The sequence below is a fragment of the Bubalus bubalis genome, chromosome 10 (genome assembly GCF_019923935.1).
Source record: "Bubalus bubalis isolate 160015118507 breed Murrah chromosome 10, NDDB_SH_1, whole genome shotgun sequence".
Taxonomy (NCBI): Eukaryota; Metazoa; Chordata; class Mammalia; order Artiodactyla; family Bovidae; genus Bubalus; species Bubalus bubalis.
The window spans coordinates 67,055,937-67,128,025 of NC_059166.1; the positions used below are offsets into that span (position 1 = coordinate 67,055,937).

General features: G+C 37.7%; 1 pseudogene; it reads left to right on the forward strand.

Annotated features, from left to right (window-relative positions):
• Positions 1 to 37,949: 37,949 nt before the first annotated feature.
• On the forward strand, positions 37,950 to 38,970 carry LOC123327869 (annotated as a pseudogene).
• The last annotated feature ends 33,119 nt before the right edge of the window (positions 38,971 to 72,089 follow it).

Below are 72,089 nucleotides of genomic sequence, written 5' to 3' on the forward strand. Positions count from 1 at the left end.
CTATACAGTCCACGGAATTCTCCAGGCCAGAATAATGGAGTGGGTAGCCTTTCCCTTCTCCAAGGAATCTTCCCAACCCAGGGATCGAACCCAGGTCTCCCACATTGCAGGTGGATTTTTTACCAGCTGAGCCACAAGGGAAGCCCAAAAATACTGGGATGGGTTAGCCTATCCCTTCTCCAGTGGATCTTTCCAACCCAGGAATCAAACCCAGGTCTCCTGCATTACAGGCAGATGCTTTATCAACTGAGCTATGAGGGAAGCCCTTAGTTTTATAAGAAACCAGCAAATTGTCTTCCAAAGTCATTGTACCATTTTACATTTTCACTATCAATAAACAAAAACTCCCGTTGCTGCACACACTCACTGGCATTCAGTGCTCTCAGTGTTCTGGATTGTGGCCATTCTGATAGATGTGCAGTGGTATCCTGTTGTTTTAACTTGCAATTTTCAGATAATATACGATGTAGGGCTTTTATTCATATGCTCATTTCTGTGTATCTTCTTTAGTGAGGTGTCCTTTATGATCTTTAGCCCATTTTTAATGAGGTTGTTTCTTATAATTAAGAGTTCTTTGTATATTTTGGGTAACAGTCCTTTATCAGATGTATCTTTTGAAAATATTTTGAAAAATATTTGAAAACGTGGCTTGTCTTCTAATTTTGTTGATATTGTCTTTTATGGAGCAGAAGTTTTTTTAATTTTAATGAAGTTCACCTTATCAAATATTTCTTTTATGGGTTATGTCTTTGGTGTTGTCTCTAAAAAAAGCATCACCATGCTCTAAGTCTTCTAGGTTTGCTCCTATGTTGCTTTAAAAAACTTTTACAGTTTTGAGCCTTACAGCTAACTAAGTCTATGATCCATTTTGAGTTGATTTTGATGATGGGTGCATGGTCTGTGTCTAGATTCATTTTTTGACTTGTGGACGTCCAGTTCTCCCAGATGTGTTTGTCGAAGAGATTATCTCTGCTCCATCGTATTACCTCTCCTCCTTTGTTGACTATATTTATGGGAGTCTATTTCTAGGCTCCCTATTTCATTGATCTATTTGTCTATTCTTTCATCAATTCTATGTTTTCTTGATTACTGTAACCTTTTAATATTAAGTTATGAAGTTGGGTAGCAGCAGTCCTCCAATTTTGTTCTTCTGCTTTAATATTGTGTTGGCTATTCTGGGTCTTTTGCCTCTTCATATAAACTTTAGAATCAGTTGGTTGATAGCCATAAAATAACTCGTTGGTATTTTGATTTGGATCACATTGGGAAGAACTGACATCTTGACAATATTGAGTATTCCTATCCATAAATATGGAATATATTACCATTGATTTACTTCTCTAATTTTATTCATCAGAGGTTTGTCATTTTCTTCTTTTATATCTTATGCATATTTTGTTATATTTATATCTAATATTTAACTTTTAGTGGTGCTAATGTAAATGGCATTATGTTCTTAATTTCAAATTCCAGTTGTTCATTGTTAGCATACAGGAAAGAAACTGATTTTTGTGTATTAACCCTGTATTTTACAACCTTGGTATAATCTCTTTTAGTTTTAAGAGTTTTCTTTTTGCCAGTTCTTTTGTAGATAATAATATCATTTGCAAATAAAGGCTATTTTTTAAACGGTAAATTTATCACCATTAAGTATATGTTAGATTTTGGACTTTATAGTCTTCATCAAGTTGAGAAAGTTTTCCTCTCTTTCTATTTTACTGTGAATTTTTATCATGAATGGATATTGCATTTTGTCAAATGCTTTTTTTCTGCATCTACTGATACGATCATGTAACTGGTCCTTTCTAGTCTGTTGATGTAATGGATTATAGTCATTGATTTTTGTATGTTGAATCAATCTTGCATACCTAGGATAAATTCCACTTGGCTATGATATAAAATTCTTTTTATACTTTTTTGGATTCAATTTTCTGTTTTATTTAATCTGTGCTCATAAGAAATATTGGCTTACAGTGTTCTTTTCTTGTAATATCTTTATCTAGTTTTAGTATTAGGTAATGCTGGCCTCATAGAGTGAGTTAGGAATTGTTTCCTCTGCTTCTAGACTCTAAAACAGATTGTAGAAAATTGGTGTAATTTCTTCCTTAAATGTTTGATAGCATACCCCTCTAAGCCTGGGGCTTTCTGTTTTGGAACAAAGCCAATCTTTGACTTACAATTTTCAGAATAGTAGTTTAGGGCATGAAAAAGTTTTAAAGAATAGAAGATTTGTATTAGATTTCCCTTCCTTCCTATTAAACAGTACCCAACCTAGATTATGTAAAGATTCTAGAACAGCACTACATGTTCAAAAATGGTAGCCACTAGTCACTTTTGGTTATTTAAATGTAAATGAAATACAATTGATAACATTTAAATTCAGTTATTTAGTCACACTAGCCACAATTTCAAATGCTCAAAAGCCAAACTTGCCTAGTGGCTACCGTACTGGAGGGCACAGATATTAATACTTTCCAACATCACAGAAAATTCTACTGGACACCACTTCTCTAGCGACTGAGATGAGGTTGAAAAGGAGAGAAGATTGAATATTTAGCTACAGAATGAGGCCTTAATATGAGTCTCTGAGAAAATGCTTGAACCTACTTCCCATGGGGGTAGACAACTGAACTGAAAACCTAAGGGTACAATACTTTAGTCAGAGATTTCTTTAGTCTCAAAGAAATCAGCCAAACTCCAGAACTTTTCATACCTCAACATAACACAGAAGCAATAGCATAGCAATGACTAGGGGCATTATCTTGGCAGAAAGACCTGAGACAATCTCATGAGTTTCTCACACGTGTTGGTACAGCCCAGGCAGTATTCAAACGTTATTTTTTTTCTAGCCCTTAAAGTCAAAGAGGTATAGTTAAGAATTTCCTGCCATTCCAAGAAAACATAAAATTAATTTTGAGAGGGTGGACCTTGAGAGGTTTTGTGATTGGGGAAAAAGGATACATCTGTAGAGATTAATGACTGATGACTGCTCAGTATCAAGTAATTCAGCAAATGCCTGCAAAGGCAGATGATAAAGACAAAAAACCAAATGCCAACTTCAAGCTTAGGGGTAGGGCATCTTTAATTTTCATTAGAATAGTGAAGGATGAACATTATGATATTTCATGTGCAGGTGGTATTTTAATTAAGAATCTTTACCTCAGAAGTGGTCAGCAAGCATTATAACAGAAAAATCACTATCCAGGGGAGGTTATTATGAGCACTTCAGCTATCATTATCTCTAAGCACACAAGACATTTAGCTAATTAGCAGAATGTCAAAAATGGGTTTTCATTAGTGAAATTAGTGATTTATTGATAGCATGAAGATTGTTTGAAATATACTTTCTTCACTTACAGTTAATCTATTACAAAATGTGGATTGAATAAAATATTTTAGATACACTCTTAGCCTTCACTGCTTAGATTTATTTTGGTAACAGCCTGAAGTAAATGCTATACAAGACACCTGAACAAATTTGGTCCCAGTTTTGTAGGTTAGATTAATCAGAGTTGCTTATGAAGCAGCAAACTCATGGAAAAATTCACCAGAAATCAAGACAATGTAGAAATGAGGGGCAGACATTACTTAGAGTTAATTTTCCATGGTCTTTCAGGTTTCTGTATGTTTTTGAAGAAAGGCACTGACTGTTCTCATTTTGGGCTACCTTTTCATGGCTTATTGTATTGTGAAGGGCCTAGGAAAGAAATGGGTTTCTCTCTTGGGCAGTTGACAAGTTTTGGGGTTTTTTTGGTTTGTTTATTTGTTTTAGCAGAAATTGGCAAATGATGGCTAGTGGGCCTAATTCAGCCTACAGCCTATTTCTGAATGTCCTGTGAGTTAAACTGGCTTCTAAATTGTTAGTGTTATAAGACAAAGTTAAGAAGCATATGCAAGTGACACTGTATTTGGCCAAGCAAATCTAAAATACTTACTGTTTGGCCCTTTACTTACTATAATATCACTTTATAGAAAAAAAGATAAAGATACTATCTCTCTCCAGAGCATAAAGCAGCCTGAATTATCAAAACTCAGTATAAAAGATTAAAAAATTCTGAGTTATAAACGATTCTGAGTTATCGTAACTCGGGTTTACTCTCCTGCCTAACTGTGCTTAATCCCTCAGTCATGTCCAATTCCTTGTGACCCCCACGGACTGCAGCCACACAGGCTCCTCTGTGCATGGGCATTCTCCAGGCAAGAATACTGGAATGGGTTGCCATGCCCTCCTCTAGGGGATCTTTCCAACCCAGGGGTCGAACCCAGGTTGCCCGCATTGCAGGCGGATTCTTTACCATCTGATCCACCCGGAAAGCCCAAGAATACTGGCTGGAGTGGGTAGCCTATCCCTTCTGAATGTATTATCTGACCCTATTCACATTGCCTGTGAGAACCAGTGTAAACACTGATACTCAGGCTATTTCTATTGTGAGTAGTAACTGCTTTTTGTCTCTGATCCGAGTCTCATGTCTCCTGCCAGTACTCACAAAACTGAGGTAGATTGACACGTGAGCTTGCAAGCAGGGTAAATCTCAAATCCTTTACAGTTCTTGACATCTGTGGAGAACAGAAAAGATCATGGAATCCAGCCTCTGGAAAATTATCATATATGCTTTAGGGCACATTTCATGTAAGGTGGTGGTTGGAACACATTAAAGAACAGAGATGAGAAAACTGGGACCCCATAGAGACTGCAAAATAGGTCTATGTTTGTACTGGTTAACTAATGAGGATTTGTTTAATGGAGCACTCTGTCTCTCTCTTCTACTCTCTCTGTCTGTGGATGTATGCATAGTGTGTGTGTATATACATATATATATATATATATATGTGTATATATATATATATGTGTATATATATATATATATATATATATATATGGTGGAATGTGTACTAAGACTTTCTTTTTACCTTGAATTAAATCTCTTGGAAGGCTGTCACTATCTACAAAGAATAAATTTGCTCAGATCAACTTGTAATATACTGGAACCTTGTACGCCTCCTATAATGGAGGTACAACTTTGGGGAAAATGTTCATCACCTGGCAGAATGAGAGCTCAAAACAAAGATTAAGTTCAATTTTTTTAAAAAAAACAGAGTTTATAGCTTAAGATATGTACATGCTATAGCAATTATTAGTAGCTGATGAAATAAAATGACATGCAGTTTTCAAGATAAAAATTAAAGTATGTACTGTTTCTACTTGCTATCTATATTATTCTAATCTCCTAGGCATTTGGAGTAGTAGAACTAACCAAAAGCTATTCCACAGAAGGTGGTGAATGATCATACTTTAGGAACTTCATAATGAGATTCTATAGGTTTTCACAAAAATTGAAATGGTTAAGACAATTTAAGGATCCTCTAAAATTTATATTTTATCAGACTATGTATAGAATGCAAATCACTAATCAATTATGAAATTTAAATCAGAACAGAATTATGACATCATATATGGGTCCAGCCTTTTGCTAAAGAATGGAATTATATGAAAATGTCATATTAAAAGATAAAATGATTACATATGGGGTAACAAGCTACTGACCTTTTAGAAAAAAATTGCTATCTCCTTTTACTTTCAAATGTTCAATTAATTGTGTTTAATAATATCACACTAGAGTTTCTTGACTGGCTAGTACTATTCCTACTGCCCATACCCTAATTTTTATTCAAGGTAGTTATGGAATGACACTAGTCCTGGCATTAGTTAGCAGCTGCAGAAGTGTTGCATATAATATAAATATTAACTTTATTCTGTATTCACTTGCTAAGTTGTAAGCACAGTTTATTCCTTCTGAGTGGGTAGAACTATAAGAGCAGTTTTCTAGAGCCAGGGTCACAGATCTGTGTAAGGTCCTGTCAGCGCCAGGCAGGACTCCAATGCGCCATTTACGACACTTGATGATGGCTCATAATTTTCCCCTTTCCTTTCTCTCATTTCCCTGGTTCTTGCCCATTTGGTTTTGCCTCTCTCCTTTCCATCATACAATAAAAGTGCTCCTGTATACTTATTGTTTACCCTACTGGTGACATTCAGGATGTTTTTTTTGTTTTTGTTTTTGTTTTTCAGGATGTTTTTTATACCATCTACAAACTATTAGAAAACAACTCCTAGCATTGTACGCATCACATTTCTGAGTGATTGACCAAAATATCATTTTTCACTGAAAATGTTTAAAAGTTCTGTAGACACAACTAAAGCTCAGAATGACTCTAACACTATCCAGAGAGTAGCAAACAAAGCTCACTCATTAGAGGAGACTACCAAAAAAGGGAGGTCCTCTCTGTTGGAAATCTACAATATACCCAACACAGGTAGTTTCTGCAGGGCCCAAGAGTTAATTTTTTTCTATGGCTTCTCACTGTCTAATCTGGAGAAAATTTTTTTCAAAGTTTCACTACTCTTACTGATATGTAATTATTAATAGCATCTTCTCTGCATATGTTTCCCATCAATATTCCAGCAGAGCAGGGTTCCTGCTGGTCACTCCAGTAATGGAGACACATGTTAGGTGTTTTTCTAAACATGTTGAATTTTGTCTCTGGATGCCTATTCCAGAGGACTTTGTATTGTTGAAAGAGGATTTTTTTTTTTAAGGTATAGAATGTTGTTAACTCTTCCCAAGCATACCAGAACCTGCACTCTAGGGAGATGTGGTCTGGAAGATTGAGAAGGCATGATATGACTTCCTCAACTTTTCTTTACTTTTTTGTTCCAGATGGAAATACTTAAATGAAGTCATAGCCTGATGTCCATGGAACAGAGGCCAAAAGAAAAATAAACAACACTGTTCTCATATGTGTGTCTTGAAATATTGTATATATATTCTCTGTAAGTATGTATATGTATCTACATATATACACTTTTTTCTCTAAGCAAGTATTTATTACTCTTATTTTAAGATCTTACATTTGTATAACTCCTATATACTTTTTTCAAAATGAATACATACACAGACATACATATTCTTCCCATTTACTGTAATTAAAATATTCATTGTTATCTCTATTTTGTAAGTGTAAAAGAAGAAAATAATTTGCCTAGGACCACTTAATTAGTAACAGAGTCAGAATTAAAATCTAGAATTTCAGTTTCTTAGTGCTCTGAGTCCTATGCTTTAGAAGAGTTTGCTTCTGAAAGAGGTTATAGTATTTCTCCTAATTTCAGGGCATGCTTAATTGCCAAAGATGCAGCATATAAAACAAGATGTTTTCTTCATAGATCACTTCTAATTGTCATTTGGAGGTAAAGACATATTATCATCAGTGTTCAGGCCAGTCTGGTGCATAGCTCTGTACGGAAATTTCATTTTCAAATAGGGCTTCTGAAAGGAGAATGACAGCAGAATAACTGAATCAATTCACCAAATCTTGCTCTGACAGGTGAATCAGAAAACAGAATTTCTTGCTTTATCTTAAGAAATATGGAATATGTGAACATTAATGGGGAACAAGAGGAGATATTGTGTCAACACATTATTTAGGTGCCAGCTAAGTCCTTAAATCTTCCTGTCTCCCCTCAGGTAAGTACTCCATGAGATATTGGTTCTTAAGTCATAGCACTGTTAACTACTGCTCTTATCAAGGTGCATTATTTCCCACTACACTGTTTAGAAGTGAAAACCATGGTACGAGCAGCTATTAGCTCAACTATTTCAAGCATGGCAGCTTGATATGAATCAAGATCTTGGCAGAAAAGACCCGGATATGAAGTCTGGCCTGTAACAAGGACAAATGAACTTAAAAAAATACAAAATTATCCCCCCTACCATTTAATTTCATTTACTCTTATCAGAGGTATTCAGCATATTTCATTTTTTTCTCCTTCTACTTTATTGCGAAAGTGCTCTTACTCCTCAATCTATAGTGAAAAGACTAGTTCATCCTATCTGTCTCTGGCCTGAATTATTGCGTCTTTTTCACTGAATTCTGTGTTTCCTTTTGACCAAACAAAATTATCGTAAAAATGATAATCTTTGGTTAAAATCTATATTTTCATCATCATTTTCTTTGAATAGGAATAGAATCATTTTGGGAGAAGAGCTAGAGGAAAATTAACAAATGCCTGAATTGAAAGATGTACAACTGAATACATTATGCATGTGATGAATCTTCTCTGCCACCTCCCAGAGACCCTGCCATCAAAATATTCACCTATATCGAATTATACATCATAGAAATATATATATATATAATATACACATATATATTATATATACATATAAACCAATAGGAAAAAATAAAAGAAAATTCCATCAAATAGCCTATTTAAATTTTGTGTTAAAATACATAGTTACTTCAGGATAGTCTCCAGGTTTACCATCTATCATCCCGGAAATTGGCTCTGTTTGCAGTCAGTTTGTATAAGGGCTTTTTTAACACATATCAATAACATATATGTTAATGATACACACTAGCCTCTCTGAACCAAAGTGTCCTGAGTTCGATGGGGAAAGGTTTACTCTTTTAGTAAGAGAGAGAGAGGCTAAGTATTCTAACCAGGACTAGTGAATGAAGACTGTGAGTGTAACACGTTATTATTATTACATTTTTTGGCAGTACCACCTTTGCTACTTTCTATTATTTACAACACCCTAAGCTTTGCTATAGGACTTGAAAGAGAAGGTGAAACACAGTCATGGGGAGGAGACCAATGTTTTTTCAGATTAGCTACTTGGAGCCCTTTTCTACTTCCAAAACTAGATGTCAGATGATAAACACTTAAAGTGCCTCCTCACACACACAAAAAGTTACTTGTTCTATGAAAAACACATTTTACTCAAAATTTTCATAAAATGACAATGTCTGCCAAATGTACAGCTTGTTACATCCAGTTTAAGGAGTTGAATTCTGTTTATATTGAGTATTCAAACATCACAAAACATTGTGTTAAGCAACATTTATAAATTATTGTAATATGCTGAGTATTGGCCTTCCAAAAACAAGTCCTCACCCTTGGATCTTTAAATGTTACCTTTAAAAAAAAAACTTTGCAAATATAATTAAGAATCTTGAGATGAATTCAGAAGTGCCCTAAATGCCATCACAAAGACATACACAGGGAAGTCAGTGTGAAAATGGAGGCACATATTACAGTGTTGGAGCCACAAGCCAAGGACTGTCAGTTCAGTTCAGTTCAGTCGCTCAGTCGTGTCCGACTCTCTGAGACCCCGTGGACTGCAGCACGCCAGGCCTCCCCATCACCAGCTACTAAAACCAGGAGGAGAAGCATGGAATTCTCCCTCAGAATCTCCAGAAGGAGTCAACCCTGCCAACCCCTTGATTTCAAACTTTTGGTCCCCAGAACTGAGAGAGAAGAAATTTCTGTTGTTTTAAGTGAAGTTTGTGGCAGTTTGTTATGGCAGCCCTAAGAAATGAATACAGCTATTGCAGCACATATTGTGAACTCTTAAGCTAGTGATTCTTCATATCAATATATGAACTTCTGTCATTAGAAAAGTGTTAGTTGCTTAGTTGTGTCTGACTCTTTGAGACCCTATGGACTGTATAGCCCACCAGGTTCCTCTGTCCATGTAATTCTCCAGACAAGAATACTAGGGTGGGTTGCCATTTCCTTCTCCAGGGGAATCTTCCTGACCCAGGGATCGAACCCAGGTCTCCCACATTGCAGGCAGATTCTTTACCATCTCAGCCACCAGGAAAGACTTTGTCATTAGAATATCATGTCTACAGTATTTACTACCCTGTATTATAAGGGGAAAAAAAAAAAAGGAAGGGGAAGTTAAATACGGAGAGCAGGAAATTATAAAGTTTCAGGGAACAAAATATAAAGATCTGGAAGAAAAAAAGTAAAAATTAATGAAGATTTTTTTAAAGCATAGCTCTTAATGAAAGTAGAAATTAGTTGTTTTGTCATTTCCTCCAGTCTTCCCTGAGACTGCCTTTCAAATTTATTTAACTGATCCACCATGAAAGAAGGTTCAATTTAGTATTTTTTACTTTACAGATGAATGGCATGCTTTTATTTCAAAAGCCAAATTTTGTGTAGCTCCTAAATGGAAAGATAAATTAGATTTAGATTTCAAGAGTCAATATCTTTAGAAATTTGTTCTTTTCCTGCCCTAGAAGAAATTTAAAAAAAGAAAGAAAGAGAAGAGAGGGAACAAGAGAAGAACTAGAGTGTGTTAATATTCAGGCTGCCAAAAAAATCACTCTCTAATCAGATTTCTCCTCTGGGCTAGCCATAGGCAAAACTTGGAACTGGGTATGTTTTAGTGGTACCTCTCCTTACTTTTGCTCCCACTTACCTACTAAAATGAAATCATGCATTTGAAAAACATGTTCACGTCAATGCTATAACAGAAACTTTTAATTCATCCCCTCCCCATATCCATTCTTTCTAATATCATAGAATTCTAAATTTTTAATTGGGCACATGGTTGCTCAGAATAAAGCCCACATTTTCCAGCCTCTTTTATAGCTAAGCGTGGCCACATGAGGAAGATGAAAGTGTTCTTAAAGGAAAGAAAATATATCCTCATTTTTAGTTGCCCCATTTTAGATGCTATAATTCAATTCCAAGCAGCCCTCTTTGGCCAGGAATGGAAGCTACATGTGATGGACAACAAAATATAAGCCCTACCGACATTCTACATAAGGACTAATAAGAGCAGAACTAATAAGTTTTGGTCCCTAATAACCATGTCTTACCATGCCATTCAAGCCAACCTCTTAACACAGTGTCTCATACAAAACAAGTGCTCATTAAATATTTTCTATTTCTTATTAGTTTATAGAAGCTATTATTGCAATGTACTTGACACTTACACAGACAGTCCTCACTATCTAGAAAGTTAGATATTTTTATCATCCTCATGTTATACAAACAGAAACAAAATTTCTGAAAGATGCCCAGTGTCACAGAGTTAGAAATTAGTATATGAGACAATCCTATCAGGCTATCTGATTACCAATTGAGTGTACTCTCCGCTGCATTAGTGTGTCTCATTATAAGATCATTTACTGTCTCTGATTACTCCAGGATGTTCTAAGGTCTTGTATCTTTTTAAAAATGTAGTAATTGAACCAAATATAAATGGAATAAATGCACTGAAACAGATAACATATTGCTTTAAAAAACAAAAATAAAAATAATATATGGAACAAAAAAAATCTGTAGGGAAAAGAATATTTTGGATGCAATTTCTGGTATTTCCTGCTACTAATCATGCAGGAAATGTCTTTTTCATTCTTTCCCCAAATCTCCACATTCAAGATTTCAGCACTTCTATTTCAGACTGAAGGCACCAGTTACAGGCCTCAGGAGGAAAACAAAAAATACAGAATCAAAATGGGGAGGAGGGGAGGAAAAGAAAAAGAAACCCTTCTCATTTCATTTAGGAAACATAAACTTCATCAATATGAGAAGACTTGAATGACTTCTTCAAATGTCCAACAGTTTCTTTTTTTTCTCAGAAAAGCTATGCTTAACTTTTTCTTACAAAGATAATTTACTTTCGGATACTTCAAACATTATGACCACAAATAAGATTGTGATATTAGAAAACATAACATTGTCTTCTAGACTAATCAGAAGGAAGGAAATATGTTAACATTATAAACTAATCCCAGCTTTTATTCCAGAGCAATCTTTTCCTTTGCAAATTGTCGGCTGCATGAAAAGTAGTTAGAATGTTTTTGAAAATCCGGCTGCACAAAGAGACTTGGCCAGCGTCAACATTACAGTTATGTCTCAGAGCTCTTTATTTGGTCAGAATCTACTCAATAAGGTGGAGATAGAAAAATGCCACATTTGTGAGTGACATGCAAGTGAAAAGAATGCATGCTATGATATTAGATGATGTATAAATTGACTTTTATTACATAAAAAAAAAATCAGCCAAAACTTTGTGACTTAAAACAGCACGTATTTATTAGCTCATAGTTCTCTGGCTCTGTGGTTTAGGCTGGGCTCACTTGCGCAGTTCTGCTGACCTGGGTTGAGCTTCATTTGTCTTGTCAAATGTTCACTCATGTATTCACAATCAAATGTATGTTCCTTTGGACTGGCTAACTGTGGGATGGAGTGCCCAGTGCTCCTGGTGATCTTTCACCTTCCAGCAGGCTAGCTTGCTTGTTCATTCTGTAGTCCCATGGTTCCACAGAGCAGCAACAGAGAATGCAAGATCCTATAGCAATCATTTCTCAGGTTTCTACTATGTCACATTTACTATTGTCTCATTGGCTAAAACAAGCTGTAGGGCCAAGCCTTAAATCAGGTTAGGAGGGACTAGCAAAGTGCAGGGGATAAAGAGAAATATAAATAAATTGATGCTGTTGTGTAAATAAGTTACAATGCCATTGTGGCCATTACCGTAACAATCTACCACAGATGATAAATAAGAATTTTTTTTTTTGCTTTGGTCTCCTTTGTTTCTTTTGCATTTATTTCTGCCCTAATTTTTAAGATTTCTTTCCTTCTACTAACCCTGGGGTTCTTCATTTCTTCCTTTTCTAGTTGCTTTAGGTGTAGAGTTAGGTTATTTATTTGACTTTTTTCTTGTTTCTTGAGGTATGCCTGTATTGCTATGAACTTTCCCCTTAGGACTGCTTTTACAGTGTCCCACAGGTTTTGGGTTGTTGTGTTTTCATTTTCATTCACTTCTATGCATATTTTGATTTCTTTTTTTGATTTCTTCTGTGATTTGTTGGTTATTCAGCAGCATGTTGTTCAGCCTCCATATGTTGGAATTTTTAATAGTTTTTCTCCTGTAATTGAGATCTAATCTTACTGCATTGTGGTCAGAAAAGATGCTTGGAATGATTTCAATTGTTTTGAATTTACCAAGGCTAGATTTATGGCCCAGGATGTGATCTATCCTGGAGAAGGTTCCGTGTGCGCTTGAGAAAAAGGTGAAATTCATTGTTTTGGGGTGAAATGTCCTATAGATATCAATTAGGTCTACCTGGTCTATTGTATCATTTAAAGTTTGTGTTTCTTTGTAGATTTTCTGTTTAGTTGATCTTCCATAGGTGTGAGTAGGGTATTAAAGTCTCCCACTATTATTGTGTTATTGTTAATTTCCCCTTTCATACTTGTTAGCATTTGTCTTACATACTGTGGTGCTCCTATGTTGGGTGCATATATATTTCTAATTGTTTTATCTTCTTCTTGGATTGATCCTTTGATCATTATGTAGTGTCCTTCTTTGTATCTTTTCACAGCCTTTGTTTTAAAGTCTATTTTATCTGATATGAGTATTGCTACTCCTGCTTTCTTTAAGTCTCTATTTGCATGGAATATCTTTTTCCAGCCCTTCACTTTCAGTCTGTATGTGTCCCCTGTTTTGAGGTGGGTCTCTTGTAGACAACATAATGGCATTGAAACATGTATAATATCATATAAGAAACTAATCGCCAGTGCAGGTTTGATGCAGGATACAGGATGCTCAGGGCTGGTGCACTGGGATGACCCAGAGGGATGTTATGGGGAGGGATGTGGGAGGGGGGTTCAGGATGGGGAACACATGTACACCCATGGTGGATTCATGTTGATGTATGGCAAAACCAATACAATATTGTAAGTAATTAACCTCCAATTAAAATAAATAAATTTAAATTAAAAAAATAAAATGTAAAAACAAAGAAGTATTGAGATCATTCAGAAAAAAGATAAAACCCAGAAAAAAAATTTTTTTTAATTGGCAAGATTGGAAAACCAAAAATTTAAAGAGAATTTTCATAGGGATAAAATATAGAATACAGTAGTTGCATTCAGAACACCCCTACATAGGTAGAGAATGAAAGAGACCTTATTTAACTCAGTATAGATCAGTTCAGTCGCTCAGTCGTGTCCAACTCTTTGCGACCCCATGAATCGCAGCACGCCAGGCCTCCCTGTCCATCACCAACTACCAGAGTTCACTCAAACTCACGTCCATCCAGTTGGTGATGCCATCCAGCCATCTCATCCTCTGTTGTCCCCTTCTCCTCCTGCCCCCAATCCCTCCCAGCATCAGAGTCTTTTCCAATGAGTCAACTCTTCGCATGAGGTGGCCAAAGTATTGGAGTTTCAGCTTTAGCATCATTCCTTCCAGAAAACACCCAGGACTGATCTCCTTTAGAATGGACTGGTTGGATCTCCTTGCAGTCCAAGGGATTCTCAAGAGTCTTCTCCAACAACACAGTTCAAAAGCATACATTCTTCAACATTCAGCTTTCTTCACAGTCCAACTCTCACATCCATACATGACCACTGGAAAAACCATAGCCTTGACTAGATGGACCTTTGTTGGCAAAGTAATGTCTCTGCTTTTTAATATGCTATCTAGGTTGGTCATAACTTTCCTTCCAAGGAGTAAGCGTCTTTTAATTTCATGGCTGCAGTCATCATCTACAGTGATTTTGGAGCCCAAAAAAATAAAGTCTGACACTGTTTCCCCATCTATTTCCCATGAAGTGATGGAACCAGATGCCATGATCTTAGTTTTCTGAATGTTGAGCTTTAACCCAAATTTTTCGCTCTCCTCTTTCACGTTCATCAAGAAGCTTTTTAGTTCCTCTTCACTTTCTGCCATAAGGGTGGTATCATGTGCATATCTGAGGTTATTGATATTTCTCCTGGCAATCTTGATTCCAGCTTGTGCTTCTTCCAGCCCAGCGTTTCTCAGGATTTACTCTGTATAGAAGTTAAATAAGCAGGGTGACAATATACAGCCTTGATGTTCTCCTTTTCCTATTTGGAACCAGACTGTTGTTCCATATCCAGTTCTAACTGTTGCTTCCTGACCTGCATATAGGTTTCTCAAGAGGCAGGTCAGGTGGTCTGGTATTTCCACCTCTTTCAGAATTTTCCACAGTTTATTGTGATCCACACAGTCAAAGGCTTTGGCATAGTCAACAAAGCAGAAATAGATGTTTTTCTGGAACTCTCTTGGTTTTTCGATGATCCAGCAGATGTTGGCAATTTGATTTAACTTTACTTACATTGAAAAGTTCTAGGAATTTTTGTTGACAACATTGAGCAATGTGAACTGACCATCCAAAGAAAGAAAAGAGCTAGTGTAATCTTAAGTGGCAGTACTGGAAGTACAGATGGCAAAACAATGGAGCCAATACTCCTCCAGCATCTCGCATACTTCACGTGTTCTGCACACAATAAGTGATATGGTAAAATGGAACAAAGTATGTTCCAGAAGAGTTTGATCTAAGAGATAGGAAGCTAGAAATACAAATCCTATCCTGCGAAAGAGAAGGTTTAAGATTTGGAGGAACTGTGAAAAAACTAGCTTTCTTCAAAGACTTTAGAAGATTATAACATAGAAGCAGGATTAGATGTGTTCCTCTCCTCATGGCTTTGGAAAGAAGAGGGAGCTTATAAGTAGAAGCTGAAGGAGTCCTTGGGCCTACAAGAGAAAACAACTATCTCAAAGGCCCTTGCTGAATCATCTAACTTCAGGGAAAACAAAATTGAACTTTAAGTCCCACCCTGATGCTCCTACCTGGGAACTTGCATCTACCTGGGACTTATCACCCCCTACCCAGGGGACTTATCACCCCTGCCCAACACCTTCCACCCCCTGTTCAACTACAAACACCATCTCAACTAAAGATTACCCAAAATGTCCCGCCTGACTAATGTTTCCCTTATCACCTGCACAAACCTCCCTTTAACTATTAAGCCTCCCTGATCCCTCTTGCACTCAGACTGGTGGTTAGACCGACTATTGCCCCTCCTTGACTGAATAAAGGTAACCTACCTCCATTGAGGTCATCTCTCCTTTTCTGCCTCAGCCCAAACTATACCTTACAGAAGCTATAAGGAGACAGTGACTGTGGAAACAGTGACAGACTTTATTTGGGGGGAACTCCAAAATCACTGCAGATGGTGACTGCTGTCATGAAATTAAAAGAAGCTTACTCTTTGGAAGAAGAGTTATGATCAACCTAGACAGCTTATTAAAAAGCAGAGACATTACTTTGACAACAAAGGTCCGTCTAGTCAAAGCTATGGTTTTTCCAGTAGTCATGTATGGATGTGAGAGTTGGACTATAAAGAAAGCTGAGTGTTGAAGAAGATATGCTTTTGAACTGTGGTGTTGGAGAAGACTCTTGGGAGTCCCTTGGACTGCAAGGGGATCCAACCAGTCCATCCTAAAGGAAATCAGTCCTGAATATTCATTGGAAGGACTGATGTTGAAGCTAAAACTCCCAATACTTCGGCCACCTGATGTGAAGAACTGACTCATTGGAAAAGACCCTGATGCTGGGAAAGATGGAAGGTGGGAGGAGAAGGGGACGACAGAGGATGCAATGGTTGGATGGCATCACCGACTCAATGGACATGAGTTTGAGCAGTCTCCGGGAATTGGTGATGGACACGGAAGCCTGGCATGCTGCAGTCCACAGGGTCACAAAGAGTTGGACATGACTGAGTGACTGAACTGAACTGAACTGAACAAGGAGACAAACTGAGGTGCAGTGGTAGGAAAAGCACTCCCACAATTATTAGAGGTGTTCATAAAGGGGATGATCTACCTGCCAGGTGATGAGCTTCCTCTCATTAGAAGTGTGCAAGCTGAGAGAAAATGGTTATGACATGAAAGCTATGCAAAGCCCTCTGCAGCAGGGGTTCTCCAACCGGGCTGTGCATCACAACTACATATAGAGCTTGTGAAGTACACTGATCATGGCACACCTGTGGCATAAAATCTGGACAACTGTTCTTAAAATTCCCTAGCTGAAGATACTAATAATATGACTAGATTTGGGAATAAATGCTCAAGACAGAGTCATCCAACTATGGCCTGCCACCTGTTTTGTATAGCCCTAGAGTTAAGAACAGCCTTTACCTTAATACTCTGTGACAGGTGAAAATTACATTAAATTTACATGTCACTGTTCATAAAGTTTCATCAAAATGTAGCCATGCTTATTCTCCATGTTTCATGTACAGCTCTGTAATGGTGGAGTTGAGTGGTTGTCACAAAGACTGCATGGCCCACAAATCCTAAAATATTTATCATCCAGCCCTTTACAGAGAAAAAAAAAAAAAAATGCCATCCCCTGCTCTAAGGTCTTACTATAAAAATGTGGTATCACCAGGAAAAGTGTTAGAAATGCAAAATCTCGGGTCACACTCCAGACGCACTGAATGAGAAACTGCATTTTAAGTGATGCCCAAGTGGTTAGCATTCACATTAAAGTCTGAGAAGCACAGCTCTAATGTTGATTGATTCTAAACATCTAGAGTCTGCATACATTTAAACTCCCGGTTGTACTGTTTGCCTCAATTATTCAACGGAAACTAGAATGTTACTTAGCCTGATGCTCTTCTCTAAGTGACCTATTCAAAACACATTTAAATGACCCAGATTTCCACCGGTAAAATAGACAAGTACCAGTCTATAGACATGAAGGTCCCTTAAGTCAGATACAGAAAACTATTATTACAAAAATTAGAAAGTCTTCCCAGAATCCAGATCTTGGTTTTTATTAACATTCTCCAATAAAAGGAACTAGAGGTCATTGGAGAAATGAGTGATTCTAGGACTGGAGAAGGCAGAATACAAGACTGCAGCATCTTCTAGTGCCACAAAGTAAGGAAGTGATCAAATATAAAACAATCAAATGTAAAACAATGTCCCTCTAAGGGACAGAGGAGACAACTGAGTGAACTCCCAGTGGCTAAAGCCAAAATAATTTAAGTAGGAAAATAAATAATGCAGTATTAGACTATAATTCACAGGATAAATAAATATGCATGAGTCCATACTGAGATAAATGATTGAACAAATAAATGAGAAGGAAGAGACAAGTCTTGCATGTGTGCCTGTGTATGTGTATGGTCATTTGCTCAGACAAGTCTCTTATGCAGAATACCAAATAGAGTGGAGCACAACTCTTCACCCCTAAGTTTGGACTGTGCATCATCACTTCCTTACAAAGAGTACAGTTTGGAAAGGTGTGTTCCTTCCAAAAGTGGCCGTATGGAGTAACTTTACAGCAGTAAACTCTAATGAATGTTACCTAAGCTAGATGATAACGTTCACGTCAATAACAGTTATATTGATATCAAATCAATAGCAGTTATATTGATATCATACACCCTTGATATGTGATGAAAATGGCAGTTTACCTCAGTAAGTCCATAACCCCAGCCTGTTCATTAAAAAAAAAAATCAGAAAAATCCCAAATGAGAGATAGTTTACACAATACCTAACCAGTACTCCTGAAAGCTATCCAGTTCATCAAAAACAAGTCAGAAACTATCATAGTCTGGAGGAGCTTAAGGAGACATGACAATTAAATATAGTATTCTACATGGGATCCCAGAACACAATATGAGCATTAAGTAGAAACTAAGGAAATATGCATAAAGTAAGAAAGTGAAAGTCACTCAGTCATGTTTGATTTTTGCAACCCCATGGACTGTAGCCCTCCAGGCTCCTGTGTCCATGGAATTCCAGGCAAGAATACTAGAGTGGGTTGCCACGCCCTTCTCCAGGGGATCTTCCCAACCCAGGGATCAAAGCCAGGTCTTCTGCATTGCAGGCAGATTCTTTACAGTCTGAGCCACCAGGGAAGCCCATGAATAAAGCATTAGTTCAGTTCAGTTACTTGGTCCTGCCCAACTCTTTGAGACCCCATGGACTGCAGCACGCCAGCCCTCCCTGTCCATCACCAACTCCCAGAGTTTACTCAAACTCATGTCCATCAAGTTGGTGATGCCATCCAACCATCTCATCCTCTGTCATCCCCTTCTCCTCCTACCTTCAATCTTTCCCAGCATCAGGGTCTTTTCAAAAGAGTCAGTTCTTCACATCATGTGGCCAACGGATTGGAGTTTCAGCTTCAGGATCAGTCCTTCCAATGAATATTCAGGACTGATTTCCTTTAGGATGGAGTGGTTGGATCTTTTAATTTCATGGCAGCAGTCACCATCTGCAGAGATTTTGGAGCCCCCCAAAATAAAGTCTATCATTATTTCTACTGTTTCCCCATCTATTTGCCATGAAGTGATGGGACCAGATACCATGATCTTAGTTTTCTGAATGTTGAGTTTTAAGCCACCTTTTTCACTCTCATCTTTCACTTTTATCAAGAGGCTTTTTAGTTCTTCTTCACTTTCTGCCATAAGGGTGGTGTCATCTGCATATCTGAGGTTATTGATATTTCTCCCGGCAATCTTGATTCCAGCTTGTGCTTCATCCAGTCCACTGTTTCTCATGATGTACTCTGCATAGAAGTTAAATAAGCAGGGTGACAATATACAGCCTTGATAGACTTTGGTTAATAATAAGGCTCATTAATTGTAAAATATGTATCATATTAGATGCTAATAATGTTAGATTCTAATGATAAAGGACACTATTACTGTGTAAGTGCACTGTATAGTTCTCTGTTGTGTATGGACACTCTGTACCACCTTCACAATTTTTCTATAAATCTAAAACTATTCAGGGGGACAGATAAAGATGGCTGAGCAGGAGGACACAGACCTCACCTCCCCGCAGAAATATACTGAAAATATAACCAAATATGGAGCAGTTCTCACTAAAAATGAACTGGAGATTGGCAGAAAGATTCTTATACAACTAAGGCTGTAAGAAAGATATACATGGAATTGGGTAGGAAGAGAAGAGAAGCTATCAGGTTGAGACTTGTGACCCTGGGAGAGGACACAAAAGAGGAGGGATATTCCATGGGTTGAGGGATCCTCCCTGAGGAGTGAGCAGTTAGAGCCATGTATTCAGCATCCCAGCACTGTAGTCCAGCACTGGGAAGATCAGTCCACTTAGCTGATTGGAAAACCAGAGGGACTACCAGGAGGGTTGTAAGAAACCCAGACTCCACTCCTGAAGGGCGCAGACATGCTTGCTGACTCCAGAATGAAGGCAGAGAAAGCAGACTGGAACCGCATGAGAGTCCGGCCAGTTTCCTGTGATCAGTCCAGCATTTGTATCAGCCTGAGCCAAGCCCCCAAAGTGGCCCTGCTTGCTTTGTGAGGCAGATCCACACTAGGTCAGGAGCACTGCTGCAGGAAGTGTGATCCGTTGTGCAAGATGGGGTTGGACACAGAACAGCATCAGAACAGGGAACGGACAGCCATTATTGGTTCTCATGGAGACAGCACGTTGCGAGCGGCCTGGACTGGGGCCAGGACCACCACAGCTGGAGTCCATACCCTCACCAAGTGCCCACTCGGGGACAAAGGTGCCACTTAGAAGAAAAGGAGCCGATTCAGACCTGACCCTCAGGGCTTCTGGTCCAGCAGCTTGAGACATGATCTGACCTTCAACAAGGTGGTGTTGTGTCCTGAGCCAGGAAAAGTCCTGGCTCATGACTGGCTGTGGCTCCAGCCCCTCCATTTCCACTCCAGCTCCTCCTAAGGAGACAGCTACCAGCGTGCCCTGGGAAGAAATGTGATTCATATCAAATCCAGCTCTTCTACCATAGCCAAGGGGCACAGACAGACTATATAGGAAGGTTCCTACACAAGGACACTCCTTCAACACAGTGAAAGGTAACTGTGTCACCTAATTTCATCAAGAAAGTTTAGCAAAATGAAAAGATAGAGGAATTTGTTTTAATTAAAAGAACAAGAGAAAACACCTGAAAAAACAACTAATGGAACAAATAATTCATTAAATAATGAACTCAAAGTGTCATTAATTAAAAAGGCTGAGTTAGGGAAAATAATAGACAAACACAGTGAGAATTTTAACAAAGAACAAGAAAATATAAAAAGAACTAGTCAGAACTGAAGGATACAACAGCAAATGGAAAACCACACTAGAATGACGGAATAGCAGGCTAGATGATCCAGAAATGCCTAAGTGATATGGAACAAAATAATGGAAATCACCCAATCAGAACAGCAAAAAGAAAAGCAAAATAATAATAATAATAAAATGACAACAGTTTATACTTGACACTATCAAGTATATAAACATTTGTATTACAGGAGTCCCAGAAGAAGAGAAAATAATTGAAAATATATTAGATAAAATTATGGCTGTCAACTTCCCAAATCTGAAGAAGGAAAGAGAAAAAGGAAACACAGAGGGTCCTAAACAAGGTAAAGTGAAAGATAAGGAGAAAATTCCAAGGGCAGCAAGAGAACAACAAAGTCATATATAAGGGAACCGCCTAAGAGTCACTAAAATTCCCTGGAGAAGGGAACGGCAACCCACTCCAGTATTCTTGCCTGGAAAATCCCACGGACAGAGGAGCCTGGTAGGCCACAGTCTGTGGGGTTGTAAAAAGTCAAACATGACTGAAGCAACTGAGCATGCACGGATGCATCAGACTATCAGCTGACTTCTCTGCAGAAACTTTGTAGGACAGAAGGGAGTGGGATGATATATTCAAAGTGCTGAAAAGGAAAACCCTGCAACCTAGAATAGTCTACCCAGCAAGATTATCATTTAGAATTGAAGGAGAGATAAGAACTTATCAGACAAGCAAAAACTAAGAGTTCATCAGTACTAAACCAACTCTAAAAGAAATGTTAGAAGGTCTTCTCTAAGTGGAAAAGAAAAGGCTACAAAAATAAGAATTTGTAAGAAAGGAAAAATTCCACTAGTAAAGGCAAATATTAAGACCTTAAGTAAGCTATTACAGTGATTAAAAGGGGAAAAATTAAAATTAAGTATAATCACAATAAAGAGTAAAGGGATAAACATGAAAATATAAAATATACCAAAAACACAAAATGTGGGAGTGGGGAACAAAAAATGCAGCTCTTTCAACATGTATTTGAACTTAAATGACTAACAGTTTAAAACAAGTGGATATAGTTACAGAGCAACACATATGAACCCTGTGGTAACCACAAATCAAAACCTACAACAAATAAAATACACAAAAACTAGAGAGAAAAGAACACAAGAATAATGTTTAAAAAAAGCATCAAATAACACACACACACACAAACCCTAAAGGAGTATAAAACTGTTCTAAAATTTAAGTTTTAACTGGGACTTCTCTGGCAGTCCAGTGGTTAAGACTCTATACTTCCAATGCTGAGGATGCAGTTCAATCCCTGGTCAGGGACCAAAAATCCCATATGTAGGACAGTGGTCAAAATAAATAAATTAATAAATTAAAATTAAAATAATTGGGCCATTTTGAGTGTTGACCTCTAATTTAATATATTCATTTTCATGTCCTTAAGAAATTTCCTAACAGGTTTTGTGTAGAATGTCTTTTGGAATTAGGTTGATTATAAATCATAATTTACAAATTAAATAATTAAGTCATGCCCATAATCATATCTTAGTGCATCATCTGGTTAGTTCTTCAAAGAAGAAACCTTTTTAATTTGCCTGAATGACTAAAGACTTGTACTATCCATTGGCTCTTGCAATCTGGCACGTCTAAGCAAAGTGAGTCTTTTTTGGGTTTCGGTTTCAGAAGCAAAAATGGAGATTGATGTGGTCTGAATATAAGTTGAAGTCATGAAGTGATTCTGACACATGGAGACGCAGAATTTTGACCTTCAAGCTTTTTGGAAATGTGAATGACTGCTGAGAGCTGCAGGGGAGACTCAGCAGGACTGAAGAATGTTAATGAAGTCTGCCTTTCTGTAAGCAGTTGTTGCTGTACAAAGAAACCACCGCTATTAATGGTGAAATACTGCAGAAAATTCTGTAATGTAAGCAGTTCTTCCTCTTACAAATATCCCTCTCACAATCCTCAGAAATAGCCACTAGGGCCAAGGAAGGCATTGTGAAAAACATTTTTTTCAAGCTTTTGAGGCATTTGTGGTCTCAGGAGAAACCAAAGTTGCTGTGAAATGTAGGAAGAGGTGGCCTTTGTGGCATAGTCTCAACTTGCAATGCTCTGAATAGATGGTGACACATACCTGGACAAATGTGTCATATACACACCACCAGAATTTTAACTTAATCTGCTGCATGCTCAAAATTCGACCAATTCATCTTATTAAGAAATATAGCTGGTACCCTTGTGAACCTCTGTCTTTCACTATTGATGTGAATTAATTCCATCAGAGGATTGCTGCTTACTTATATCTAATTGAGGGTGGCTGTGCTTAGGGCAGAGAGAGTTCCTTTGACTGGAGTAGCTCTTTGGCATGCTGCAAGTTTACAGAAAGATCAGAGACCATATACCAAAGTGGTTTGTAATGCAATTTCAAATAAATTTTAGAATCAGTTTGGCATGTTCTAAAAAAAAGAGAGAGAGAGAGATTGCTAGAAGTTTGACTGCAGTTGTGTTAAATCTATAGATGAGCTTAAGGAAAATTGATATCTTAAATATATTGCATTGGTCAAACCGTGCACATGATACATATATCTCTCCATTCTTATTAACTTCTCTCAAAATGTCGTGTAGCTTTCAGTGCACAGGTTTATGTCTTGCTTTATTAACCTTATCTTTAAATATCTCATGTGTTTGATACTATTATAAATGAAATATTTTAAATTATATTTTTTGATTGTTCATTGGCAATGTAACATTGTTTTTATTTGTTGTATTGACCTTTGGTGTTGAGACCTTGTTAAATTTCCTTATTAATTTTAACAGATTTTCTGTACATTCCTTAAGAGTCTCTGTATTACACAGTCATTTTGTTTGGGAATAAAGACAGTATAATTTTTTTTCTTTTCCAAACTGGAGGTCTTTTATTTTTCTTACCTTATTGTACTGACCAGTAATACAAGTATAATGTTGAAAAGAAGTTGAGAGTGAATATCCTTGCCTTGGTTCCAATTCTAGGAGAAAGCGGTCAAGTTTTCATCATTAAGTATGTTGTTTGCTGACATTTTTTAAGTGTTCTTTTTTAGAATAAAGAAATTTCATTCTATCCCTAGCTTGCATAGAATTTTATCATGAATGGGAAATGGTTTTTGTCAGATGTCCGTTTTCATCTATTGAGATGCTCGTATGGTATTTCATCTTCATTCTGTTGATATGTAAATAAACCAGTGTTTTTCAAATGTTAAATCAACCTTATAACATAGAGACAAACAATACTTTGTCATCATTTATTATTATTTTTATATGCCACTAAATTATTATTAGCAAGGATTTTTTCTTATATGTTCCTGAGAAATATTAGTTTATAGTTTGTTTTCCCATAATGTGTAGGTTTGATCTTGGCACCAGAGAAATGTTAGCGTCAGTTACAGACTTAATGAGTATTATTCAAAGTTTGTATACAATTGATATTAATTTTTCCTTTAAGAGTTGAGAGAATTCAGGGAAATTATATGTTCCTCAAATATTCTATATGGAAATATTTTTAAAAACATTAAAACTTTTAAACTGGTAAAATCTTGACATTTTCAATTTCTTCTTGAGTTTATTTTTCTAATTTGTATATTTAAAAGCATCTGTTAATATCTTATAAGCTAACAAGTATATTGGCATGTGTTATTCATAATATTTCTTCATTATCCTTATAATATATGCAGCAACTTATCTTTCTTCCTCTCTTTTTGGAGTCTAGCTACATGTCTATTTTTATTGATCTTTTCAAATAACAAGTTTTGAATTTAATTGGTATTATCATTTACCACTATTTCCTTGAATTTGATTGCCTTTTATTTCATTTAATTTTTTAAATTTAAATGAAATATGCATTTAATTTGCTCTTCTTTTTCTAGTTTATTGAGGTAGAAACTCATTACTGATTTTCAGATCTATCATCTTTCTCTAACATGAGCATGACAAACATGTAAATCTATAAATTTCCTTTTAAGTATTGCTTTATCTTTGTCCCAAATATTTTGATATCTTGTATTTTCTTTATCATTAATTTCAAAATCTTTTAAATGTCCTTTGTTATCTTTTCTTTCACTTATAGATTATTTAAAAGAATGTTGATTTAATTTCTATTTAACTAAACTATTATTAGAGAACATACTTTCTGTGTTTTCAGGTATTTTGAATTTATTAAGACTCATTTTATGTTCCAGGATACTGTCTTAGCAAAATTTCAGAATATGTTCTATCCCAGGAAAATTTACTTTAACACTGGAAAAAAATGTGAACCATGCTGCTTAGTATTCTAGAAAGGTCAATTAAGTCAAGCTGGTTGATAATATTGCTTATGATATTTTTACTTATTTTCAGTTTATTATTTTATCAATTGCTGAGAGAACAGAGTGAAAATCTCCAACAAGAATCAATGATATTAATGTATTTGCCTATTTTTCCTTTAAACTATGTAAGTTTTGCTACCTGAATTTTGAAGTTTTGTTATTAGGTACATGTATATATTTCAGATAGTTATGCCTTTTGATGGATTCCGTTTTATCACGGAATTTTTCTTTATTATGGAAAATAATATTCCTTGCTCTGAAGTCTTTGTCTAATAACAATATAGTTTGTTCTACTTTTCATTAGCAGTTTTATGGTATACCTATTTCATTATTTTACCTTTAATGTATCTGTGTCTTTATATCAAAAGGGGGTTTCTTATAGATAGCATAAAATTGAATCTTGCTTTTTATCCATTTTGATAAACTACACCTTTTAATTTAAGTGGTTAGACCATTTACATTTCATGCAATTATCAATATGGTTAGCATTTAAGTCGAGCATCTTACAAGATATATATTATTTGCTTCATCTACTGTTTGTCCCCACTTTCTTCTTCCCCTGCCATTTTTTGATTAATTGAGCAATTTTCAGTATTCCATTATATCTCATTATTCACTTATTAGCATATAACTTCGATTGATCAAGTGACTTATGATTGCTAAATTTTCAGTATTGTTTTGTTTAGTCACTAAGTCATGTCCAGCTCGTTTGTGGCCCCATTGACTGTAGCTCACCAGGCTCCTCTGTCACGGTATTTCCTGGGCAAGAATACTGGAATAGGTTGCCATTTCCATCTTCAGGGGATCTTCCTGACCCAGGCATTCAACTCACATCTACTGTATTACCAGGAAGATTCTTTACCATTGAGCCACCAGGGAAGCCTTTAAATGTCAACTTTCACATTGTATTTTATTACTGTACATATCAGAATTTTATATTCTCCCCAATCCTTTATGATAGTGTTGTCATATATTATACTTTTAATTATGCTGTAAAACCCCAAATCCATAGCTACTAATCTGTGTTTAACAGCTGTCTTTTAAAGATATTTTAAAATGAGAAATCTTTTACATATATTCATTTATTCTCCAGGCCAGAATACTGGAGAGGGTAGACTTTCCCTTCTCCAGGGGATCTTCCCAACCCAGGAATCAAACCAGGATCTCTGGCATTGCAGGAGGATTCTTTACCAACTGAGCTACCAAGGAAGCCCCATTTACTTACCACTTAAGGACATTTCCCATTTTCTTTGTAGGTCCAAGTTTCCATTTGAAGTCACTTCTTCCATCTGAAGAATTTTTCTTGGAGTAAAGATATTCAGTGTTGTTCAGTCACTCAGTCATGTTTGACTCTTTGCAACCTCATGGACTGCAGCATGCCAGGCTTCCCTGTCCTTCATGATCTCCCAGCACTTGCTCAAACTCATGTCCATTGAGTTGGTGATGCTATTCAACCATCTCATCCTCTGTCTTCCCCTTGTCCTTCTGCCTTCAATCCTTCCCACCATCAGGGTCTTTTCTAATAAGTCAGCTCTTCACATCAGGTAGCCAAAGTATTAGAGCTTCGGCATCAGTCCTTCCAATGAATATCTAGGGTTGATTTCCTTTAGGATTAACTGGTTTGATCTCCTTGCAGTCCAAGGGACTCTCAAAGAGTCTTCTCCAACACCACAGTTCAAAAGCATCAATTCTTCTTTATGTACCTAGTAATTCAGTTCAAAAGCATCAATCCTTTGTTATTAAATGGATGCTTATCATTGCTGACTGTTTAGATTCAGTTATAGTCCCTTAAAGACTGCTGAATCTTGTTGAGGTAGCAGTTGATAAACTTTCGGGTCATACTGATTCTTTCAAGACTTGTTCATAAGCTATTCTAGGGAATATGCAGAACTGCTTTTGTATGAGGACTAGTTTAACCCTATTCCTCAAGCATGACCTTTCTTTAATCTTTACTGCATATATAAGGTGTTTGGTGAGTTCTCTCAAGTTTGATTGGTCAAATTTAAACACTTCCCAAATTTGTATGAACACTGAGAAATGTCCCATTTACAGCTCAGGTACTTTTTTGCCTGTCCTCACAGGGTTTTGATGCTTACTCTTACCAAAATATTCAAAAGAAACTTTAGCAATATTACTGTAGCTCTTTTTCTGCAAAGTTTTCTTTCTAGTACTCTTTCCTAGCACCCAAGCTCCCTCTCCTATGAACTCTTATCTGTTCAACTCAGCAAGCTGTTGTCCTGAGTTGAAATTCCCCTAATTTGTCCACAGTCTGTAAAGTGCTTCTAGATAGAAAACCAGGGCCATCACAGACCTTACCTCATTAGTTTCTTTTCTAACAGATATCACAGTCCTGTGAGCCTACTGACCAAGATCTGAAAACAGCAGTAGTAGCGGCTTACGTTTTGTCATGTTTTCCTACTGTGAGGTAAATTTGGTAGTATTATTCTGACATGGCACAAGTACCCCTTCAGTGAAGATTTAAAATGTTACATCCTGTGAGCAAATAACAAAACCTAATGTACACTACAATGGAATAATATTCAGCAATAAAAGGAAGGAAGTACTGATAGATGCTACAATCTGGATACATGTTGAAAATAAAAATAAAAAAATAAAAAATAAAATAAATTTAAAAAGAAATATACTAAAAAATAAATAAATAAATAAATAAATTTACTTAATAAAAATGACTACCCTTTATCCTGAAAAAAAGAAAAAGAAAATACATTAAGTAAAAGAAATCAGACTCAAAAGAATATAGACTGCATAATTTCATTTATATAAAATGTCCAGAAATATAGAGACCTAAAGCAGATTAGCAGTTGTTTAGGGCTGATGCGTAAATGAGGAATATTTATAAATGGGCAGAAGTTTTTTTCAGGATGATGAAAATGTTCTAAAATTAAATTGTGGCAATGACTCTACAACTCTATAAACATACTAAAACTTGTTGAATTGTACTATTAAAATGGATGAATTTGGGGAACTTCCTAGCAATCCAGTGGTTATGATTCAACACCTTCACTACCATGGCCTAGGTTTAATCTCTAGCTTAGGAAATAAGATCCTGCAAGCTATGAGGTACATCCCCACCAAAAAAAATAATAGTAATATTAATACAATGGATGAACTTTATGATATATAAATTACATCTCAATAAATCTATTAAAATTATTATACCCCACAGTTAATCATATTTTAGAAAATTGAGGGAAAAGTTATACCTACATTTGGGACAAAGCAATATGGGATGGACAGGCAACTATCTTGGAAGACAACAAAATATGACCTCAAAGCTTTGGAGCAGATGTAGTGTGGCCAGCATAGCTGGTGGAATGACAGTGGCACCAGCATTGATTTGTAAAGCATGCGCGCATTGCTGAGGATTACCATATATTATATTGTAGTTGTCTGGACATTTTTTTGTGTGTGATTTGAAGGGAGAGAACATGGATTAGTGTTATCTGGGTATTAAATGGAATTCCTGCTGCTTGTAAATGGGATGCACAGAGACATGAGAATTACAAAGATTTAAGGTGAAAGTGAAAGATGCTCAGCCGTGTCTGACTCTTTGCAACACCATGGACTATATAGTCCATGGAATTCTCCAGGCCAGAATATTGGAGTGGGTAGCCTTTCCCTTCTCCAGGGGCTCTTCCCAACCCAGGGATCAAACCCATGTCTCCCACATTGCAGGCAGATTCTTTACCAGCTGAGCCACCAGGGAAGCCCACAAAAGATTAACAGGTATAAAGACTTAAGAGCCACCTACAGCAAAAGATATAGCTCTTGTAAGAGAAATTTGTTTCATTTTTTTAAAAAAACACACAGAAACTATAGCTCCTTTTGGAGACCTTTTAAGGACTCTAATTTTATTAAATGGACATCAACTCTCTATTAACAAAAATCTTTTCTTGGTGTACATATCTGAGATTGTTAAAGGTCCCTGTTTCATATAACATGAAGAAATTACTAAACTAGCTCTCATTATGCCTAAGGAGTCAGTCCGTGGCTTTTTAAAGGCAGTTGAATATTCTATTGTTCAACACTGCAAAACTGCATTGTTGGTAGTACTGTGGTGTACCAGGAAATCCCCTACCATCAAAATTCACATCCGTGTACAGTCAATGCAATAATGTCCAAAGATTAGTTGGATTTTACTTAGGTGTCTTGAAAAATTTGGGGGATAAGATTAAAAAGAAAACATACATAAAATTGAATCTATTTGGTCAACAAAGTTAAACAGTTGCAACGGTGTTTGACACAGTGATGTTTTGAAATTTAATTAAAATTTAGTTTGAATCAGGATAATCCTTTCATAATTCATAACCCAAACACACTAGAACTGAAAACAAATAGCTGATTCTGTTGAAAGACTCACAGTGTCATATCATCCCTTAGGAAACAAAATTGTGTCTGAATATGTTAAGAATACGTTTTGTTCCCTATTTCGGTGTTTCACCCTTGTAACATATCGCCTCTCCTGCTGTTGCTTGCAACCTTTTTACAGTTGGCATAAATATGTACATTAAATCTATTCTGATTATTACAGACACCCCACCATGCAGCTCCCATGACAATGGTGTCCGTTAGGCAGTGTTTTATTGCCTAAGTTACTACGCTTTTGTAATGTATGTTATTAAGTGCCACCTCTTGTCAGTACTTTGAGGCTCTATAATTATCAAAAGAGGCGACTTTATGATGTTTGCAAATTTAGACAGAAGCTTGAACAGAGATGCTGGCTGCTAAATGGCAATAACAGAGTTTGTGCCTGGGGATCCCACTGGAAAATGGTAATTTCAATGCAATACTTTTTAATTTCCAGGTAACCATCTGAATATAGACCTCTAGACAACCACAACCACACGCATTGGAAAGAAACATGATCGCAACACTGACAAGTTCAGCAAAATCCGGTCAGAGCATTCTTTCCCCTAATACAACTCCACATTCAGCAGTGTGCTGCTTAATGGACTCGGGGCTGTATTTGTTTATCTATTTTTGATTTGACAACGTATATCATTGTTTGCCATTGAAGACAATCTCCCCCTTCCAAACCAATTTTACTGCACCAATCTGAATTAAAATAGGGGCAGACATTTTTGTCTTTGTAAGCTACTGCTCACTCATAAGTATTTTCCCTCTTATTTCAGCATGTTGTGCTTACATACCAAGAAAGACTTGTTCAAGTCCACTATAGTGAACTAAGTTAAAACAATCAAGGTTCTAGAGGCAGAAATAACTAAGGATATGATTAACCAAGGAGGAAGGATATTTGGGCCAGAGTGATCCAAGAAGCATATGAAACATAGTATGGGGGTCAACACATAGGATTCTAGCTCACAGTAGCCATGTTTGTGGCAAACCATCCTGACAAAGAAGTCAAATTTGCCCAGTACTATATTTTACATATTCATATGTATCATATCAGCAGAATAGAAATGAAGTTGTTGTGAATTTACAAAATTATTGAAGGCAACTGCATTTACAACAAAAGAACCTTTTGAATAATGCACAGGAATATTTAGTCAAATGACAAATAATAAAGTAAAAAAGGAATCAAATAATTTTAAAAGTTGACATGATCTTTATGGGGTAAAGCATTTGAGAAAAACACCAGACATGGATAAAACTGAAATGAAAAGGGGAAGATTTAGTATACATAAAATAAAAGCACAAAGGCATTAATATTCCTGAATCATGTGATGCATGTTCACTGGTTTATTTATTAGATGCAGGCGTAATAATAAAATGCATTTCTATAGTACTTTGGGCTTCCCTGGTGACTCAGTAGTAAAAAGTCTACCCACCAATCCTGGAAACCCAGGTTCTATCCCTGTGTCAGGAAGATCCCCTTGGAGTAGGAAATGGCAACCCATTCCAGTATTCTTGCCTGGAAAATCCCATGGACAGAGGAGCCTAGCAGACTATAGTCCATGGGATCTCAAGAGTCAGACACGACTTTGCAGCTAAAAACAAACATAGCACTTCACAACTCACAAAACACCTACCTCATTGTGATTCATCTAGTAACTTCTTGACATGAGTCTAGCAGGTATCTTCAATTTCCAAAAAAGAAACTAACACTCAGACTATATGGAAAGTTCAGTGATGAGTATACAGCAGAGACTACATTGAACCTGTCTCCTATATCCTAATCCAGTGCTCTTTATTCATCAGTACATTAAAAAAAATAAATGACGGGTCTGGAATGACACCTTAGATATCTTTTATAAAGGAAGTATTCAGATTTAACAGTGGCAGTTATGGCTCCTGGACATATTTTCACCAACCTCCAATTCACCATGCTGGGGCTTTGTTGTTGAAAAGCAAAGGAGATGAGAAGGTGGTCTGAGAGCAGAAAAAACAGGAGGAGCAGCACCATTCCTTGTCTTCAGAGCGTCATGCTATAATCTGGCCTACTTGCCTTGAATTTTCCAAAGTCTTATTTGTTAAAAGAAGATAAATGACCTTTTCATCTGACTAGAAAGGACTCTGTGGAGGGTGCTTCACTGAGTTGTATATACTTTATTGAAAAGATTACTAAGGGTGCTTGATATGTTTTAAGTATTTCCTATATTCAACAACTAGGAGTTAATAATAGAATGTTATTTCCTGTTTTCATTCTTTGTCCAGATACTAAGTTGATAACCGTATTTGATGATTATCTGTGATGTGCCATCAGCTCTCAAGTATCATCAGCTCACAAGTAAACCTCCAGTGTGTGAACCCAGGGAATTTTAAACACCGGGCTCTTCAATATGGATTTGTGTTACAGTCGTGTCATTATCTCACTCTTCCACAATATCAAAGGATCAGATGGCTATAATTGCAGAGAAGTAAGTGAGTAATCTCTAGACTATTTTAGCAATAGGACACCAGATGATTCCCGTTCCATAAAGGACTAAGATTTCATCCGCTGCTGAAGCTGAGTCTGATAAGGATGGAGCAGTTTCTGTGGGTGGAATCTTAACCAAAGTAGGCAATGTTATTTTCATTTCTGAAAATGACATATGTCCAGAGGAACAATCACCTCGTAGGACCATCCTCCAATAAAAAGCATTTCAAATGGGAGGGTTTTTTTTTCTTTCCTTCAGTTCCCCCTTGTAATTCTATCTTAAAGTGCATCTTGAATCTGAATGAGCTCCAGACAAACCTCACATACAACAGACAGGAGAATTCAAACCAATGCATTTATTATGCTCAGGAATCACAGCTGACTCCCAACGCTGCCAAATCCAGCAGGGCTTGCACAAGCTGCACGTGGTTTTCATAAGCATTGATTGCAGCCCAAATTCTGTCTTGTGAGTTGAATTTTTATCCAGTTGCCAAGTGACAAATGTTAACTTTGCCTTAATATGAAGGTTTATTAAGCTTATTTTATGACTTTTTGCTTACTAGCTTATTTGGTTCTGTTAAGAATGTAACATGAATGTGAAATTTTCCTTTCAAATTACTATCAAGGATGACAACATTTTGTTTTGTTTTCATGAATTCTGAGCAGCTAGACCACAATTAAATACCAAAAAAAAAAAAAAAAAACCAAGGTATACAAATCAATCTCTCCAGTGATTTCGGAATATGAAAAGGTAATTTTTAATCTATAAAGAGAATTGTGTTCCTGCATCTTTATCTATAAAACCACTAAAATAATTACTAGCAGTGGAAGCTTGTAAAAAAAAAATAATAATAATAAGTCTTCCATGTAGAATAGATAAAAATAAAGTCCAAGGCCCAGAGGAATTCGGGAGCATAAGGTTCTTCATGTAGATGCGTGGAAACAATGCTGGACCTAAGTACAGTAACAGAACTTATCTCTAATTGAGATGCTCCCTAAGGAGCCTGTTACCACAAGATCTATATAAAGGGTTTCTAAAAACCATTTGAGTCTTGGTCATCTGGCTGGCCTTCTATAGTAACACTTTTTCCCTGAAACTCAGTCTTATTGATAGCTATTCATTTTTTTTTTAAGATAGGAAAGAGAAAGCTTAAGGCAAAAATAGACAAATAGAATTACTATTTTAAATGAGGCTCTCTCTTTTAAGATATAAATCTGTTTAGATAGAAATGTCATCCTTGCAGTTTGTCCTCTCCTTATTGTCAGTCTCAGCTAAGGGAGTAAAAAGACATGAGGATGGGAATTTGAAGCAGACTCTTTTTTGGGGGGGTCCTTGTTCTAGAAGAAAAAGCTTCCCATGGGAAGGATGGTTACAGATGTCTATGCTGTCAGGCTTTGTGAAAATATGGGAGGCTTGTACAGCAACGACTTCACTGTGCATTTGCCAAAACAGCTTAGAAAACAGAAGGAAAATAATTAAATTGACTTAAAATCAAAACCATAGACTTGTGTGTGTCGTTAGCTATTTGACAAGGTAGCCTGTCTTAGTATCACGAAGACAAAAGCAGAATGAAACAAAGATTTAAGTCTGTTACTAATCAATAAATTTTATCTCATGGAGATCTGTCCACTTCTGATAGATTTTTATTTTTGATTTTTAGTGATGATGCTCTGGAAATACTGATATTTGTGTTTCCATGTGGAAGCTATCAGCACAGAAAACAGGCCAAACTCAATTAATTCCAAAATCCCAAACAGTACAGTAAAACATGGTAAGTTTTCAGATTCTCTAAATTTCTTTTATCATTGTTCTAGAGCATACTGGCACTTACAAATATACTAATGAAGTCAAAATTGAGTACTGAAATTTTAAAATACACGATTTCAGAATATCCATATTTAATGTTATAGTTCATTTTATGATATTTAATACCAAAATACTTTAATATTTCAGTTTTGAATACCACAATAAAAAATTGATCAGACATTAAGATTCATTTTCACAGGATCATTTGAATATCAAAGTACTCCTAGAATGTAAACTCTGGACAATTTTTAATTAGAAGACCTAAATGATCGTAATATGGTTCTTAATAATGTCTCTAAATAAAGTGAATTTAATATCAAGTTTCTCCAATAAGTGAAAATATATAACAAAATCATCATCAGAATGCTGATGAACATGGTCACATTCATCATCACTTTAACCATGTTCAACAAAAATTACTAAAAAAAAATAAATGTTGGAAATGTAGTGTACATCAGTAAACATACAGTGCTAGGTAAGATTATTCACGTTTTTATAGCCAGAAAAACTTTGTGGTGACTCATTCATTTGTTAGTAGATGTTGGGTGTTGGGTGCCAACCAGATTCCAAACTCTTGCTAGCTACTGACAATAAAAATGAATAAGAAGTATGTCCTAACATCCTACTTAGGCAGATAGTAAGTAAGCAAATAATCATGATATGATGTGACAATTACCATGATCTTGTTCTACAGAGAACTCATCAAGTTCTTTTGTGCCCTGAGTTATACCCGCAATATGCCTTTTGCCTTGAACACATTTCTCCAGCTCTCTACATGATCCTATTCCATGCAACATGTAGTCTGCTCAGATACCTCCTCCACAGAGATGGTTGTATTTCCTTCATATGCCTGACCCTGTCTGGCACTGTATCTAATTTGCATTTTATTTCCTATCTTCCCCATTAGACACAGGCCCCACATGGGTGGGATCTTTGCCTTGTTCACCTCCATACTCCTAGTTTGCAAAGGACAGGCTGGCATAAAAGCAGGGGCTTAATAAACAGTTGTTACATATATCAATAAATGTAGAAACCATAATAATGGCAAAAAAAAAGAGTCGCTTTTTTAAAGAAAGTATCATTTTCTGTTAAATCTATATCATTATGAATAGGTCATAATGGCAAGACAACTTTAGAAATGAAAGAAATTAAAAGATTGAGGGTCTATTGAAAAAAGAAAGAAGAGAAAAACATTGAGAGTCTACTAAATGGTCAGTTAGGGAGGGAGGGCAGGGTCCTTTTCAAGATTCTTGTTTCTTTCTTGGTTAATTAAGCCGAGGGTCTTATCATGGTTACTCACCCAGTACCCCAAGAGTTGTTCTTTTTCAACTAGCAACTGCTTCACTGGACATCCTTGTGGACAGTCCTTCGCCTGCTTCCCCAGCTTCTGAAATAACTATGTTTTTTATTAGATGATGAAAAAATTAATTCCATATATTACCAATGAAGTCATTTATGTTTTTTTGTGGGGTTTTTTTTTTTTTTTTTTTGGCCTTTCTAACACAGGACTTTTTGAAGGATTACATTTATATCTTGAATTAGGAGTTTTCTCCAGCTCTCATCTTCGCCCTTAAAACCCATGTTCCATTCATATCAGTTTGATCAGCCTGATCAGGTGGAGACCATGTTGCACAAGGGTAGGAGCCTGCCTTCTTGAGTGGAACTGCTGGGACATGACATTGGCAATGTCATTTTTCCTCTCTGTGCCTCAGTTTAATCAGCAGTGATGATAAACAATAATACCACTCTTTGCAGTATAATGAAAGTAGATGTGTTTGTCACTCAGTCCTGTCCAACTCTTTGCAACCCTATGGACTATAGCCCGCCAGGCTCCTCTGTCTGTGGAATTCTCCAGGCAGGATACTAGAGTTGGTTGCCGTTCCCTTCTCCAGGGGATCTTCCCAACCAAGGGATTGAACCCAGGTCTCCCACATGGCAGACAGATTCTTTACCATCTGAGCCACCAGGGAAGCCACATATAGTGTAAGAACAAGGATTAAATGTGAGAGTCCATGAATAACACTTAGCCTGCTGCTGCTACTAAGTCACTTCAGTCGTGTCCGAAGGCCCTTGTAAATGACAAAGTCCCATCAATCTTCTTTCTTTTCTTAATGCAATTTTCTTCTCCTCCTAATGCAAAATTCTGGAAATTTTATACCCTTAGTCATTTATATTGTGGACTTTGAAAGTGAATGCTGCAAGAAATGGTTATTGTTCCAGCATTCATGAGCTCAGCTCAGTATCCAACAGGGCATGGGGTGCAAAGCTCAATCACGAGATTAAAGATAAGTCATATTTCTCCTATTTTTTTGCACTTGCTGGAAAATTTAAAATATGACTCAACCTAGTTCATTCTCACAGGATTTTTTGAAGTAAACAGGCCAATGTGAATGTCCTATTTCCTAATAGGCACATATAGCAAACCAAATTGCCCTGCTTGTATGCCAATAGCAACAGTGACTAAAAGAGAAAACTGTCCTCATGGCATTAAGATCAAGCTCAACCTGAGTTTTACAGTCAGACAGATATAGGTTCAAAGATCCATAACCTATGCTACCTTGGGTATGTTATTCAACTTCTCTGGATTTTTTCATAAGGCTACTCCGAGTAGCAAACCACAAAATACGGCTAAAGTGGTTATTGGGGTGCTGGCACATAGACAGCATTCAGTACGTCTTAGTTTTTTCTTTTTTTTTCAATCTTTCTGTATTTATTAATCAATTTATTTTAATTGGAGGCTAATTACTTTACGATATTATAGTGGTTTTTGCCATACATTGACATGAATCAGCCATGGGTTTACATGTTATTACCAGGCAGCATCCTAGATTCTCCTCAGTCATGATGCTAAAACAACAGCCATTACAGAATCTGACTAGTCTTTCAGCCATATAACAGGAAAGTTAAAATTGAGATTACATACCACCACCCTCCACCTCCACCTCCACACACACACACACACACACACAATTGCAACTTAAGGAATGGAATTTAAATATCCTAGATGCCACTATACATGATTTTATAACCCATCATTTTTTACTAGTGCCAAGTTAGTTAAAATTATAACATGTCATTCCTCAACAGGTGAAATGGTACCCCTCTTGATTAGCAGAACAGCCCTGGTTTATTTACACTAAATCCTGTGTGATGGGCAGGAATGGGTTCTCTCTGGCTTCAGCTTCTAGGGCAATGTCTGATTTTTCCTGTGGTTGGTGGACACTATGCTTTTCTGGTAACCATCAAATCACACCTGATTTTCAGCAACTCAAGTGTTAGCAGAACTGAAGTAATCTCTTTTCTGGGACTTCAAACTAGACATTCCCCAAGGCACCAGTGCAAACTGGAAGTTTCCCTCTCCATGTACATCTGCCAATTAGGCTTTCAGCCAATTATAGCAGCCAATTATAATTCACTGGGGGTTTCTGTCTAAAGGGTTCTAAGTGGATTTTAAATTTAATCCTAGGACAATTATCACCATATAATACTCCTTTAGTTTCTGTGATTTAGCAACATCAATGAAAATGGGTCTTATGTATTAGCCCTTTTATTTTCAGCATAAGCCAAGGTTAGCTTCATATTACATGTGAAGTTGATGAGGTCTATCTAAGAGCTTCTCTCTTCAACCCTATTCCAGAACATATGCCAAGAGTCATGAACAAGCCCTGTTCCAGATCCTTCAAGGTCCTTGATACCTGCAACATTGAGATTCAGAGAATATACTCCCCAAATAAACCCATTTCTAATCTGACTCATAATGGTCCTTATCTTAGGACCCTACTTTGAGTAGTTATCCTTAGAAAAATTCATGTATAAATTTTCAATTAATGTATCAATCCATTCAATACTCCCCCATTGGGTGCCAGGAGAAAAGACATGAGGCATAGGCTCTGTGCTTGAGAAGTTAAGATGAAGAAGATACATGAAAGGAGGTTGGTAGATTAACTCAGCAATTTCTGTCTTGCTTTATTTCTGCCCTGCTTTATTTCTGCCCATCTTGAAGCTGGATTCAATGCTATGATAAATCCTCAAAATAGACCTGACTCCTTAGAATATCATAACAAATCAAATCAATCTGTAGCAGGTAACTATAGTATTAGGTTGGTGCAATAGTAATTGCAGTTTTGCATTGTTGAACTTTGCCATTTGATATTGGAATACATTCTTAAATGTGATTATGTTATACATCATTTTAATGCACATTTATCACTTTATGTACTTTTACTAATTACTTATTACTTGCTATTTATTTTATATTTATTTTAGACCATAGAAATGATGTTAGAAAAAAAGAAAATTTGAGCAATTTTTTTTTCAAGTTCAAATGTGTCATAAGGCAGTGAAGACAACTCTCAACATCAACAACATATTTGACCCAGGAACCGCTAGCAAACGTACAGTGCAGTGGGAGTTCAAGATGTTTTGCAAAGAAGACGAGAGCCTTGAAGATGAGGAGCATAGTGGCTAGCCTTCAGATATTGACAACAACCAACTGAGAGGGTCATCAAAACTGAGCCTCTTAAAACTACAGAAGTTGCTGAAGAATTCAACAACAACCATTCTACAGTCATTCAGCATTTGAAGCAAATAGGAAAGGTGAACAAGCTCAATAAGTGGGCACCTTATGAGCTGACCACAAATCAAAAAAATCATTTTGAAGTGTCATATTCTTTTATTCTATGCAACAACAATGAACCATTTCTCAATTGGATTGTGACATGCGGCGAAAATTGGAATGTATACAACAATTGGTGAAGACCAGCTCAGTGGTTGGACTGAGAAGCTTTAAGGCACCTCCCAAAGCCACACTTGCACCAAGGAAAGCTCATGTTTACTGTTTGGTACTCTGCAGCTGGTCTGACACACTACAGCTTTCTGAATCCTGGCGAAAGGATTCATTACATCTGAGAAGTACACTCAGCAAATCGATGAGCTGCACCAAAACCTGCAATGCCTGCAGCCAACGCTGGTCAACAGAAATGGCCCGATTATTCTCCAGGACAACACACAACTGCATGCCACACAACCAACACTTCAAAAGTTGAACAAATTGGGCTACGAAATTTTGCTTCATCCCCCATATTCATTTGACCTTTCACCAACCAACTACCATTTCTTCAAGCATCTCAATAATTTTTTGCGGGGAAAACACTTCCACAACCAGCAAGAGGCAGAAAATGCTTTCCAAGAGTTTGTCCAATCCTGAAGCACAGATTTTCATGCTACAGGAATAAACAAAATTATTTCTCACTGGCAAAAATGTGTTGATTGTAATGGTTCCTATTTTGATTAATAGAGATGTGTCTGAGACTAGTTATAAAGTTTTATAACCCCTGGTCTGAAACCACAATTACTTTTGTACCAACCTAATATGCTTATGCTTACTAAACAAACTCAATTATATGAAAAATTTACTCTTTTAAAAAAATTTGAAATAGTCTACACATATCCAATCATTGAATAATAATTTACAAACACCCATGTACCCAACACCCAGCCTGAGAAATAAAACATTTCTGATTTAATTAATGCCCTACCATGTACTTCCTAGAAGATCATTGCAGTTTCTGTCCCCAGAGTTAAAAACTAGCCTGTACTTAGAATTTATTACTCTCATTAACATTTTAACATTCTTTCTGGTGGTGATGGTTTAGTTGCTAAGTCGTGTCCAACTCTTGTGACACCATGGATTGTAGCCTGCCAGGTTCCTCTGTCCATGGGATTTCCTAGGCAAGAATACTGGAGTGGGTTGCTATTTCCTTGTCCATAATACTCTTTCTACATTTTTATGTATTCATGACCATATCAAACAATATTTTACATAATTTTAACTTTATATAAATGAGCTTGCACTGTACCCATTTTCCTCCAGTTTACTTTCTCTTTCAACAGTAGTTTTATAAAATTTATCCATACTGTTATGTGTAGATTTATAACACAATTAATTTATATACTGTATGGTGGTTTAAACACTAAGTTGTGTCCAACTCTTGCCACCCCACAGACTCTAGCCCGCCAGGCTCCTCTGTCCAGGAGATTTCCCAGGCAAGAATATTGGAGTGGGTTGCCATTTCCTTCTTCAGGGGATCTTTCCAATCCAGGGATCAAACTGAGGACTCATGAATTTCAGGGAGACTTCTGCACTGCAGGCAGATTCTTTATCAACTGAGCTATGAGGGAAACCTATACACTGTAGAGTAAAGGACAACTTAGCAAGTGTGAGTTGTTCACACCTGCACATTCAAAGGGAAGATTTGACCTTTGTCCAGCTCTTGGGAGGTATCCTCTAAGCCCTTGGAGTGTCCTGCATGGTAAGAGTGTCCTTGTTTACTGAGGGCCCTTGGGTGGTGCCAGGCAGTCTACGCTAACAAAGAGATTTATGGTGGAGGGCCTGAACCATGCAATGCCTGACCTATAGAGGGGGTAGAGAGTAAGGTCAGCCTAAGATCAGTTACACAAGCCACCCACCAAGCTTAGGTGACAATCCAATAGTGTCCACTGGACACTAAGACTTAGGTGAGCTTCCCTAGTTGAATATATTGTCACTATCGTTGCTAGAAGAAACAGTGCTGTCTATATTACTATACTGCAAGAGAACAACTAGAAACTCATGCCTGTTGTCTCCGGAACTCTGCCTGATGTGCCTTTTCCTGTTGCTAATTTTAATCTCTATCCTTTCACCATAATAAACCATGTGTGTGTATTTAGTTGCTCAGTCGTGTCCAGCTCCGCAATTCTTTGGGCTGTAGTCCGCCAGGCTCCTTTGTCCATGGGACTTTTCAGGCAAGAAAACTGGAGTGGGTAGCCATTTCCTCTGCCAGCAGATCTTCCCAACCCATGGATCAAACCTGTGTCTCCTGTGTTTCCTGCACTGCAGGTGGATTCTTTACTTCCTGAACCATCAGGGAAGCCCTGTAATAAATCTTAACCATGAACATAACAGCTTTGCTAAATTCTGTTCACTCCTAGCAAATTACTAAACCTGAGGGTAGTCATGGGACCTCCAAATATATACACTCTCTAATTGACTGACATTTTTTTCCAATCTTTTGCAATTGCACGCAATGCTTATAAAGAATATAATGCATATTTTGTCCACCTATAAGTGAAATTCCTGAATCAAAGAAATTATGTTCTAAAATTGTGAATTGTTCTTAAAGTAGCTGTACCATTTCATAATCCAACCAACATTATCTAAGAGTTCTCAGTACTCTGAGCTTCACCAACCCTTGGTACTGCCAGACTTACTAGTTTTTGGAAGTCCAATGTTATGAGATTGTATTTCACAATGTATTCACTTGCATTCCCTTAGTGATTAATGAGGCTGAGCATCTTTCTATATGATTTGAGATTTTATTTCCTATTAATTGCTTATCTATATCTCTTGCACATTCGTGTTGCATTATCTCTTTTTTTATTTACAGACATTACCTATGAATTTGGAAGTAGTTATTTAATGGTTATATTATAAATATGGCAAATGTCTATCCCTATGTTTATCCTTTTACTTTATCAAATTTGTAGTACAAAATTTTGAAGGTTCAGTGTTGTGTGTTTTATCACTTTTTAATTTATGATTTATTCTTTTTGTGTCTTATTTGATTTTTCGTAGTTCACTGTCATAATGATAGCCCCCATATTTTTTTCCAAAAGGTTTTAAGTTTTTTCCTTTTTTACATTTATGTATTTTATCTCTCTTGAGTTTTCTCTGTGCATGATGTGATAAGGAAACATTTTATCTTTTTCCACATAATCAATTTTCCCCATAGCAATTTTTGTATAAGTAGTATATTATCCCACCATTTTTTAAATGAGCCCATTAGTATTTTAAGTTGTTGAAAATTTAACAAAATGTCTTTAAAGATACACACACAACTAGTAATTGCAGTTACATCTTGGATGAGAAACAAAGGAGTTGTTCTGTTTATCTAGCAATGCCTCCCAATTCACCCTAAAACATGGTGGCTTGAAGCAACAGTATTTATGTATTAATTTTCCTACTTATGTGGATTCAGATATTGGAAGCTGCTCAGTAGGGTGGTTCTATCAGATTCAGATTATAGTCAGGGGTCATTTTGAAGGCTTGTTCATTCATTCTTCAGATACCTGTATCCCACCATTTTAAAAAATATTTCCTTTATTATAGCTCAATTTTCCATAAATATTGGTATATTCCATTTATTGCTTGTCTAGTAGCATTATTCTTTATCTATTTCCATACAAGTAGTATGCCTACTAATTAGTACAGCTGTATTTTTAAGCTTGACCTAATTACTAAAGCCTCAATATTTGAAAGATACCTCTTGTTCTTTTATAAACTGATATCTACTGCAAAGCCAACTTTTAATTTTTCTCAAAAACATTTAAGATTTTGAATGATACACACACACACACACACACACACAAGCATATATATATATATATATATATATATATATATAAAATTATCAGAAGTGCACACATTGGCAACAGTTTTCCTATATATGACATGGTGACTCCCTGTATTTCTATACTACATTTTAATACACTTCCATAAAATGTTATCTATTTCTCCATGAAGATTTGCATATCTTTTGTTACATTTATTCATTAGGTACCATATGTGTTTTTATTGCTATTGTAAACACTATTCAAAACAATAATTGCTGGTATATAAAAACACAATGGAATTCTAAATATTAATCACAAATCTTATTGAATACTCACCAATTTAAAAAAAAATTCTCCATTATCTAGTATTTTCTTTGTAGACAAATATACTACAAGAAGATAATGACAATTTTGTCTTATATTTTTTTATTTTCTTTAAACTAAACTAATTTTGACTGAGATTCTATCTTACTAAACTGGTGGGACATTCTGCCTCAGTGGTTACAGATCATTACCCTCTCATACTCATGCACCCCAAATTATTCCATTGCCAAGGATCTTATATGTAACCAAAGAGTCAGGGTGCCTCTGTTAGTCAACACTTAAGGTCCACATGAACTACCACTGACACAAGATTCTCCACATCTCAAACCACAAAATACAGTCAGGTGTGGTACCATGCTTAAGGTATAGAAATCTTTGATAATCCTGGGAGCCCACATCCAGCCTCCATCAGCCCCACATTCAGCCATCTCCTGAGATCTTTCTCCCTCTCAAGCTGCTGCCATAGCTCCACATGGAGAAGCAAGGTGGGAATTCTTACCAATTACTCCACTTCAGAATTAGCTCTTTAAAAACAATCAGAGGCTCTATCTATCTGAGTGACTAAATACTCAAATTAAATCTTAAATTAACTACCCACATGCTAAAATGACCTTTAAATAGGTTGTTCTTTCTGTAATGGTTCTACTTAGTTGCTAGGGACTGGGTATTTATTGCTTGATGCCTGACTTTATGCTATCTCTCAGCCCCGTATGTATGTATTCATATCTTAGTAATTTGGCCTATTTGGCTCCAGCCCTATTCTTTCACACATTTAATCTTTGCCTTCCTAAAACTTTTTCTAAAACAAAGAATGTAACACTAACTTCTCTCATTTGCTTTCTTTCTCTCATCACCTCATTCAGTCAGCAAAGAATCCTTTTTAGGTATTCTCAGTAAGAAATAATTTCACACTCACAGTCATTTTTCCCAACCAGGAGGAAATTTACAATACAATCAGTAGGCACTAACCTGAAAGACCACATAAAATTCTGAAGAGCACTGACCCATTTATGTGAGACAAGGTAGGATCAGGAAGAGAGAGAAGGATCAAAGAAAGAGGGAAGCCAAATAGAGAAGAATAGGTAGGCACTTTGTCTTTGCAAGGCTAAGGAAACGGAGGACAAGAGGACATTTCTAACAAAACAATTTACCTGTCCAAAGGGACAGGGCCTTGATAGAATATAGCCCATATTTGCACAGGGCTTCCCTGGTAGTTCAGACAGTAAGAATCCATCTGCAGTGCAGGGAACCTGGGTTTGATTCCTGGGTTGGGAAAATCCTTGGGAGAAGGGAATGGCTACCCACTCCAGTATTCTTGCCTTGGAGAATTCCATGGACAGAGAAGCCTGGCAGGCTATAGTCCATGGAGTCACAAAGAGTCAGACACAGATGAGAAACTAACATTTCACTTTACTTTCAGCCCATATTTTCAAAATTTGAAAGAGGAATGTATGCCTCTCAGCAAAAACCAAAAGGAAGGGATAGGAACTTGGGCTAAACAAAATTACAGTTAGACAACTATGGGCCTTTTAATTAACATTAAATTATATATGTCATCTTATAGGTGATTGGGCCCACTGAAAATATTTGAATGAAGAAAAGAGGAAGTGACATAATGTTTGTCTCCTTCTTAATTGAAAATGTGATGTTAATTATTCACATCAGCTTAATAGAATAGCGTTTCTAAATTTTTGCACTTTAAAAAGATGTTATATCATTAGGGAAATTAACACAAAGACATATCACTATACAACTGTTAGAATGACTGACATCTTAAAAATGACAATACAAAATGCTGGTGAGGATGTAAAGCAACAGGAACTCTCATTCATTAGAGTAAAAAACGGTACAGCCTCTTTGGAAGACAATTTGGTAGCTTCTTACAAATTTAAACACAGTCTTATGTGGTACCCTGTAGAAGGAAATGGCAACCCACTGCAGTAGTCTTGCCTGGACAAAGGAGCCTGGCAGGCCACAGTTTATGGGGTCACAAGAGTCAGACATGACTTAGTGCTATCTTTCTTCCTTTTTATGTGGTACATCAATCACATCCTAGGTGTTTCCCAAATGATAAAAAAGCTAATATATACACAAAACATATGAATGTTTATAGCATGTTTACTTGTAATAATCAAAAACTGGAGACAAACAATATGTCCTGCATAGGTGGATGGATACAAACTGTGGTACATCCATAGAATGGAATATTACTCGATGATAAAAAGAAATAGGCTATCAAGTCACAATACATGAAGGAACATTAAATGCATGCCAAAAAAGATGTCTTTTTCATTATAGGGGACTGGAATGTAAAGTAGGGAGTCAAGAAACACCTGGAGTAACAGGCAAGTTTGGCCTTGGAATACAGAATGAAGCAGGGCAAAAGCTAATAGAGTTTTGCCAAGATAGCACACTGGTCATTGCAAACACCCTCTTCCAACAACACAAGAGAAGACTCTACACATGGAAATCACCAGATGGCCAACACCGAAATCAGATTGATTATATTCTTTGCAGCCAAAGATGGAGAAGCTCTATACAGTCAGCAAAAACAAGACTGGGAGCTGACCATGGCTCAGATCATGAACTCTTTATTGCCAAATTCAGACTTAAATTGAAGAAAGTGGGGAAAACCACTAGACCATTCAGGTATGACCTAGATCAAATCCCTATTGATTATAGAGTGGAAGTGAGAAATAGATTTAAGAGATGAGATCTGATAGATTGTCTGATGAACTATGGATGGAGGTTCATGACATTGTACAGGAGACAGGGATCAAGACCATCCCCAAGAAAAAGAAATGCAAAAAAGTAAAATGGTTGTCTGAGGAGGCCTTACAAATAGCTGTGAAATGAAGAGAAGCAAAAAGCAAAGGAGAAAAGAAAAGATATACCCATTTGAATGCAGAGATCCAAAGAATAGAAAGGACTGGTAAGAAAGTCTTCCTCAGCAATCAATGCAAAGATAGAGGAAAGCAATAGAATGGGAAAGACTAGAGATCTCTTCAAGAAAATTAGAGATAAAAAGGGAACATTTCATGCAAAGATGGGCTCAATAAAGGACAGAAATGGTATGGACCTAACAGAAGCAGAAGATATTAAGAAGAGGTGGCAAGAATACACAGAAGAACTGTACAAAACGATCTTCATGACCCAGATAATCACAAAGGTGTCATCACTCACCTAGAGCCAGACATCCTGGAATGTGAAATCAAGTGGGCCTTAGGAAGGATCACTACAGACTAAGCTAGTGGAGGTGATGAAATTTCAGTTGAGCTATTTCAAATCCTAAAAGATGATGCTGTGAAAGTGCTGCACTCAATATGTCAGCAAATTTGGAAAACGCAGCAGTGGTCATAGGACTGGAAAAGGTCAGTTTTCATTCCAATCCCAGAGAAAGGCTATGCCAAATAATGTTCAAACTACCACACAATTGCACTCATCTCACACACTAGTAAATAATGCTCAAAATTCTCCAAGCCAGACTTCAGCAATACATGAACTGTGAACTTCCAGATGTTCAAGCTGGTTTTAGAAAAGGCAGAGGAACCAGAGCTCAAATTGCCAACATCCGCTGGATCATCAAAAAAAGCAAGAGAGTTCCAGAAAAACATCTATTTCTGCCTTATTGACTATGCCAAAGCCTTTGACTCTGTGGATCACAACAAACTGTGGAAAATTCTGAAAGAGATGAGAATACCAGACCACCTGACCTGCCTCTTGAGAAACCTGTATGCAGGTCAAGAAGCAAAAGTTAGACTGGATATAGAACAACAGACTGGTTCCAAATAGGAAAAGGAGTACGTCAAGGCTGTATATTGTCACCCTACTTATTTAACCTATATGCAAAGTACATCATGAGAAACGCTGGGCTGGATGAAGCACAAGCTGGAATCAAGATTGCCGGGAGAAATATCAATAACCTAAGATATGCAGATGACACCACCCTTAGGGCAGAAGGTGAAGAAGAACTAAAGAGCCTCTTGATGAAAGTGAAAGAGGAGAGTGAAAAAGTTGGCTTAAAGCTCAACATTCAGAAAACGAAGATCATGGCATCTGGTCCCATCACTTCATGGGAAATAGATGGGGAAACAGTGGCTGACTTTATTTTGGGGGGCTCCAAAATCACTGCAGATGGTGATTGCAGCCATGAAATTAAAATATGCTTACTCCTTGGAAGGAAAGTTATAACTAACCTAGACAGCATATTAAAAGCAGAGACATTACTTTGTTAGCAAAGGTCCATCTAGTCAAGGTTATGGTTTTTCCAGTAGTCATGTATGGATGTGAGAGTTGGACTATAAAGAAAGCTGAGTGCAGAATTGATGCTTTTGAACTGTGGTGTTGGAGAAGACTCTTGAGAGTCCCTTGGACTGCAAGGAGATCCAACCAGTCCATTCTAAAGGAAATCAGTCCTGGGTGTTCACTGGAAGGACTGATATTGAATCTGAACCTCCAATACTTTGGCCACCTGATGGGAAGAGCTGACTCATTTGAAAAGACACTGATTCTGGGAAAGATTGAAGGTGGGAGGAGAAGGGGGCGACAAAGGATGAGATAGTTGGATGGCATCACAGACTCAGTGGACATGGGTTTGGGTAGACTCCGGGAGTCGGTGATGGGCAGGGAGGCCTGGCGTGCTGCAGTTCATGGGGTCGCAAAGAGTTGGACATGACTGAGAGACTGAACTGAACTGAACTGAATGTGGGAGACCTGGGTTGATCCCCAGGTTGGGAAGATCCCTGGAGAATGGAAAGGCTACCCATTCCAGTATCTGGCCTGGACTGTATAGTCCATGGGGTCCCAAAGAGTCAGACAGGACTGAGCAACTTTCACTTCACAGAGCTGGGATGGCTCAGTATACTACTTTGTGTTTCCCTGGTGATTCAGATGGTAAAGAACTGGGCTGCAATGCGTGAGACCTGGGTTCAATCCTTGGGTTGGGAAGATCCCCTAAAGGATACATGGCAATCCACTCCAGTATTCTTGCCTGGAGAATTCCCATGGTCAGAGAAGCCTGGCAGGCTACAGTCCATGGGGTCACAAAGAGTCAGACATGACTGACCGACTAAGCACACGCACATATAAATGCATATTGATAAGTGAAAGAAATAAACCTGAAAAGCTTATATATGGTCTGAATCCAAGTCTATAATATGCTGGAAAAGGCAAAACCATCGAGTAAAAAGATCAGTAATTCCCAGGGGCAAAGGGTTTGATGGTGGGGAGGAAGAGAAAAAAGAATAGGTTCCCAAAAGAGATTTTCAGAGTAGTAAAATTATTCTGTATGATACTGCAATTATAGATATCATCACAATATATATTTGTCAAGATGCGTAGAAATGCACAACACAAAGAGTAAACCCTGATATTAACCATGGACTTTAATGGTAGCATATCAATATGGGTTAATCAGTTACTACAAAATAGACCACACTAATGCAAGATGTTAATAATAGGAAAAATTGATGAGGGGGGCAGAAGAGGTATATGTGAACTCTGTACTATCAGCTCAATTTATCTGCAACCTAAAACTGTTCCAGAAAATTAAGCCTATTAATTTAATCAAAAAGCATACACACAGAGAGAGAACATAACTGCATCCAAATCAATTAACATTTCCAACCAATTATCTACAAGCACATTTCATTATTTATGCACATACATGTATATGCTGTGTTCCAGACACCATAACAATTCTGAGACGAAATCTTCATAAGAACAGGAATCTCTGCCATTGGGATTTGCATCATTGAGGTATCGCAAGTGCCTGCCATTGATAAGCCCTTTATAATTAATCAGTACTGTAATATTTAAATTAATGAATAAATCAGTAGAAATATGAGGCAGAGAAGAGGATTTGGATAGTGATTAGAAAAAATCCCCACTGAGTAGACATCACTTTTCAGTATAACAGTATTAGCATCAGTGAAAGAAAAAAATGGAAGAATGAGGCAGAGCCAAGCAGGAAGCCCCCAGTGGTGAAGAAGTTGTCTTTGGGTTTGCAGAAATGATTTGCATGATTGGGACTCTTGGAAAAGAACATTAGAAATCAATTTATCTATTTGGTCAGGTGGGCGAAGTCCAGGACATACAGAGATTTGACCATTGTCATCACGGAAAATTTAATTTGCAAACAAATTTCTATGTCAATGGTTGAGGTGGATAGACTCCTTAAATAAGAAATTTCTTTTGAGATATTCCCAAGGTAAGAGATTCTATCCTATATTTCACATATGGGAAAATGCTAAAAAGGATTGGAGGTGAGACTAGGAACAAGTAAACAAAGAAAGTTTCAGGGAATTTTTATGACCATACAGACATTGGCTTGTTGGAATATTAAAACAAAACAAACAAACAAAAAAAAACCTTTAAGGTGGTCAAAACCCAGCTTAAAAAGACTTAATTGTAAATGAAGGAATACTTCATTTATAGTACTTGAAGAAAATATAGGAGACTTTTAAACAAATAAAGCCAGGAATCATAAATGAAAAGCATTACCAGTTGGCCCTATAAAACTTTAAATGTTTGGCTAATACTGGTATAAAAATGTTAAGATATAATAACAAAAAGATCTTTAATTTTAAATACTGGACTAATATTCATTAGTCAAACAATAAATAACAAAAAGAGAAAAAATTAAATATTTCATAGCAAAAGGTAATCAAAGCCTCAAAATACCCTAAAAGTTTTCAATCATCCTTATAACTAAAACAAGGGCTAATAGAGATTATTTTAAAAATCTATTAGATTGAAGGCAGGAAGATCTGGGCACAACAGAGGATGAGATGGTTGTATGGCATCAGAGATGGTTGTATGGCATCACTGACTCAGCGGACATGAGTTTGAGCAAACTGTAGGAATTGGCGAAGGACAGGGAAGCCTGGTGTGCTGCAGTCCATAGGGTCACAAATAGTTGGACACAACCGAGAGACTGAACAATTAGGTGGGAAAATATTCAAAATATTATTGAATTTCAATACAGTTTAACTTCAATACAATTTTAATAAAAATTATTGAATGATTCCATTTTGCTAGGAATATAATAGATAGGCTTTTACAAGTGTTCTTTATGAAGATTAAACTATTTCAACTTTTTTGAGGATTAAATAAGTTGACCAAAAATGATAGCAAGTAGTTACTACATGCTATGTATTGTTAAAAGTATTCTATGTTTATTAATATTTAAGACTCTGTGAGGTAGATTTTGTTATTATCAACCATATTCTGATGAAAAAATTGAGTCAATGGAGCAATCAAATAACTTACCAAGGAAAAAATCCACATACCCAGGAAGCAGAGATGCTGGAATTTAAACCCAAGTATTCTGGTATCAGAGTTCATGGCAAGGCAGAGTATGCTAGCTGAGCAGACTTAGGACTGGATAGTTTGATATTTTTCTGTGGGTTCTGTGCTATAGGATAAGCAGGTCAGTGGAATGTTTCCTGCTGGAATGTAAGAACAAAATAGAGTTCAGAGTATGGGCTTTAGATTGATTGATTTATATATTAAAGGTAAGTTTGCAGGCAAATTGTTGCTCTCTCTTGAAATTAGATGACCCTCAGAGGAATAGTCTCTCCAGGTTCAGAAAGACTCCAGATTCCAGAGCATCATGAATACAGAAAATAAGGAAATATATTAATTTTTCATTTGTTATTTTTTGGGCTTCCCTTGTGACTCATTGGTAAGACTCTACCTGCAATGCAGGAGACCTGGGTTCAATCCCTGGCTCAGAAAGATCCCCTTGAAAAGAGAATTGAAACTCACTCCAGTATTCTTACCTGGGAAATCCCATGGACAGAGAAGCCTGGCAGGTTACAGTCCATGGGGTCACAAAGAGTAAATATATTAATATTAATATATATTTATATATATATTAATATTTACATGTATACTCTACCATCTAGAAATTTATACTGTAGAAATACACACATAAGCAGAGATGCATAAAAACAAATGCTCGAAACAGCACTGTTACAATTGCTTAAATTTACTATTAAGCAAACCGACTCAATTGACATGAGTTTGAGTAAACTCCAGAGTTGGTGATGGACAGGGAGGCCTGGCATGCTGCAGTCCATGGGGTCGCAAAGAGTCGGACACGACTGAGCAGCTGAACTGAACTGAAACATACAATTCTGATCTTTGTGAAGGCTAAGAGACTAAGGGTAAGAAGTTGGGGCTCTGGCAAAACATTTTGGTTTGGGTGTTTCTGAAGAGTTCAAATCACTGGACAAAACAGGAAGTCAGTGGTTCTCAAACTTTAGTGGACATCAGAATCACCTGAACTGCTTATTAAAACAAAATCCAGAGCACTGTTCTCTACCTCTAGAATTTCTGATTCAGACAGTATGTGGTAGCCCCACCAAAATGTTAGGATTTTAACAAATTCCAAGCGATGTTTGTGTTTCTAGTCTGGAGATGATGTTTTGAAATCCAGTGCCCAAGAGGAAGAGCTGTTGAATAAGGACACCAATTTGAAGACATTCTAAAAGCTTCACTCAGCTGACTTGACAAACGAGCCACCAATCATGCCTGTGAGACTGGGTGAGCAAAGCTTGCCACCAGAGGGCAGTGCTGGAGATCCTAGTCACCCCAATTTAGACAGAGCTGCTGTCCTAATTAGACCTGACTTAATTGGATGGCAAGTATCCAAAATAATTCACTTTTCAAGTAATGTTAAGCAGTGATTCTTTAACATAGATGTTTTGAGCAATTGGTTGCAAGGTCAGTCTGTAGGTATGAAATGCGATGGCCACGTCACATACAAGTTATTGAAGTCACTTCAGTCATGTCTGACTCTGTGCGACCCCATAGACGCCAGCCCACCAGACTCCATTGTCCCTGGGATTCTCCAGGCAAGAACACTGGAGTGGGTTGCCATTTCCTTCTCCAATGCATGGAAGTGAAAAGTGAAAGTGAAGTCGCTCAGTCGTGTCCGACTCTTCGGACCAGGCTCCTCCATCCATGGGATTTTCCAGGCAAAAGTACTGGAGTGGGGTGCCATTGCCTTCTCTAATTGAGGACCCCAAAAGGGACATTAAAAAATCTTATAGCTTAAAAGTCCAGATAGCAGGGATATTATTCTTAAAAAATAAAAAATGTGTTTTAGCTACCCTAGGTGGTCACTTCACTATCCATTTGGATTCATTCTTCTGGAACTTAACATAGGGAAGATAGCACTAAATATCACCCTGCTTTCTAAGGTAATGCTATGAGAATTGTGTTTTGAAATATATCACTTTCTCATGAAAAGTAATACAAAATTATTGCTTGAATCTTTGCTACAAATTTTAGTCAAACTCATTCACGAAGCTGGATTTCAGTTCTTTTACTTCCAGAATTATGGACAAAATACCAGATAGTAGTTCAGTTCAGTTCAGTCACTCAGTTGTGTCCAACTCCCTGCAAACCCATGGACTGCAGCATACCAGGCTTCTCTGTCTATTGGCAACTCCTGGAGTGCATACTCAAACTCGTGTCCATAGAGTCGGAGATGCCATCCAGCCATCTCATCCTCTGTCTCCCCTTCTCTTCCTGCCCCCAATCCCTCCCAGCATCAGGGTCTTTTCCAATGAGTCAACTCTTCGCATGAAGTGGCCAAAGTATTGGAGTTTCAGCTTCAACATCAGTCCTTCCAATGAACACCCAGGACTGATCTCCTTTAGGATGGACTGGTTGGATCTCCTTGCAGTCCAAGGACTCTCAAGAGTCTTCTCCTACACCACAGTTCAAAAGCATCAATTCTTCAGTACTCAGCTTTTTTTATAGACCAATTCTCACATCCATACTTGACTACTGGAAAAACCATAGCCTTGACTAGACGGACCTTTATTGGCAAAGTAATGTCTCTGCTTTTTAATATGCTGCCGATGTTGTCCATAGCTTTTCTTACAAGGAGCAAGTGTCTTTTAATTTCCTGGCTGTAAACCATCTGCAGCCAGATTTTGGAGCCCCCCCCCCCAAAAAAATAAAGTCTGAAGGCAGATTTTGGAGCCCCCCCCCCAAAAAAAATAAAGTCTCTCACTGTTTCCATTGTTTCCCCATTTATTTGCCATGAAGTGATGGGACCAGATACCATGTTCATAGTTTTCTGAATTTTGAGTTTTAAGCCAACTTTTTCACTCTCTTCTTTCCCTTTCATCAAGACGCTCTTTAGTTCTTCTTCACTTTCTGCCATAAGGGTGGTGTCATCTGCATATCTGAGGTTATTGATATTTCTCCTGGCAATCTTGATTCCAGCTCATGCTTCTTCCAGCCCAGCGTTTCTCATGATGTACTCTGCATATAAGTTAAATAAGCAAGGTGACAATATACAGCCTTGACGTTCTCCTTTCCTGATTTGGAACCAGTCTGTTGTTCCATGTCCAGTTCTAACTGTTGCTTCTGAACTGCATACAGATTTCTCAAGAAGCAGGTAAGGCGGTCTGGTATTCACATGTCTTAAAATTTTTCCACAGTTTGTTTTAATTCACACAGTCAAATGCTTTGGCATAGTCAATAAAGCAGAAGTAGATGTTTTTCTGGAACTCTCTTTCTTTTTTGATAGTAGTTACCTTACAATATTCATTTCTCAAGTAATAGTTTCTGTGAGAAAGTTTGCAAAGAGCTAATCTCAAAAACAGTGTAATCCTATTGACTGAATTACAGAATAGTAAGGAACTGGGAGTTTTTTCATTTGTTGCCATTTAAACGCAGCTTTTATCATTCTTTATATATTTTGTTCTTTATACAGACAAAGGGAATATTATTAAAATGTGTTGTTTTATAAATAAATTCTAAGAATTTATTTCTAGTTTAGTCTAAACTAATTTGGACAAAACACTAGAATTTTCAGTTCAATTCAGTCACTCAGTTGTGGTCGACTCTTTGCAACCCCATGAATCCCAGCACGCCACGCCTCCCTGTCCATCACCAACTCCCGGAGTTCACTCAGACTCACGTCCATCCAGTTGGTGATGCCATCCAGCCATCTCATCCTCTGTTATCCCCTTCTCCTGCTGCCCCCAATCCCTCTCAGCATCAGGGTCTTTTCCAATGAGTCAACTCTTCTCATGAGGTGGCCAAAGTACTGGAGTTTCAGCTTTAGCATCATTCCTTCCAAAGAAATCCCACGGCTGATCCCCTTCAGAATGGACTGGTTGGATCTCCTTGCAGTCCAAGGGACTCTCAAGAGTCTTCTCCAACACCACAGTTCAAAAGCATCAATTCTTCAGCGCTCAGCCTTCTTCACAGTCCAACTCTCACATCCATACATGACCACTGGAAAAACCATAGCCTTGACTAGATGGACCTTTGTTGGCAAAGTAATGTCTCTGCTTTTGAATATGCTATCTAGGTTGGTCATAACTTTCCTTCCAAGGAGTAAGTGTCTTTTAATTTCATGGCTGTAGTCACCATCTGCAGTGATTTTGGAGACCCAAAAAATAAAGTCTGACACTGTTTCCACTGTTTCCCCATCTATTTCCCATGAAGTGATGGGACCAGATGTCATGATCTTTGTTTTCTGAATGTTGAGCGTTAAGCCAACTTTTTCACTCTCCTCTTTCACTTTCATCAAGAGGCTCTTTAGTTCTTCTTCACCTTCTGCCATAAGGGTGGTGTCATCTGCATATCTTAGGTTATTGATATTTCTCCCGGCAATCTTGCCAGGCTTGTGCTTCTTCCAGCCCAGACTTTCTCATGATGTACTCTGCATTTAAGTTAAATAAGCAGGGTGACAATATACAGCCTTGATGTACTCCTTTTCCTATTTGGAACCAGTTTGTTGTTCCATGTCCAGTTCTAACTGTTGCTTCCTGACCTGCATATAGGTTTCTCAAGAGGCAGATCAGGTGGTCTGGTATTCCCATCTCTTTCAGAATTCTCCACAGTTTATTGTGATCCACACAGTCAAAGGCTTTGGCATAGTCAATAAAACAGAAATAGATGTTTTTCTGGAATTCTCTTGCTTTTTCCATGATCCAGCGGATGTTGGCAATTTGATCTCTGGTTCCGCTGCCTTTTCTAAAACCAGCTTGAACATCTGGAAGATCACAGTTCACGTATTGCTGAAGCCTGGCTTGGAGAATTTTGAGCATTACTTCACTAGCATGTGAGATGAGTGCAATTGTGCAGTAGTTTGAGCATTCTTTGGCATTGCCTTTCTTTGGGATGGGAATGAAAACTGACCTTTTCCAGTCCTGTGGCCACTGCTGAGTTTTCCAAATTTGCTGGCATATTGAGTGCAGCACTTTCACAACATCATCTTTCAGGATTTGAAATAGCTCAACTCGAATTCCATCACCTCCACTAGCTTTGTTTGTAGTGATGCTTTCTAAGGCCCACCTGACTTCACATTCCAGGATGTCTGGCTCTAGGTCAGTGATCACACCATCGTGATTATCTGGGTCATGAAGATCTTTTTTGTACAGTTCTTCTGTGTATTCTTGCCACCTCTTCTTAATATCTTCTGCTTCTGTTAGGTCTATACCATTTCTGTCCTTTATCGAACCCATCTTTGCATGAAATGTTCCCTTGGTGTCTCTAATTTTCTTGAGGAGATCTCTAGTCTTTCCCATTCTGTTTTTTTCCTCTTTTTGTTTGCATTGATCGCTGTGGAAGGCTTTTTATCTCTCCTTGCTATTCTTTGGAACTCTGCATTCAGATGCCTATATCTTTCCTTTTCTCCTTTGCTTTTTGCTTCTCTTCTTTTCACAGCTATTTGTAAGGCCTCCCCAGACAGCCATTTTGCTTTTTTGCATTTCTTTTCCATGGGCATGGTCTTGATCCCTGTCTCCTGTACAATGTCATGAACCTCCGTCCATAGCTCATCAGGCACTCTATCTATCAGATCTAGGCCCTTAAATCTATTTCTCACTTCCACTCTATAATCATGAGGGATTTGATTTAGGTCATACCTAAATGGTCTAGTGGTTTCCCTACTTTCTTAAATTCAAGTCTGAATTTGGCAATAAGGAGTTCATGATCTGAGCCACAGTCAGCTCCCGGTCTTGTTTTTGTTGACTGTATAGAGCTTCTCCATCTTTGGCTGCAAAGAATATAATCAATCTGATTTCGGTGTTGACCATCTGGTGATGTCCATGTGTAGAGTCTTCTCTTGTGTTGTTGGAAGAGGGTGTTTGCCATGACCAGTGCGTTTTCTATAATTTAATTCAGATGACCATTATATCTACTACTTTGGGCTGGAATCCCTTAGAAGAAATGGAGTAGCCATCATGGTTAACAAAAGAGTCCGAAATGCAGTACTTCGATGCAATTTCAAAAATGACAGAATGATCTCTGTTCATTTCCAAGGCAAACCATTCAATATCACAGTAATCCAAGTCTATGCCCCAACCAGTAATGCTGAAGAAGCTGAAGTTGAATGGTTCTATGAAGACCTACAAGACCTGTTAGAACTAACACCTAAAAAAGACGTCCTTTTCATTATAGGGGACTGCAATGCAAAAGTAGGAAGTCAAGAAACACCTGGAGTAACAGGCAAATTTGGCCTTGGAGTACGGAATGAAGCAGGGCAAAGGCTAATAGAGTTTTGCCAAGAGAAAGCACTGGTCATAGCAAACACCCTCTTCCAACAACACAAGAGAAGACTCTACACATGGACATCACCAGATGGTCAACACCAAAATCAGACTGATTATATTCTTTGCAGCCAAAGATGGAGAAGCTCTATGCATTCAACAAAAACAAGCCTGGGAGCTGACTGTGGCTCAGATCATGAACTAGAATTTTACTTAGAGTCAAATATATTCTCAGTGTTAAATACATTACAGAGTAGAAAAATAAATTGTCATCAAAAGCTAAAATTTACTTTCTACTATTTAATATTAAAGTCAGAAAACTGATTCTCTCGACTGTGAGAAATTACAAACATTTTAGATACCTATATCAATTCTTTCTGCATATGACATTCCGTGTTATTTGTTTTTAGAAATAATCTAATTGCAGTGACCATTTCTTACGTCACAGATTCCCATTCTCTCTGTGAGATGGTAAGAATTGGTGGCAATGGTTGACTAATATGGACCACAAAGTAGACCAGCAAATATGCAGAGTGGACAAGTGGCATTTGTAGATGAGCAACACATTTCCCAGCTATTAATACCAAGAACTAATCATAGTTTATCCAACCTCCTCACTCTTTACAGCCTGGCAAAGAGCTTTGGCAGGAGAGGGCCAAGTCGCTTCTATCAGCCCGTTGCCATGGGATCCCATAGCCCTGGAGACCCTTCTACCAGAGTTTGCATGTCCAGCAATAGCGTCACTCACACTGGGAATTATCCCAAGGCAGGAGCTGAGGTGGCCCACTCGTGACCTCTTTGCAAAATCAGGAAGTGTCATTTCTGCAGTGGTTAAGTGAGTTTTCTCTTTTCCATGAGTAAGCTAGTTTGGCCGTTTTTGCTTTTAACCTTATACCATTAAGTGCTGTGTGTGTGTGGGTGTGTTTTAAATATAACTGACTTCTAGTGCATCAATATGACAAATGAATTATTGTATTGACCCACCTCTTTTCTAAGCATACAATGTTGTTTTGTTTTTTTTTTTTACTGTCATGTCACAATTTTTTTTTAATTTATAATATTGTATTGGCTTTGCCATACATCAACATGAATCGCCACGGGTGTACACGTGTTCCCCATTCTGAACCCCCTTTCCACCTCCCTCCCCATACCATCCCTTAAGCATACAATGTTGATTTGCAAGATTAAGTCAAGGAGTCTGCCATTCTCTCTGCTCTGAATTTTGTATATTTTGTACAAAAATGTATAAAATAGTCAATAAATGTATCACAAACTAACACTGAAAAAAACTATCTTTAAAATGCATAAAATATATGCATTTATAATATATATGGGAGTAAATATATTTGTACAGGTAAAGCTTTCATCACATAGTGTCCATTTGTTTATATTTCATGATAACTCAGAGCTGAGGATTAAATTTAGCTTTTACTCTCAACAACAAAAAATTTTTCTTAGCCAGTTAATATGGTAAGATCAATGAGGTAGTATTTATACTTCTTAAAAATGTATGTATTTTCAAACATGTTAGAACCATTTAGAAGTACTGACTTACACTTACATAATTTATATGTATATATCATTTCTATCTGCCTGATAAAATTTTACCTTTTGTCTGCTAAAGATTCTTCTACAAGAAATCATTAACTTAATTGAAAAACTCACAGTACACAAAAGAGAAGCAAAAAACGAAGGCGAAAAGGAAAGATAAATCCATCTGAATGCAGAGTCCCAAAGAGTAGCAAGGAGAGATAAGAAAGCCTTCTTAACTGAACAGTACAAAGAAATAGAGAAAACAGTAGAGTGGGAAAGACTAGAGATCTCTTCCAGAAAATTATAGATGCCAAGGGAATATTTTATGCAAAGATGGGTACAATAAAGGACAGAAGTGGTATGGACCTAACAGAAGCAGAAGATATTAAGAAGAGGTGGCAAGAATACACAGAAGAATGGTACAAAAAATGTCTTAATGATCCAAATAACCACGATGGTGTAACCACTCACATAGAACCACACATCCTAGAGTGTGAAGTCCAGTGATCCTTAGGAAGCATCACTATGAACAAAAATAGTGGAGGTGATGGGATTCCAGTTAATCTGTTTCAAATCCTAAAAGGTGATGCTGTTAAAGTGATGCATTCAATAGGCCAGCCAGTTTGGAAAAATCAGCAGCGGCCACAGGACTGGAAAAGATCAGTTTTCATTCCAATCCCAAAGAAAGGCAATGCCAAAAAATGTTCAAACTACCACACAATTGCATTCATTTCACATGCTAGCAAGGTAATGCTCAAATCCTTCAAGCCAGGCTTCAACACTACACGAACCGAGAAATTCCAGATGCACAACCTGAATTTAGAAAAGGCAGAGGAAGCAGAGATCAAATTGTCAACATTCATTGGATTATTGAAAAAGTAAGAGAATTCCACAAAAATACATGCGTCTGCTTCATTGACTATGCTGAAGCCTTTGACTGTGTGGATCACAACAAACTGGAAAATTCTGAAAGAGATGGGAATACCAGACCACCTTACCTGCCTCCTGAGAATCTGTATGCAGGTCAAGAAGCAACAGTTAGAACTGGACATGGAACAGTGGACTAGTTAAAAATTTGGACAGGAGTTAAGACAAGGCTGTATATTGTCACCCTGCTTATTTAACTTATACGCAGAATGCATCATGTGAAATGCTGGGCTGGATGAAGTACAAGCTTGAATCAAATTTGCTGGGGGAAATATCAGTAACCTCAGATAAGGAGATGACACCACCCTAATGGCAGAAAGCAAAGAGGAACTAAAGAGCCTCTTAATAAAGGTGAAAGAGGAGAGTGAAAAAGCTGGTTTAAAACTCAATATTTAAAAAACTAAGGTCATGGCTTTTGATCCTATCACTTCATGGCAAATAGATGGGGAAAAAATGGAAACAGTGACAGACTTCATTTTCTTGGCTCCAAAATCACTGTGGACAGTGACTGCAGCCATGAAATTAAAAGACGTTTGCTCCTTGGAAGAAAACCTAGATAGCATATTAAAAAGCAGAGACATCAGTTTGCTTACAAAGGTTCGTCTGGTCAAAGCTATGGTTTTTCCAGTAGTCACGTACAGATGTCAGAGTTGGACCATAAAGAAGGTTGAAGACCGAGGAATTGATGCTTTTGAACTGTGGTGCTGGTGAAGACTCTTGAGAGTCCCTTGGTCAACAAGGAGATCAAACTAGTCCATCCTAAAGGAAATCAACCCTGAATATTCACCGGAAGGACTGATACTGAAGCTGAAACTCCAATTTTTTGGCCATCTGATGCGAAGAACTGACTCATTGGAAAAGACTGATTCTGAGAAAGATTGAAGGCAGGAGGAGAAGGGGATGACACAGGATGAGATGGTTGGATGGCATCACCAAGTCAATGGACATAAGTTAGAGCAAGCTCCAGGAGACAATGGACAGGGAAAACTATTTTGCTGCAGACCATGGCGTCTCAAAGAGTTGGACACGACTGAGTGACTGCTACCAACAACAACATGAAAGTCACTCAACAGCATTTTTTAGAATGTATGTTTTAAACTAATTCATGCAAGAATTAATCAAAACAGAAGCAGAGTAATAAGGCTCAAAGATCAGTATTTTGTTTCTCTACAATTCTGTGATACAGGATAATTTTATGAAAATTTAAAATTTTGATTCAATTAGTATTTCTGGAATGCCAACTGTGTGCAAAAGGCAATGGTTGCTGAGACAGACCACTAAGCACGAATCCACCATTCAAACACCACTTCTTCCTAAAGAGTAGAACCTACCTTCTCCTGGGCATGGCACTGTACCACGCTGAAAAACTACATTTCCCACCTTCCTTTGCAGATACAATAGCCACAGAACTGGCCAGTAGCAAGTGGCACAAGTTGTAGGGTGAGTCAACTTGTCTGGAAGTTGGCTCTCCAACTTCTTCTTTGGCTTGTTGCCTGGAATACAAATGTGAGGGCTGGATTTCCAGGATAGAATTGAGCATTCATAAGGTCAGCGCCATACAAGAGAAGGACCTTGGGACAGTGGTGACTACATTAGTGAGGGTACTCTAGAGAAATTGAACCAAAAGGATGTAAACATATTACATATAAAGAGATTTAATATAAGGAATCAGCTCATGTGATTATGAAATCCCTGGGACTGTAGTCCACAAACCAGAAACTCAGGAAAGTGGATGTTTCAGTTTGAGTCTGAAGACTGGGAAAAAAACATCTCAGTTTGAAGGCATTCAGGCAAAAGGGGCTCCTTGTTACTCAGCTTTCTGGTTCTATTCAGCCCTTCAACTGATTGGATTTGGTCCACTCGTAACAGGGAGGACAATCTGCTCTACTCAGTCCACTGATTCAAATGTTAGCCTCATCCAGAAACACACACACACACATATACACACACACTCTAAGATTTTTGATTAAATACCTAGGTACCCATGGCTCAGTCCATTTGACATAAAATTAACTGCATTAGTGACGTTTGGCCAAATGCTGCACTTCTCTCTGTCATGATCATTGCTATATTCTATTATTCTGATGACTTTGACAATCCATGAGTCCTCTGAGGAATAGATTTATGTTTTATAGGGGTTCCTTTTCTTTTAAGTAATTTGGATCTCAAGTGAGGAAGGCTGAGTTAATCCTGCTTCTGAATACATTGCCCATTGTCACCCATGGTCATCTTAAGATCACCCACTGCCAAATTTTACCTATTTATTTACTAATTTACTTAGTCTCTGTATAGAACTATAATTCCTCCGCCATCCATAGGCAACTGTGTAAAGTGAAAATGCACACTCTTGAATTTGTGTTCCTGTTGTTCCGTGTTTTATGTGTATTTTAGAATTTTTATAAGTGATATTGTGTTACATTCTAGGTTTTAATTTGTTAACTAATTCTGTGTTTTGATTTGCTTACTCAATATATTTTTAAGATCCATCCATGGAAAGATGATGCTGTGAAAGTGTTGCACTCAATATGCCAGCAAATTTGGAAAACTCAGCAGTGGCCACAGGACTGGAAAAGGTCAGTTTTCATTCCAATCCCAAAGGAAGGCAATGCCAAAGAATGCTCAAACTACTGCACAATTTCATTCATCTCACGTGCTAGTAAAGTAATGCTCAAAATTCTCCAAGAGGCTTCAGCAATATGTGAACCATGAACTTCCAGATGTTCAAGCTGGTTTTAGAAAAGGCAGAGGAACCAGAGACCAAATTGCCAACATCCGCTGGATCATCGATAAAGCAAGAGAGTTCCAGAAAAACATCTATTTCTGCCTTATTGACTATGTCAAAGCCTTTGACTGTGTGGATCACAATAAACTGTGGAGAATTCTGAAAGAGATGGGAATACCAGACCACCTGACCTGCCTCTTGAGGAACCTGTATGCAGGTCAGGAAGCAACAGTTAGAACTGGACATGGAACAACAGACTGGTTCCAAATAGGAGAAGGAGTATGTCAAGGCTGTATATTGTCACCCTGTTTATTTAACTTATATGCAGAGTACATCATGAGAAAGTCTGGGCTGGATGAAGCACAAGCTGGAATCAAGATTGCTGGGAGAAATATGAATAACCTCAGATATGCAGATGACACCGCACTGATGGCAGAAAGTGAAGAGGAACCAAAGAGCCTCTTGATGAATGTGAAAGAGGAGAGTGAAAAAGTCGGCTTAGCTCAACATTCAGAAAACTAAGATCATGGCATCCGGTCCCATCACTTCATGGGAAATAGATGGGGAAACAGTGGAAACAGTGTCAGACTTTATTTTGGGGGGCTCCAAAATCACTGCAGATGGTGACTGCAGCCATGAAATTAAAAGATGCTTACTCCTTGGAAGGAAAGTTATGACCAACCTAGACAGCATATTAAAAAGCAGAGACATTACTTTGCCAACAAAGGTCTGCCTAGTCAAGGCTATGGTTTTTCCAGTGGTCATGTATGGATTTGAGACTTGGACTATAAAGAAAGCTGAGCACAGAAGAATTGATGCTTTTGAACTGTGGTGTTGTAGAAGACTCTTGAGAGTCCCTTGGACTGCAAGGAGATCCAACCAGTCCATCCGAAAGGAGACCAGTCCTCGGTGTGCATTGGAAGGACTGATGTTGAAGCTGAAACTCCAATACTTTGGCCACCTGATGCAAAGAGCTGACTCATTTGAAAAGACTCCAATGCTGGGAAAGATTGAGGGCAGGAGGAGAAGGGGACGATGGAGGATGAGATGGTTGGATGGCATCACAGACTCAATGGACATGGATTTGTGTGGACTCCGAGAGTTGGTGATGGACAGGGAGGCCTGGAGTGCTGCAGTTCATGGGGTTGCAAAGAGTTGGACACGACTGAGTGACTGAACTGAACTGCTGGTTCCACATGTACATACAATATCAATTGCTTCTAACTGATGCACAATGTTCTCTGGTAAACAGTTGCCACAAGTTACCTATTTGTTCTCCCAAGACATTTACTGGTTGTTTCCAAATCTTCACCACCACAGTAATGCACCAACAAGCATTCATTTACAAGCCCCTTTAGGCCTCAAGAGAATTTCTTTAGCGTGTGTATATGTACAATGAACCCCATGGACTATAGCCTGCCAGACCCCTTGTCCATGGAATTCTCCAGGTAAGAATACTGGAGTAGGTAGCCATTGCCTTCTCCAAGGGATCTTCCCACCCAGGGATTGAACCCAGGTGTCCTGAATTCCAAGCAGATTCTTTACTGCTGAGCCACCAGGGAAGCCCAAACATATATCTACACACATATAAATCCACCTGCAATGCAGGAGACCTGGGTTTGATTCCAGGGTCAGGAAGATCCCCTGGGGTAGGAAATAGCAACCCACTCCAGTATTCTTGCCTGGGAAATCCCATGGAGAGAGGAGCCTAGCGGGCTACAGACCAAGGCGTTGCAAGAGTCAGACATGACTTAATGATACCGCTACCACATTTTATATGTATGTACACACATATGTATGGAGAAGGCAATGGCACCCCACTCCAGTACTCTTGCCTGGAAAATCCCATGGACAGTTGGCTGCAGTCCATGGGGTCGCTAAGAGTCAGACACGACTGAGCGACTTCCCTTTCACTTTTCATTTTCACGCATTGGAGAAGGAAATGGCAACCCACTCCAGTGTTCTTGCCTGGAGAATCCCAGGGACGGGGGAGCCTGGTGGGCTGCCGTCTATGGGGTTGCACAGAGTCGGACACGACTGTAGTGACTTAGCAGCACACACATATGTATAACGTATGTGTGTATATACACATATGTTAAATATATACATATTTCAAGAGATGAATTTCTGGGTCACAGGAACTTCACATTCTTATTTAACTAAGGAGTATGAAAATATTCTTTCCAAAATGGCTTAATCTGTCAACCCTCCTACCCACAGCACATGAGACTATCAATACATTTACATCCTCTCCAACACTTGGCATTGCTTACTTCCCAAATCTTGCCTTTCCAGCAATTCAAAATTATATTTCTGTTTTTAATTTGCATTTCTTGGATTAGTACTGTGTTTCAGAATCATTTCATATACTTAGTCTTTTGGTGGTTTCTCTTATCTACATCATTGTCCATATTTCTATTGGGATTTTTGTTGTTGTTGATCATTTTCAGAAGGTTTTTGTGTATTCTACATATTAATCCATTCCCAGATTTAGGCATTTGAAATACATCCTTCCATTTTTGCTATCTGTTTATTACATAGCCCATTAAATGCCTCACAGAACAGAAATGCTTAATTTTGATATAAAATAACATTTCATTTTATGGTTTGTACTTAAGTTTTATTTAAGAAGTTCCCCCCCCCATCTCTTAATCACAAAGATATTATCCTATATTTTCTTTTATTCCTTCCAATCTTGTCTTTCACACTTAAATATTTTAGTCCATCTGTAGTCTACTATTGTATGTGGCAATATATAGGGATCCCATTTCATTTTTCTCCATAAAGTGAAAAATTTTCTCAACATCATTTACTAAACAATTGGTTCTTTTCCCACTAATAATGATACCCTCTTTATCACATATGCATACACTAACCTGTCTCTGAGGCTATTGCTATATTTCATTTCTTTTTGTATCTATTTTTATTCATCATATTGATCTCTATATCCCCAAAGCCTAGCAGAATGCCTAAAACTTTTGATGAAATAAATGATGATAGCACATTCATAACAAAGCCTTTTTAACAAGTGTCCATTTTACATAATTTTCAGATCAACCAGAGTTCTCTTCCTGTTTTAAACATAGCAGCATGCTCACAATCTCTGAACACTCACAGCTGAGATTTTTCATTATTAAAAAGTCCCTTGCATTTTTATACCTATCAATTAAAGTATATGTTCATAAGAATTAGTTATTTTAGTTCCAAAACTGTTTATGCCTACTATACTTATTATGGCAAATGTATAAATAAATATATAAATAAATATCTGTCTTTCTTTTCTTCTTATAAATAAATAACAGTACAAAGAGTTGTTTCAATAAGGATTATTTTAACAGTACAAAGAGTTGTTTAAATAAGGATTATTTTGAAGGAATGCAATAAGGAGAATTGTTAAAATAATTATTGTAAAATAGGTGTGGGCTAGGCAACTATGACTGATTGGGAGAAGGGGATGGATAGATACAGAGGAATCCTCCACTCACGTGGTGTTAACTTCTTGTACATTGTGGAGAAATTGAATCTGGAAAACATATGATACCTTATGGGCATGTTTATGAAAGAAAGATGAATTGGAATTATAAACAGGTTGTGTGCATGCAGGCTCAGTTGCCCAGTTGTGTCTGACTCTTTGCAACCCCCAGGAATACAGCCCACTAAGTTCCTCTGTCCTTGGGATTTCCTAGGTAAGAATACTGGAGTGGGTTGCCATTTCCTCCTCCAGGGGATCTTACCAATCCAGGAATTGAACCCACATCTTCTGCATTGGCGGAAGGATTCTTTTACCACTAACCCACCTGGGAAGCCCATAAACAGGTTGTCTATACTCACCAAATAGGAAAAGGAGTACGTCAAGGCTGTATATTGTCACCCTGATAATTTAACTTATATGCAGAGTACATCATGAGAAATACTGGGCTGGAAGAAGCACAAGCTGGAATCAAGATTGCCGGGAAAAATATCAATAACCTCAGATATGCAGATGACACCACCTTTATGGCAGAAAGTGAAGAGGAACTCAAAAGCCTGTTGATGAAAGTGAAAGAGGAGAGTGAAAAAGTTGGCTTAAAGTTCAACATTCAGAAAACTAAGATCATGACATCTGGCCCCATCACTTCATGGCAAATAGATGGGGAAACAGTGGAAACAGTGTCAGACTTTATTTTGGGGGCCTCCAAAATCACTACAGATGGTGATTGTAGCCAGGAAATTAAAAGACACTTACTCCTTGGAAGGAAAGTTATGACCAACCTAGACAGGGTATTAAAAAGCAGAGACATTACTTTGCCAACAAAGGTCTGTCTAGTCAAGGCTATGGTTTTTCCAGTGGTCATGTATGGATGTGAGAGTTGGACTGTGAAGAAGGCTGAGCACTGAAGAATTGATGCTTTTGAACTGTGGTTTTGGAGAAGACTCTTGAGAGTCCCTTGGACTGCAAGGAGATCCAACCAGTCCATCCTAAAGGAGATCAGTCCTGGGTGTTCTTTGGAAGGAATGATGCTAAAGCTGAAACTCCAATACTTTGGCCACCTCTTGCGAAGAGTTGACTCATTGGAAAAGACCCTGATGCTGGGAGGGATTGGGGGCAGGAGGAGAAGGGGACGACAGAGGATTAGATGGCTGGATGGCATCACTGATTCTATGGATGTGAGTCTGAGTGAAGTCCGGGAGTTGGTGATGGACAGGGAGGCCTGGCGTGCTGCAATTCATGGGATTGCATAATCAGACACGACTGAGCGACTGAACTGACTGACTGACATACTCAAAAAGAACATGGATGACAATCAAAAGACTGACACAAGAATGTACCTGTGTATATGCACAGTGAAACAAAATGTATCAATCCATGTATCATTTTTTATGGTTATGTGTTTCAGGCAACTTTTTAATTCATCAACCAATTATGAGATCAGATAAAAGATATTCTTTAAGGCAATCATGTAAAGATGATTACAAGTTCCAAATAAGCTGTGTATTCAAAATCTGGGGACATATAAGATAAAGAAAATCTCTAGAAGCATATTTAAGTTACTGAACTTTTTCTCCTAAATTGTTAAAACTAGAGATACTATGGTAAAGATTACTTCAGGATGGGGGCCAAACACATACATCTTTAAATGTTCTGAAAGAAACAAATTAACAAAAACTGTCACAAACAGAAAGAACACTACCAGCTCCTGGGAAATTTTGAGGAATTCCTGAAAGATAGGAAGCAGATGGAGTCAGAATGTCAGAGAAACAAAATTGGAGAAAACAACAGTCCAAACACACAGATGAGAAAATTACTGTTAAGCAACTTCACATATAAACAAAGCTCAGAGTCAACAGACAACAGGACCTTAGAAAATAAACAGAGAAACTGAAGCAACAGATTCTGAATAACTAGGATCCACTGACCCTTTTTATTCCCACTTACGCTAAGCAACAGACAGTAGATATGATTCCTCCAAATACCCTTTCTTTCACTCCCTCCAAAGAAAATCTAGATCTTGAAATTTTGAATGATCGTCCAGGTTAGCAATTTTAGCACTCTTATCAGAGTATAGAGAAAAATAGAGTAAAGTCTAATGAAATGTCACTTTCCATAAGAAAACCAAGAAAGAAATAAACAAGGAGGATAGTAGACTTTAGTTTCCTATGCTAAAGCATAAATACAAGATTTTCTGAAACTGTGTGTTTTTGGCATAAAAGACTCCCAGAATAAATATTGTACCTAGAGAAATAAAACAGTACCCCCAACTAACTTAAGACTGTGGAATGAATAGGGAGCCTCCACACCGTAGCAGCTCCCTATTAATGACGTAAGTGGCGCTAGTGGTAAAGAACCCGCCTGCCAATGTAGGAGACATAAGAGACTCAGGTTCGATCCCTGGGTTGGGAAGATCCCCTGGAGGAGGAAATGGCAACCCACTCCAGTATTCTTGCCTGGAGAATCCCATCGACAGAGGAGTCTGGTGGGGTATAGTCCATGGGGTCGCGAAGAGTCAGTCACAACTGAAACGACTTAGCACACGCACACTGTAGCAGAAAACTTCCTTATCCTTCCACACGATTTTCAGAGAAAGCTACTCTAATCAGAATATATGTTCACAATTAAACACTGATTATCATGTGCAAATATGAACAATCAAGATTCACTAAGATTCGAGGAAAACCAGCACCACACACACAAAGTGCCATATTCACCAAATTAAAGAACACTCACAGAAACCGAGTTAAAATAAACAGTAGACAGCTTATATGCAATATATAGGTATAATTTATATATTCAGAGAGGTTTTAGTTGATATTTAACTCATTTTATGAAAAAAAAAAAAACTAGAGATCTTAGAAAACCATGATCACAAAGTTTAAAAAATAAAAACAATTAATGTGCTGAGTGGTATACTGGATGGAGAAGAAGACAGAACACATAAGCTGGAATATCTCCCTAAGGAATACTCAGAATGTAGATACAAAGGACAAAGAGCTGAAACACATATATAGAAAAAGTTGAGAGATATTTATAGTATGTCTAGCATTCTTTCCATTTTAATTTGATTATTATAGCCACTTGGTATGGTAGATATAATTATTATTTTTCATTTTTCAGATGGGGAATTGTAAATCAAGACCCAATGTAATTGAGGCAAGTCAGTGGTACCCCCTCAGTCCAAAACTTGAGTCTCTTAAGTTATAGGCCAAGTTTTTCCTCCCCTAGGCCCCAAATTGGTTGACTGTTCAGCTAGGATAAGTCTCAAATAGCTGTTTTAATATACTACAATCCTGAGGACATCCAAGAGGGGAGAATGAGTATGGCTGTATATCCGACAAAGTCAAGGAGACTTAAGATCCAGAGAAGACTGTTGGAGATGGCAACTGATAAACCTTGAGAAAGATTTCCTCAGGGTTGTGGTTCTCAGAAATCAATAGCATTGTGTGATCAACCTACAATATTCTGGGCCTCATCTCCAGAAATTATAATTCAATTCATGTGGGTAACCTCAGAATCTCCATTTTTCAGCAGGCACCCCATGTGATTCAGAAGCAGGTTCAAAGATTGAGAGGACAGAGTTGAGGATATAGAGAGATCAACGTAGGTAAAATTCCCAGGGTGGAGGCCCAGAATGGAGAAAAACAGTTTTGGAGATATACAGAAGACCCTTAAGGCTTTAACTAAGAACTAATCGGCACATGCCTATGAGGAAATTGACCCTGGCTGGAGAAAGATTCACCAAAGCAGGGGGAACAATTTTTAGAGATTACACAAGTCCAAGAATAGTTCATGTTCCCACAAGCTACAGTGGAGAATTCCCATAAAACCAATACAATATTGTAAAGTAATTAGCCTCCAATTAAAATAAATAAATTTAAATACATAGGACATTAAATAGAGTACTCAGAAGGGTTTTGCCTGAATAGTGGAGCAAAATTTTTCCTAGCTCAAATGACATTCTTGTTCCATCTAACAAAAAAAAAAAAAAAGGTTTAAAAGAGTCAAGTAAAAACTTGGCTAAATCCCCTCAAAAAAACTCAAGAACATTTAAAGAAATATTCCTTACTCAAAAAAGTAAACTCATTAAATAAAAATCACCAGAATTGCAAAGAATCAGGCCTTTCAAGAGCAGAAAAATTAATTAATGGAAACAGACTCAAATTACTCAGATGACAAAATGAGTAGAAAGGATATAAGGATTATTATATTATTATAACTATATTCTGTATATTCAAAAAAGGTAGAGGGAAGCATGAGCCTGTTAAAAGAGACATGGGAAATACAAAGAAAGTACAAATAGAACTTCTGGAGATGAAAAATACATCCGAAGGATAGGAGTAACAACAGATTAAATCATGTAGGAAAAAATTAGTGAACTTAAAGATATGGCAATATAAACTATCAAAAAATTAAAAATGGAGCAAAAGAAGACTGAAAAAATGAACACAGTATGAGCAAACTGGTGACTCAGATGGTAAAGAATCGGGCTACAATGCTGGAAACCTCGGTTTGATCCCTGGGATGGAAAGATCCCCTGGAGGAGGGCATGGCAACCCACTCCAGTGTTCTTGCCTGGAGAATCCTCAAAGACAATCAATCAAAGACAGAGGAGCCTGGAGGGCTATAGTCCATGGGGTCACAAAGAGTCGGACAGGATTGAACGACTAAGCACAGAACATTAACAAACTGTGGACCAACATTGAGCATTTATGTATAATTAGAGTTCCTGGGAGAAATGTCAATAAGCTCAGATATGCAGATGACACCACCCTTATGGCAGAAAGTGAAGACGAACTAAAAAGTCTCTTGATGAAAGTGAAAGAGGAGAGTGAAAAAGTTGGCTTAAAGCTTAACATTCAGAAAACTAAGATCATGGCATCTGGTCCCATCATTTCATGGGAAATAGATGGGGAAACAGTGGAAAAAGTGTCAGACTTTATTTTTTGGGCTCCAAAATCACTGCAGATGGTGATTGCAGCCATGAAATTAAGATGCTTACTCCTTGGAAGGAAAGTTATGACCAACCTAGATAGCATATTCAAAAGCAGAGACATTACTTTGCCAACAAAGGTCAGTCTAGTCAAGGCTACGGTTTTTCCAGTGGTCATGTATGGATGTGAGAGTTGGACTGTGAAGAAAGCTAAACGCCGAAGAATTGATGCTTTTGAACTGTGTTATTGGAGAAGACTCTTGAGAGTCCCTTGGACTGGAAGGAGATCCAACCGGTCCATTCTAAAGGAGATCAGGCCTGGGTGTTCATTGGAAGGACTGATGCTGAGGCTGAAACTCCAATACTTTGGCCACCTCATTCGAAGAGTTGACTCACTGGAAAAGACCCTGATGCTGGGAGGGATTGGGGGCAGGAGGAAAAGGGGATGACAGAAGATGAGATGGCTGGATGGCATCACCGACTCGATGGATGTGAGTTTGAGTGAACTCGGGGAGTTGGTGATGGACAGGGAGGCCTGGCGTGCTACTATTCATGGAGTCGCAAAGAGTCAGACACGACTGAGTGACTGAACTGAACTGAGAGTTCCTGGGTAGGGGGTGAAAGTATATTTGAAGAATTAATGAACAAAAGTCTATCACATTTGATAAAAAACAATAAAACAATAGATCCAAAAAGTTCAATGAACCCAAGCATAAGAAACCCGAAAAAAATTACACCAAAGCCTAACATAGTTAAATTGCTTATAATGAATAAAGAAGAAATCTTAAAAGCAGCCAGGAAAAAAAATTAAAAGACACAATGACTACCTACAAAGGAGCAAAACTAAGACTGACAGTTTTCACTGGAAACAATGCAAGCTAGATGATAGTGGAGGAACATCTTTCCGATACTGAAAGAAAAATAATGAGAAGGATAAGGTTTTCCTCATCTTTGGTTCAGAATCCAGAAAAAAGCCCCAGAATATAGTCTGGGTGCAATAATTTTCTGATGAATGAGTGACTATGTGACTCTTTTCCCTCCAATCAATAGTTGGATTAAGGGGTATGGTTATAATAAAACTGTAAATTTGAACATACTCTATCCCTTTGTATGCACATTTATGTATAATTAGAATTCCTGGGTAGGGGGTGAAAGTATATTTGAAGAATTAGCCAAGTGGGTTCCAAGGTCTCCAAAGTTGTTGTTAACCTGTCTTAGGGTCCAGATGGCAGGGTGCAAACTCTCACAAGCAATACTATTTTTATATGTAAGGACACTCTTTAAAAACCATTCATTTATCATCAAAAGAGAGGAAAAATAGAACTGATACATTGAAAAAAGAAAATGTAACATTGTTTAAAACTCTTCTCCAAAACAGAGAGTGGTTAACGTGAAGGGCAAGTTCCCACTTCCACACTGGTGTTCTGCTCAAGTCAATCCTGCTTTATGTACAGCTGGGTGAATTCTCTTCCATTTCTTTTCCATTCTTCACCCTCTTCACTGGACCCCTACTCTCATTAAAGCCACCAGAAAGCAGATGGATGTCCATAAAAGCAAATCCCCAGTGGGTTCCAAGGTCTCCAAAGTTGTTGTTAACCTGTCTCAGAGTCCAGATGGCAGGGTGCAAAATCTCACAAGCAGCCCAGAGGCCCAGCAGTGGAGTTCAAGCCCCTATGAATAAATCATACTCCTCCACTCAGTATTCTGGCCCTGGTACTGGGTAGCATTTGTCATTCACCTGAGTCCTGAACATCTCATTATAAAGCTGCAGGAATTTCTAATGATAATATTCTCTATGAAGAACCTTTATGCAATACTTGGGTCTCCTTGGGTGTGTGTCCATCTGTGCAAAGAATTCTAAACTTGCTCTTGGTAAAATCACCCCAACAGTGACAGAGCCTCGCACATGCCCCTCTATGAAAGGGTGCATTTGGTTCAATAATAATTAGCATCAATTATGGGAGAGTTCTGTGCGAGGACTGAGCCTGGCCGTCCCAGGCTGCAGGTGCAGAATTATCCCCCTGACCTTTTGGTCCATGATCGCTCATTGAGGAGAGGAGTGGGAGCCGTCAGGAGGGAGTCACAGGCCTGTTTATCTTCCCTAAGAATCATTGTCTGGCCTCTGCTATTCATGTCAGCGGCAGCATTTTCCTCTGGGGGAAATTACAGGACAGGCCGAGAAGCCTCATGTGCACGCTGGCTGGCTACAGCCTTGTGAACGGGCACCTGGCTTTATTTTCTGGGTATCTTTATGCTCATTCTCTGAGAAAGAAAATCCACTTTATTACAAGGAACAAAAACATAATGGAAAGAACCCAGGTGGCTGGAGGCTGACTGACAGGCAAGGACATCAGGAATAAGACGCCAGACAAGGGCCCTGTGTTTCTGGCTGCCAGTGCCCACGTGAAGCCTGCCGCTGTGTTGGGGTGACCACTATCCTACTACCCAAGGGAGTCAAAGACTGTACCTCACTTCACTCACAAGCTTCAAGTAACACGTATTCCAAGATGCTACCTGCAAGTCTGTCTTTTTTCTCAATTGTTTTAGGTTATTGTTTCATATTCATACTAAAAGAATGAAAGAAAATTCAAAAAGCCACCGTGACCAG